This window comes from Triticum urartu, chromosome 5A (genome assembly GCF_056163025.1).
Source record: "Triticum urartu cultivar PI428250 chromosome 5A, HENAU_Tu73, whole genome shotgun sequence".
Classification (NCBI taxonomy): Eukaryota; Viridiplantae; Streptophyta; class Magnoliopsida; order Poales; family Poaceae; genus Triticum; species Triticum urartu.
This window is the reverse complement of record NC_141877.1, coordinates 489,522,327-489,594,415: the sequence shown is the minus strand read 5'-3', so window position 1 is coordinate 489,594,415 and position 72,089 is coordinate 489,522,327. Positions and strand designations below refer to the sequence as shown.

Below are 72,089 nucleotides of genomic sequence, written 5' to 3'. Positions count from 1 at the left end.
GAATGGAATTTAATTGGATGGTCCCTTTCATCGTGCTTAATTAGCTGTAATTGTGCCCCCCTTACTGAAGAAGATGAGAATCCATATGTGTTATGCAAAATTAACTTTGTCATCTTGTAAGTGGTCTAGGCAGTGTCGAGAGGGTGAAAAATATGAGAACAAAAAAGAATTACTTGATTAATTTACAACATCCATCCTTTACTCCGTCCGTGTCATTGTTGTTTACCCCTGGGAGTATTTTTAACTTGAAAATCTCTAGTGAACTGCCATTTGCAGTACATTTGCTTTCCTTGTTAATTTTTTGGGTTACTCCATCTTGCTCTATTAAGTAAAATTTAATATGTGGAGTAGCAGCAGTAAGCTAGACCCTCCGTCAATAGACTACACCACAGAGGTCACCCTCATATGGATAATGAATCATTATCCCGTTTCTTGTATACCTGAGATGTTCCTAACGAATAATTTACTAGACAAACAATCTTGTTTGCCGTAAGAATTCTAGCATGCCAAAATCTGCTGTCTATGTATGCTTTGGTTAATATGGACCTGAATGGCAAGGGCTAGCCAACCTACTTAGCTAGATTAACATAACAGGAACAGGACACAACCGGCTAGCTCGTGTTTGCATTGGCTGCCACATCGGCTAGCTAGATGCGACTGCTTAAGGGCTAGTCAACAAATTTTACAGCATTCTATGTTGTAGCCAAACACTTGCTCTGTATTTTATATTAAAACCATGGTATTGTGTACCTACCAACTACGAGTAAATTATTGCAGTTTTTAATACTTTGGTTTTTTTGATACTTTGCTGTTCTATTTACTTTTATTTTGTCCCTAAACATTTTGTTCTACAATGTGCAGATGCTGGCATTTCATTCAGGACAAAGAAGTTGGATGAAGCATAGTTTTACCTCATTGAGCTAGTTCTGGGAGTAACGAACTCCTTGTAGCAGAACTTGTATGTGTGCTAGTTCTGGGAGCTGATCCTATTTGTGTGTTATATGATGTAGCGGAACTTGTAGGTCTCATGTGATAGACTTGGGCTGATACACTTGGGCTGTATGTGTTATCTAATTGTAAACTTGGTGTTGATCACATTTTTATGTATGTTATATGATGTAGCAGATTGCTTCCTGTTGTTATTTGAAATATTGTGTCCTGTATGTTATATGTTGTCCTATGAATTAGCGGGCTGAAAATATTGATGGGTTGGAAGAGGCTTTGGCCCAAACAATGCTGGACAAAGATGGAACAAAAAAAGTCTCAAAAATAGAAAATGGACCGCAAAAAGGCTGAGGCCCAGAAAATGGAAAAGGCTTAGAAAACAAAAAACGCCATGTTGGGCGAGGCCCATGTAGCTAGCGAAAATTAACTGAAAAAAAACATAAAATGGGTTGAATTAATGGGCTCGGCCCATCTAAAGCATCGAAATGGACCGGGCCGATTCTAATTTTTGACCTTTTCAATTGGTCGCAATTTTGCCATGTCAGATTGCCACGTCGGATCCGACATGGCTTGGGGAGAGAGCTAGCGACCAAAACAGAAGGTCATAGGATCAACGACCTTTTGTTAAAGGTCGCTATAGTCATTTTACGACGCCCAGCTTTTGACCTTATGTTTTTGGTCACAAAAAGGTCATAAATGGAAATTTGTGACCATTCAGTGACCAATAGTGGTGGTCATAAGTTGACATATTTCTTGTAGTGCCACCTCGGTTATATCGTAGCGGTGCTTAGGCGAAGCCCTGCGTCTATAGCATCATCATCACCGTCACCACGCCGTCGTGTTGACGAAACTCTCCTGTGAAACTTTGCTGGATTGGAGCTCGCAGGTCGTCATCGAGTTGAACGTGTGCAGAACTCGGAGGTGCCGTGCGCTCGGTACTTGGATCGGTCGGATTGTGAAGACGTTCGACTACATCAACCGCGTTGTGCTAACGCTTCCGCATTCAGTCTACGAGGGTACGTGGACATACTCTTCCCTCTCGTTGCTATGCATCACCATGATTCTGTGTGTGCGTAGGAATTTTTTTGAAATTACTACGTTTCCCAACATCTTGGATCCCACTATTAGCACCGGCGGCGAATTGGGGAGACATAGTCGCCGGTGAAAACCGAGCCGACTCCGGTCATGGCGGGCGATGGCGGCGTCTACGTCGTTACCTTGATGAAGGCATCGTCAAGCAACTATCATCAACCTGCTCGTGCCGCTCCGGAAGAAATCCTAAGATCACCGGATCGGACCATGGCGGCGCTGCGGTGTCGTGTTCCCTATTGGGGGCATCGTTTGTGGAGTGGCGCTGGATGGAAGAGGCGTTAGGTGGTGCGACATGCCTTCTCTCGCGTCGACGACGGCGAGTCTAGGTGGCATGGAGCAGCAGGGTCTCGTCGGTGGGCATGTGATGATGGACGAGCGCAGGATGGTGGCGTTGTCTGGCATCGTGGTGGCGTCCACGGCAGCTAGACTGGGCAAAGTAGATGCAACAGTACATCACTGAACCATATTGGTGGCAGGTGGCTGCGGCGGCCTCATACCCGGCAGGCATCCTGGTTGAGGAGTGTGCCGAACTGGTGGGTGCCCCATACCCGGCAGGCGTCCTAGTTGGGACCTTAGGTCTTAGATATTAGGTTTGGTAGCGAGGTTTGTTTGGTATTAGGCCAAGACTATCAGCATCCCTACATCAACTGGATAGGAGTAGCGACAGAGGTTGCTTAGATGGTGGCTTTAGTCTTACTGCTGTATGTGTCGTGGTTCTAACTCTGACAGTGATGTAGGGGGGTGAGTATGGAGAGGCGAGATCCTAGCTATAGGGAAGTTGTTACACGCGAGGTTTACGAGTTCAGGCCCTTCTCGGAGGAAGTAATAGCCCTACGTCTCGGGGCCCGGAGGCGGTCGACTGGATTATGCGTGTATAGGTTACAGGGGTGCGAACCCTTCCTACTGAGGAGGGGGGTGGCTTATATAGAGTTCGCCGGCCCCCTCCTGCCCTCAGTAATGCAGGGTTTAAAGTACATTTAAGATTGGGCGTTACAGGTAACGCCTCTAATAAAGTGCTATAATGACCATGAAGACTACTTAACGGCTGACCGTTTGCCTACAGAGCGACTGCTGATCTCCTGGCGGTCGAGTGATAGCTTCTTGGTTGAGTGATAGCTTCTTGGTCGAGTGTCTTGAGCCCGTCGAGTGGGACGCCTTCAAGTCGATTGAAAGGTGATTTCTCCCAGGGGGGTCCTAGAGTAGGACTCTTGGGTCAGGCCTGTGTCCCTACCCTAGGTACATGTCTTCATCATTAGCCCCCGAATGGATTGAGGTTAGAGTGGGGAAAGAGTTGGAGATCTTTCTGACTGGTTCTTCGGGCTATGTGAGCGCCTCGTTTCGGGACAATCGTCACGGATGACGTTGCCAACCTTTTTCAGTCGCCTTGATCCATTCCAGGCCTTCCGTCGAGTGAATTTCTTTGTTTGTGCCATACCGAGTGCCGGCGCGATCGGGGTCTTCTATTTTTTAGCAAGTTGTTCTGCGGCCCGCGGATGTCGCGGGATTTGGATTTTGGGAAGCGCGCGGGACGGGAGCGGCCGCAGTAATCGGAAGCGATAAAGCGGAAGTTCCTCGATCTCCGCGTCGCCTTTTTCGCCACGTACTGCGCGCGTCTATTGCGGGATTTGACTGGATGGCCTGGGCCTACCGGCCAGCCACTCGGGAGCGGCCCCTTATAAGTTGCCGGCTCGGGGTTTCTAAGCCGTGCGCTCTCTTCTGCTTCCTTCTTTCTTTCTTCCTCTCTTCCTTCGTCAGCCCTCCTGCGACCCTCGGCCGTACCCTAGCGCCGCGAGCCCGTGCGAGATCTCCCCGGCGACAATGGTGAAGGGCAAGACCACCGCTTTGGAGCGCGCGAAGAAGGCGGCGGCGGGGAAGGGGAAGAAGTCTTCGCGAGGTGGATCTTCATCCCGGACCACCCTGCCCAAGGGTTGGATTCAGGGTGATTGGATGCCATCGGTGCTCCGACAGGAAGACCTCGACGACATGGTCGAGGGAGGAGCCATTCCCCACGAGGCCGCGCGTCTCCCGGGGAGGGAGATCGAGCCGCAACCCCGCGACGGTGAGTGCGTGCTCCTCGCCACTCACATCGACCGAGGGTTTTCTCTGCCTCCCCATCCGTTCTTCCGGAGTTTCTTGAATTTCTTCGGAGCGCAGCTCCATCACTTTACCCCCAATTCCATAGTCTACCTTGCCGCGTTCATTTCCATGTGCGAGGCTTTCCTGGGTTGCCGTCCGCATTGGGGGCTTTTCAAGCATATCTTCACTTGCCGCTCCCAGTCGGTGAAGAAGGCCAAGTCGAGTGACGAGAAGACGCAAGTTATCCAGTTGTGCGGGGGTCTGGCGATCCAGACGAGGGGGAAGAGCTGTTTCCCCTCTATCACCTTCCTGGAGTTGGTCCGCGGCTGGCAGCCGACCTGGTTCTACTGCCAGGACCAGGCGACCCCCGGGCAGTCGACCGGTCTTCCTCCTTTTTCACTCGACCGAGCCGAGAAGCCTATCTCTCTGAAGGTCACGCCGGAGGAAAGCACCCAGGTCAAGGTATTGGCGGGCCGAGTGGTTGAACTTGTCCGTGAGGGGGTGACTGGGATGGACCTGTTAGAGGTCTTTCTCCAGAGGCGCATCCAACCGCTCCAGGCGCGAGACCATCCGATGTGGCTGTATTCTGGCCTTGACGACACCACTCGGATCCACCCGGAGGAGGTCACCGATGAGATGCTGGAGGGGTGGTTGTCAAGCATCACGGGGAATAAAGACAACCCCCGAGGAGCCAGAAGGGTGATTCCACTCGACCACTCATATGAAGTGGATCAGGCATGTTTTTGTGTCGGATATCTGATCTTCTGTATTAGTCTTCTTTGTGTAAGTCGACTGACTTTCGTCCTGTCTGTTGTCTTCCAGGCTACCACTGAGATGTACTCGACGCCCAACGGAGCCCAAGGGCCGACCGAGGAAGGCGAAGGGAGCGGAGGCGAGAGCGGGGACGACCAGGTCGAGTGGGAGTCCGACGGTGAGGGAGAGGAGGGCGACGACATCTTCTCCAGTGAAGAGGAGGAGGAAGCTGAACCCTCCCGCCCGGAGGGACGATCCAAGCTCGTCCACGATCCAGCGCAGGAACGTGGCAAGGCGACCGCTCCTGTCGGGCAGTCGTCGAAACGCCCTCGGACTTTTTCTCCTCCGCCGACCGGGAAGGCTCCCAAGCACCCACGAACGGCGCCATCTAAGCCGCCCAAGGCCTTGCCCAAGATGAAGATAGCTGTTCCCACCATTTCGGGGTAACAAAAACACTTGCTTTCCTTTGTCGACTGTGGACGGATCCTTGGTCGATTCTCTGGGCCAACTGACTAATCTTTTCTGATTTGTAGTGGAGCAACTTCTGAGGTCTCTGCCAGGAACGACGACCAAGAGATCGAGGACGCTGTCACCTCCAACCCTGGTACGATCACTGCTGTCCTGCTTACGAGTCGACTGAAGTGTTGGTCGATTGAATGTTGTCCTTGCAGCTCCTCCTCATGTTATCGACCTCCCGGACGACGACGACGACGCACCATTGAGGGTGAAGAGGAAGAAGAAGGTGTTGGCTGGCAAGACTCCGCAATCCACTCCCGCGCCTGAGGCTGCAGTTCGGGATGATGGCGAACCCACTCGGGCTTCCGTGACCTTCGCTGTTCCTTTGACGAGTGTGCAGCCTTCAGCGTCGACTGCAGATCCGTCTTCGCTTTTTGCTGCGTACCCCATCCCTGAGGACCAAGCGGCTGCTGCGAAGGAGGCTGTACGCCAGGCTGGAGTAATGATGGAACAGGTAAAAGTGGCTCGGGAGGCTTGCCAGGCGTCTTACGACGCAAGCTCGGCTCTTCAGAGCAATGTCCAGGTCAGTCGACTTCAACACTTGGTCTGTTTTGGTATGTCCTTTGAAGATTCTCTTTCCCGAAGGTCTTTAAGTTTGTACACCCACTGGGTGTGTGTTTGTTTTTTTTGACGAGTGGGGGCACGCTAAGTGCACCCACTGGGTGTAGTCCCCGAGACTACGGTCGGCTGCTGGCAGTCGGCTGTAGTCTTTAAATTGAGTCATAGTTGAATCTCTTCGTTCTGTCTGATCGGGCCATGTCGAATGGAACGGTATCCCGTCGACTTCGGGCAGTCGACGGCTTTCTCTCTCTTCTTTTTTTACTGGGTGTAGGCTTATTATCTCTTAGCTGCTCGGAAGCAACTTGTCTTTGACTCGACTTCAGGGGTCGGTCGGGTGGCCTTTGACTCGACTTCGGGGGTCGGTCGGGTGGGATAGAAACCGGTGGGGGCACGCTAAGTGCACCCACTGGGTGTAGTCCCCGAGACTATGGTGGACTGCTGGCAGTCGGCCGTAGTCTTAGTGTTTACTGCCTTTGTTGCTTTTTCCTTTTTACTGAAATTGTAACTCCTCCTCTCTGGCTTCAGAAATCTTGTGATCTTGGAACCCACTTGGCTGACTTGGAGAAGCAGCAAATTCAAATGAAACTTGATCTGGAGCTGGCCAGGACAGAACTGCAGACGGTCAGAGATGGCGCCGCAGGTAAGACGCCTTTGTCAACTGGTTAGTATTTCTTCGCTTTCTCCGACTCAATCATCGTTTTTGCAGAAACACTGAAAGAAGCTCTGGCGAAGAAGGATCAGGACTTGGCTGCTGCCCGCAAGGAGGCTGAAGACAAGACCGCTCTGGCCGCACAGAAGCTATCTTCGGTCGACCACTTAGAACAAGAAAATACCAAGCTCAAGACTGCTCTGAATGAAGCCAACAGGGAGTGTTCACGTTGGAAGAAGGAGAACCTCACCCTGAGCGAGAAGCTGGAAGGCCTTGCTCGCGGGAAAAACGACCTGGAGAGCTACTTGGGGGACCTCGCGAAGATGTTGTACCTTAAGCTTGGAGGTGCGCATTCAGTTCCGACTGGTTTTTGAGTCGACTCATTCTGTGAAAATTGTCTTATCCTTGAATCTTGTATGCAGAGCTTTGCCAGAATTTTGAAGAGGAGACCAGTCGAGTGGAGCCGAGCTTGGACCCTGTTAACTCTCTTGTGAAGGACGAGGCCGCAATGAACGTGCTCCGTCTGGAGTCTCGTGTTGACGGCGTCGTGGATTACTTGGCTCGACTGAAGGTTGCCATGACGCGGATCGACCCGACACTTTGGCCAGAATCTATGCTCCAGAATGATCTCGAGTCTCTCATGACTCGACTCAATGGAATCTCTGACCGAGTGCAGGAGTGGAAGAAGTCTTTAGCTCGGTGTGGCGCTGACGTGGCTCTGTCCCTGGTCCGCGTCCACTGTAAGGAGGTGCGGGAGGAGAAGCTGGCCACCATCCAAGTCGCCAACACGAGGAAGCACAACTTCCAGGACTTCATGGAGACATTCATTGCTGCTGCTACCCGCATCGCAGATGGGATCGACTTGGATGAGTTCGTCGCCCCTGCCAGTCCTCCTCCTCCTGAGGAATGAAAAAACTTGCCTCGGGATGCCGAGTGTATTTTGTAATCCGTTGAACTCTGCCTTAAATTCATCTCGGAATGCCGAGTGGAAGTGTAACAGTTTTAACTCTGCCGAGCTGTGGGCTCGAGTACTTTGATCTAAGGTCTCTCGGATCTTTTAGGCTTTATTTGAACTTGATTTGTCGTTGAACCTCTTTGTGGATGACCCGTCGAGTGGGAGGTTTGCTCTCCACTCGGTAGGATTTTTAAACTTAGGCGAGTGCTGACCGCAGCTAAGTCTCTTCATAGGAGAGCTTAGGCGAGTGCTGGACTGTAGCTAAGCCCCCGAGTGGGAGGTTTGCTCTCCACTCGGTAGGATTTTTTAAACTTAGGCGAGTGCTGACCGCAACTAAGTCTCTTCGTAGGAGAGCTTAGGCGAGTGCTGGACTGCAGCTAAGCCCCCGAGTGGGAGGATTGCTCTCCACTCGGTAGGATTTTTTTAAACTTGGCGAGTGCTGACCGCAGCTAAGTCTCTGCATAGGAGAACTTAGGCGAGTGCTGGACTGCAGCTAAGCCCCCGAGTGGGAGGTTGGCTCTCCACTCGGTAGAATTTTTCAAACTTAGGCGAGTGCTGACTACACCTAAGTCTCTGCGTAGGAGAACTTAGGCGAGTGTTGGACTGCAGCTAAGCCTCCGAGTGGGAGGATCGCTCTCCACTCGGTAGGATTTTTTAAACTTAGGCGAGTGCTGACTGCAGCTAAGTCTCTGCATAGGAGAACTTAGGCGAGTGCTGGACTGCAGCTAAGCCTCCGAGTGGGAGGATCGCTCTCCACTCGGTAGGATTTTTTAAACTTAGGCGAGTGCTGACTGCAGCTAAGTCTCTGCGTAGGAGAACTTAGGCGAGTGCTGGACTGCAGCTAAGCCCCCAAGTGGGAGGTTTGCTCTCCACTCGGTAGGATTTTTCAAACTTAGGCGAGTGCTGACTGCAGCTAAGTCTCTGCGTAGGAGAACTTAGGCGAGTGCTGGACTGCAGCTAAGCCTCCGAGTGGGAGGATCGCTCTCCACTCGGTAGGATTTTTTAAACTTAGGCGAGTGCTGACTGCAGCTAAGTCTCTGCGTAGGAGAACTTAGGCGAGTGCTGGACTGCAGCTAAGCCCCCGAGTGGGAGGTTTGCTCTCCACTCGGTAGGATTTTTCAAACTTAGGCGAGTGCTGACTGCAGCTAAGTCTCTGCGTAGGAGAACTTAGGCGAGTGCTGGACTGCGGCTAAGCCCCCGAGTGGGAGGTTTGCTCTCCACTCGGTAGGATTTTTCAAACTTAGGCGAGTGCTGACTGCAGCTAAGTCTCTGCGTAGGAGAACTTAGGCGAGTGCTGGACTGCAGCTAAGCCTCCGAGTGGGAGGATCGCTCTCCACTCGGTAGGATTTTTTAAACTTAGGCGAGTGCTGACTGCAGCTAAGTCTCTGCGTAGGAGAACTTAGGCGAGTGCTGGACTGCAGCTAAGCCTCCGAGTGGGAGGATCGCTCTCCACTCGGTAGGATTTTTTAAACTTAGGCGAGTGCTGACTGCAGCTAAGTCTCTGCGTAGGAGAACTTAGGCGAGTGCTGGACTGCAGCTAAGCCTCCGAGTAGGAGGATCGCTCTCCACTCGGTAGGATTTTTTCAACTTAGGCGAAACGGGTTCGCGGCTAAGTCACCCACTGGGGGTTCTCGTATGTAAACAGGAGTGACAATAATCATTGGAACACTCTTGACTTTGATAAAAATGGACTGCGGAAGTTTCTCTTATTACATCTTTATGGGAAGGAACTTAAGTGTAAAAGGGGCGGAGTAGTTCCGCATTCCAAGCTCGCGGCTCGTCGATCTGGCGATCAACATTGTAGAGGTGATACGCTCCGTTGTGGAGGACTCTGGTGATGATGAAGGGGCCTTCCCAAGTAGGAGCAAGCTTGTGAGGTTTCTGTTGATCCACTCGGAGGACCAAATCTCCTTCTTGGAAGGCTCGACTCTTCACATGTCGGGCATGGAATCGACGCAAGTCTTGCTGATAAATGGTCGATCTGATCATGGCCATCTCTCTTTCTTCTTCCAGGAGGTCTACTGCATCTTGCCGAGCCTGTTCTGCTTCGTCTTCGGTGTAAAGCTCGACTCGGGGAGCGTTGTGAAGGAGATCACTTGGCAGAACGGCTCCGGCTCCATAAACAAGAAGGAATGGGGTTCTTCCAGTCGACCGGTTAGGGGTGGTCCTTAATCCCCACAAAACTGACGGAAGCTCGTTGACCCAGGCACCTGCTACGTGCTTGAGATCACGCATTAGCCGAGGCTTTAGTCCTTTGAGGATCAGACCATTTGCCCTTTCAGCTTGTCCATTCGACTGGGGGTGGGCGACTGACGCATAGTCGACACGAGTGCCTTGAGAGGCGCAAAAGGCTCTGAACTGGTCCGAATCGAAGTTTGACCCATTGTCAGTGATGATGCTGTGAGGGACTCCATATCTGAATGTTAGTCCTCTGACGAAACTAATAGTAGTGCTAGCATCGAGGTTCTTGATGGGTTTAGCTTCAATCCACTTGGTAAACTTGTCGACTGCCACAAGCACATGGGTGAATCCGCTCCTGCCTGTTCTCAGAGGGACGACCATATCCAGTCCCCAGACAGCGAAGGGCCAGACGAGTGGAATGGTCTTCAGGGCTGATGCGGGTTTGTGGGACATGTTGGAGTAGAAATGACACCCCTCACACTTGTCAACTATCTCCTTTGCCATCTCATTCGCTCTTGGCCAGTAAAATCCCGCTCGGTATGCTTTGGCCACAATGGTCCGGGAGGACGCATGGTGACCGCAGGTCCCCGAATGGATCTCATCAAGAATCATCTGACCTTCTTCCGGAGTTATGCACTTCTGACCGATTCCAGTCGCGCTTTCTCTGTACAACTGCCCCTTTATGACCGTGAAGGCCTTAGATCGGCGGACGATCTGTCGAGCCTCTTCCTCGTCCTCTGGGAGCTTTTTCCTTAGGATATATGCGATGTATGGTATCGTCCAGTCGGGAGTAATGGCCAAGACTTCCATGATCAGGTCGACCACAGCAGGAACTTCGACTTCAGTCGGATCTGTGGCACTTTTAGGTTGTGGGGCTTCTTCTGTGAAAGGATCCTCCTGGACTGACGGCGAGCGGATGTGCTCCAAAAACACATTGCTGGGAATGGCTTCTCTCTTGGAGCCTATCTTTGCCAGATCATCGGCTGCTTGATTTTTGAGTCGGGGGATGTGATGCAGCTCTAACCCCTCGAATTTCTTTTCTAGCTTTCTCACTGCATTGCAATAACCAGTCATAGCTGGACTTCTGACGTCCCACTCCTTCATCACCTGATTAACCACCAAATCTGAGTCTCCATAGACCATGAGGCGACGGACGCCGAGTGAAATGGCCATGCGCAACCCATACAAAAGTGCTTCATACTCTGCTTCATTGTTGGAGGAATCGAAGTGAATCTGGAGAACATATCTGAGCTTATCTCCTCGGGGGGAGACTAGAACTACCCCAGCACCGGAACCATTCAGCATCTTAGATCCATCGAAGAACATGGTCCAGTGCTCCGAGTGAACTTGAGTCGGAAGCTGCTGTTCAATCCACTCGGCGACGAAATCTGCGATCGCTTGGGACTTAATAGCCTTCTTTGCTTCAAACCTGATATCTAAGGGAAGGAGTTCAATCGCCCACTTGGCCACTCGACCAGTTGCATCTCTGTTATGCAGTATCTCTGACAGTGGGGCGTCGCTGACGACTGTAATGGAGTGGTCAGAGAAGTAATGTGCAACCTTCTTCGTGGTCATGTAAATCCCATATACAAGCTTCTGGTAGTGAGGGTATCTTTGTTTTGAAGGAGTCAAAACTTCAGACTGATAATAGACTGGGCGCTGAACTCTGAAGGCCTTTCCTTCTTCTTCCCGCTCGACCGTGAGTACTGTACTGACAACTTGTCCTGTGGCCGCAATGTACAGCAGCAGAGGCTCTTTGCTGATTGGGGCAGCAAGCACCGGCTGGGTGGAGAGCGGAGCTTTGAGTTCTGCAAACGCTGCGTCAGCTTCTGGAGTCCACTCGAACTTGTCAGACTTCTTCATCAGTCGGTAGAGAGGCAATGCCTTTTCAGCGAGGCGAGAAATGAATCGACTCAAAGCGGCCAAGCAACCTGTAAGCTTTTGGACATCGTGCACGCGCACATGACGCTTCATCCGGAGTATGGTGCCAATTTTCTCAGGATTGGCGTCGATCCCTCGTTCGGAAACGAGAAAACCGAGTAACTTTCCGCCTGGAACTCCGAATGTGCATTTTGATGGATTGAGCTTGATATCATACCTCCTGAGGTTGGCAAAAGTTTCGGCAAGGTCAGCTCGCAGGTCGGAACCTTTGCGTGACTTGACCACAATATCATCCATGTATGCCTCCACATTCCGACTGATTTGAGTGAGTAAACACTTCTGAATCATTCTCATGAATGTGGCTTCGGCGTTTTTGAGGCCGAACGGCATAGTGACATAACAGAAGCATCCGAATGGGGTGATGAAAGCTGTTTTGATTTCGTCGGGTCCATACAGACGGATCTGATGGTATCCGGAATAAGCATCTAGAAAAGACAATCTCTCGCACCCCGCAGTCGAGTCGACTATTTGGTCGATGCGAGGGAGAGGAAAATGATCTTTCGGGCAGGCCCGATTGATATGTTTGAAGTCAATGCACATGCGAAGTGACTTGTCCTTCTTGGGGACCATGACGACATTGGCGAGCCACTCGGAGTGGTAAATTTCTCGGATGAACTCTGCTGCTAAGAGCTGAGCCACCTCCTCGCCAATGGCTTGCTTCTTCTGCACGGCGGACCGCCGAAGATGTTCCTTCACAGGCTTGAATTTTGGGTCGACCCGTAGACGGTGCTCAGCCAGCCCCCTGGGAACTCCAGGCATGTCTGAGGGTTTCCATGCGAAGATGTCCCAGTTCTCACGGAGGAGCTGGATGAGCGCTTCCTCCTATTTGGAGTCAAGCGTCGTTGAGATGTGAGTCGGGGCAGCATCGGGGTCGGTCGGGTGAACGTTGACTGTTTTTGTTTCACCGTACGACTGAAAAGCTGATTCTGAAGCAGGTTTCTTGGCTCGTAGCAACTCGCTTGGGTCGGCAGTCTTTTGGTACTCTTGCAGCTCGACCACTGCCATCTGAGCATCTGTAATCTTTGAGCCCCTCTGAAAGCACTCTTCCGCCTTCTTCCGATTGCCTGTGACAGTGATCACACCTTTGGGGCCAGGCATCTTCAGTTTGAGGTACACGTAACATGGCCGGGCCATGAAGCGTGCGTAAGATGGCCTGCCCAAAATGGCGTGGTAAGCACTTTGGAAGTCCACGACCTCGAATATCAATTTTTCTTTGCGGTAATTCTTTGAATCACCGAAAACCACATCAAGAGCGATCTGGCCGAGTGACTGGGCTTTCTTCCCAGGAATGACTCCATGGAAACTCATGTTACTGGTGCTGAGTCTGGACATCGGAATGCCCATTCCTTTCAATGTTTCAGCATACAGTATGTTCAGGCCACTGCCTCCATCCATCAGGACTTTAGTCAGTCGAGTGCCTTCAACAATTAGGTCGACCACCAAAGCTTGCCTCCCAGGGGTGGCAATGTGCGTCGGGTGATCAGACTGGTCGAATGTGATGGCAGTCTGGGACCACTTTAGGTAACTGGGTGTTGCCGGAGCAACCATGTTCACCTCTCGGTTAATGACTTTCAGTCGACTTTTGCTCTCGACATCGGCAAAAATCATCAGGGTGGAGTTGACTTGGGGGTATCCATCGTCGCTGTCTTCCTTGTCCTCGACCCTGTCCGACTCTTTTTCCTTATCCTTGGACTGCTTTCCTTGGAACTGCTGGATCAGGAGTCGGCACTGTCGAGTGGTATGCTTTGGGTAAATAAAATTACCCTCTTCATCCTTCTTGGTGTGGATGTGACATGGCAGATCCAAAACATCATTTCCGTCTTGATCCTTGACTTTTTTGGGCTTCCAGGTGCCCTTGGGTCTTCCCTTGAAGTTCCCCTGGGCTACGGCCAGGGCCTCCCCAGGAGCGGCTGGCTCGGCCTTCCGCTTTTGCTTCCGACTGGAATTGCCTCCAGTTTCCTGGGCGACTGCTTTCTGATTGCCACTCCGGAGTCGATCTTCGTCTTCTCCGTTAGCATACTTGGTGGCAATCTCCATCATCCGATTCAGCGACATCTCTCCAGTTCGACCGAACTTCAGATTCAACTCTCTGTATTTAACGCCTTCCTTGAAGGCACAAACTGCTTGATGGTCCGGCACGTTCTCAACCGAGTGATGCAGCGTGATCCACCTCTGGATGTATTCCCTCAGAGTTTCATTTGGCTTCTGTACGCAAGACCGCAGCTCGGTTAGGCCTGCGGGTCGCTTGCATGTTCCTTCAAAGGTTCTGATAAACACTCGGGAGAGGTCCTCCCAAGTGTAAATGCTGCTGGGTGACAACTGATTTAGCCATGCTCTGGCCGAACCCTCTAACATGAGAGGCAAATGCTTCATGGCCACCTCGTCATTGCCACCGCCAATCTGTACAGCCACTCGGTAATCCTCGAGCCAGGTGTCAGGCTTAGATTCACCGGTGAACTTGCCGATTCCAGTCGCCAACCTGAAATTGGGAGGTATCACTGCGGCTCTGATGGCTCGACTGAAACACTCTGGCCCTCAAGCACGTACTCTGCTGCTGGCAGGCGCATCTCGGTTGTGGCCTTCTCGATGAGCTCTGTTCCTGTCAACCAAACCTTGGACGAGCATGGATCTCGCATCAAAGCCTGAGTCTCTGGGGTCGACTGGAATCCTCTGCCTAACACTATGAGGGTGTCTGTCATCTTGCCGTCGAGGCGCATATGACCCACTCCTCGGGGGAGGGGTTGGCACTCGACGTCGATCATCACGGTCGAACCGGTGATCATACCGCTCATTCCTCCTGTACTGATCATGCTGGCCACCACGTCCCTCACGCCTCGGGGGCGATCTCGGGCTGTGAGCTGACTCGACTGTATCTGTTGCGATAGACCGACTGTGGATCCTATTCCGCGACTGAGAGACAGCGGAATTCTGGTCTCCCGCCGCCCGGAGCAATGCTCTGATCTGTAACAAGCCCCTGCCAGCCTCTGACTGGGAAGGCGGAATCGATTCTGCTATACGGGCCGCGGCGGCCAGATTCTGAACTGGGGTTCGATATACCTGCGTCGGCGGGAAGAGCTGGCGTCGACTAGACTCGGGAGCCCGCTGACGCGCTTGCTCGTCGAGTGCTCGCTGGAGATTCTCCAGTCGAGTGCGCTCGGCCAAGTTGGCCAAACGCGCGTCCTCCAAGGCCCGGGCCTCGGGGGTCTCTCCGACGATAGGAGTGCGGAGCGCGTCCATGTTCCGGCGGCGAGGCTCCTCTCGCTGCAATGACGTGAGAGGTTCGGGGAGATATTCGTCGTGGGTATGCGACGGATCGCCCCCACCCGCGCCTCCGTCAGTGCGAGGGAAACCAGGGGGACTGTGTGTCCCATCGACCGCCAGAACCTCAGCCGCTGGATCGCTGCTGTCGCACTCGGATGCGGTCTCCACGGAGCCAGTCGACAGATCGAACAGGCCGTAGAGGGATTCGACGGGCTCGATGGCCGCGACTTGCGGGGCTGCCAATTGGCGGGCCACGGCGTGCCTCACCCACCGCTGAAGTCTTGACCGACCGGAGCGCTTGCGCTGGTGGGAGACAGGGCGGGGAGACGATACGGGGGCCGACCCATATTGGGTCGACGGTTGCCGCAGGAGGACGCCGCGAACGCATGCGCGGAAATGTGTCGCACTGCGGGCGGGGAGCGCGTCGATGTCGAGCGGCGCCTCCTGAAGCCAGGCAGAGTCGTCGACGATGAAGGTGAACGCGCCGAGACGGATCTCGCGGCCCTCCACCAAAACTCCGCAAGAAAACATGATCAAAGGGATCGAGAAAAATCACAACTTCTCCAACTAAGCGCTAAGATTCTTGCCCCACGGTGGGCGCCAACTGTCGTGGTTCTAACTCTGACAGTGATGTAGGGGGGTGAGTATGGAGAGGCGAGATCCTAGCTATAGGGAAGTTGTTACACGCGAGGTTTACGAGTTCAGGCCCTTCTCGGAGGAAGTAATAGCCCTACGTCTCGGGGCCCGGAGGCGGTCGACTGGATTATGCGTGTATAGGTTACAGGGGTGCGAACCCTTCCTACTGAGGAGGGGGGTGGCTTATATAGAGTTCGCCGGCCCCCTCCTGCCCTCAGTAATGCAGGGTTTAAAGTACATTTAAGATTGGGCGTTACTGGTAACGCCTCTAATAAAGTGCTATAATGACCATGAAGAGTACTTAACGGCTGACCGTTTGCCTACAGAGCGACTGCTGATCTCCTGGCGGTCGAGTGATAGCTTCTTGGTCGAGTGATAGCTTCTTGGTCGAGTGTCTTGAGCCTGTCGAGTGGGACGCCTTCAAGTCGATTGAAAGGTGATTTCTCCCAGGGGGGTCCTAGAGTAGGACTCTTAGGTCAGGCCCGTGTCCCTACCCTAGGTACATGTCTTCATCAGTATGCCTTTGTAAGGTCTTGTGTGAATAATTAATAAAGTGGTTGCATGCATTGTCTAGATGCAGTGGCCGGGGGTCCTTCTTCTTTTCAAAAAAAATATGAACCGAGCTTAATTTGCTAATGCCATAATCAAACTTTATTAGGTTGTCCAAAGCGTGTTAAATGAAGATAGCATTTGGAGAAAGCAATTTGAGCATATGCTTGTGCAGTAAGCACTATAAGAATGTCGAGAGTGGAACTGAACTAAAGAAGCAAAGGAAAGGTATAGCAATCTAATATGTTCGCCGAGTAACACGGAGAAAAAAATTCCAATTACGCCATAAAGGACATCCCCAAAAGTATGTATGCGCGACTATCAATCATCCCGCTCCCTGGCTTTTCCATTGCTTTGGCGCCCCTTTGCCTTTGCTTCTCGATGCTCCCTATATGCTTTGCTTTCCAGCATGACGGTTGATCACTGATAGGCATGTAGCAATATAGGCATTCAGGAGGTTGTCACTCAAACCATGTTGGAGTCAGAGACTTTGAGTGGCCTCAGAGAGCACGTGCTCTCCGTGCGCTTCACTGTGGCGACAACAACCACTTCAACAATGGGAGCACTCTCAGCTTTCTAAGATTTGTAGCCCGTGGAAAGGAAACAACCACTGGTTGTGCAACGTCCTTTCTCAAAAGAGGAACAAGAATAGGGGCCCTCTCTGATTTGAAGGAAAAATATAGGAGCTAGCTAATCTCACTTCTACAAGAATCAAAAGTGATGATGCACGTTCTTTTGACTCAAAGTATTAAAAAATTTCCTTGGAAAGTGATTAGGTGGCGCCGTCCAGCGAGTGACCAGATTTTGAAATGTAATGGTAACGCGGTCACCGCCCGTTCTCTTTGTGGGGAGATTGAGGACACTGATGCCAGAGCATAATTTATTTAGGCGCATCCTCGCCAAATTCCTTTGCAGTTCTGTTCCATCGCGGTTAAAATTGCTTGGGATTGTTTGGGTGTCAGGTGGGTACTTTACCTATGAGATATTTGGGTGTCCCGATCACATACTCCACTTTGAAAAATATAGAGTTGGACATTTTGGATGTTAAGATGATAAAAAAACTTGATGTTTGGATTGCATATTCAGCATCATCTGGGGCTAGATTTACTCTGTTGAACTCTAGTCTAGATGGAATCCCATCATATCTTATGTCAATGTTTTTGTTCAACAAAACTTTTATTGATAACATGGATAAACACCGTAGAAGATTTTTTTGGAGGAGAAACAATAAGAAGCGTGCTTATCATATGGTGAAATGGGCTAGGGTTTGCCGATCCAAAAGTATTGGGGGATTGGGGATCAAAGATCTCCATAAGCAAAATATTAGTCTCTTAACAAAATGGTGGTGGAAGCTCGAGACTAGTGATAGGCTGTGGCAACGTATTATTCGTGCCAAGTACTTTAAAAACAAGACTGTAGCTAATATTCGTAGCCGCTTTTCAGATTCTCCTTGCTGGAAAGCAATAATGAAAGTCAAAGAGACATATATGGCTGGAAGGGCTGTCCAGATCAATAGTGGTAATCTGGCTAGGGTGTGGCACGACCCATGGCTGGATGAAAACCCTTTGCGAGATAAGCTGCCTGTCTTATATATGTCAAGATCAGGATGGGACTATTGCTGAGTTTGTGGCAAAAGACTACAAACTGGGGTTCAAACGTAGACTGTTTGGAGAGGTTAATGATCAGTGGGATTGGGTGGTTTCTGAGGCTAAGAAATTTACCCTGAACACCTCCCCTGATGTAGTTTCATGGAGCCTTAATAAGAAGAAGAGATTCTCCATTAAATCAGTTTATGAGTGGCTAGAGAGGGATTTAGCTGGTCCGAATTACAAATGGATTTGGAAAGCTAATATTCCTTTAAAAATTAAAATCTTCTTGTGACAATTGTTTCAAAATGCTGTGCTTACACGGGATAACTTGCGGAAAAGGAACTGGCCTGGGAATCCTGCCTGTTCCTTCTGCAACAACATGGAAGATGCTAATCATCTGTTCTTTACGTGTCCGCTTGCCCGAACTATTTGGGGGGTCTTGGGTGCAACGGTTGGGGCTTTCTGTTGTCCCCGATCATTATGGCAATGTTGGGCGTGGCTATATAAATTTTTCCCAGGCGAAAAGAAATTCTATATGATGATTATTGCTGCTATTTGCTGGGGGATCTGGTGCCTCCGAAATAAAGTTACTTTTGATAAATACAATGCTCGTACTCCGCTGGAGGCTGTTTTCAGTGCTTGTTCTTTTATGTTGTACTAGGCAGGATTGCTGAAAGAAGATGACAGGGCGAGGTTCCAGGCTGGGGTGAAAAGACTGGCGTTTGCGGCAGCAGCTCTGGCAGACAGGTCATACACACAAGGAAGGATGCTTCTGAGGGATGGAGATGGAGTTCAGATCGGTTAGCTTGGTCCTCTTACCAGCTTCGCGAGTTTCCACTGGGGTTTGATGCCCGTTCTGGTGCCTGTCAGAAGTTGACTCATAGCTGCTTTATGCCCCCTGGGTGGTTGCGTAGTTTCATCCTTATATTTTGCTATCTAGGATAGTAGCTTGTTAGTGTCGCCAGGTTTTCGCCCCATGGCAGATGATCCGTTTCAGGGTCTTCTTGTTGTGGGTTTCCTGGAGGTGCTCCAGCTCGCTTTCCTCCTTTTAGTCCTATTTTGGTTCTGATGGTCATTTTATTTTGGACGTGGTTCCTAGAGACCTACTGAACTAAACTTTTGTATTTCCGTTGATTGCAGAGTTAATGGAAAGGGGTGTGAGCCCGGTTGAAGAAAAAAATCGCTTGGGATGCTAATAATTTTACAGAACTTTCTTTTTGCCATAACAACAAATCTCTCGGGTGCTTCATCCATGTTTTCTCGTTTGCGTTTGCCGCACAAGTTTGGTCGTTGTGGACCACCCACAACAAGTTTACCATCAAGCTTAAATTCCCTAACTATCCTTCTGATGTTATTTTCTGAATGAATGCTCTCATGTTATATTGGAAGGCGCTGGCGAAAGGTGTCAATGCCAATGATGGCTTGATGATCAAGATCCCGTGACGGCATTATCTATAAAGTCAGGCATGTGTCATTTTCTCTGAAAGAAATAATCACTATAGATACTTTTTTGTTTATTGCATTTAGATTAGCACCGAAAATTGCAGTGAAAATTGTCCTAAAGTTCACTGCATTGTGGGTTCGATGGTCAGGTCAAGAGGACCCATTTCTCAATGACATGAACAGGGGCGAACCCTAGGAAGCGCCGCCGCTAGCCCCCTTCTCACCTCCCCCCTCCTCGCTGCCGCCGGCGCACGCCGCCAGGAAAAGCCAGGTCGGCATAGGCGGCAGCGTGGCTGTCTTCCTCCCCGGCAATCCCCTGCGCGCGGGATGCGGAGGCCCCTCGGGGTGTGACGTTTGCGCAGGGTGAGGGGGCGGCGTCACGGTCGACTGGGCCGGCTGTGCGGGCGACCGTGATGGCGGCGGTGGCTGCGAGGCCTCGCCTGGTCATGGAGCGGCGGGGGCGGCGAACGTCTGGTGTGGGCGTTCATGGCGGTGGGCGAATCTGGCAGTGGTGGCTGTCACGGCGAGAAGGGCGTCGATGGTGAGGTCCGCCATGGTCAGGGCCGGGTCCTGGCTTGGCGCAGTGGGTGTTGTCGGTCGCGAGCAACAGGATCTGCGGGCGGCCGCTTCTGCCTCAACTTCGGGCTGGTGGGGGTGGTGGCTCGCCGGGCATGCTGGTCATGTTCGTGTCGGATCTTCCTAGTCCGGCGCTTGGACGTCGGCGGGCGACGCGAGGTGGAATCTCCGGTGAGCTCCCTTTTCAGCGGTTGTTGCGGGCCAATTTGGTATCCCTCGTCGGCGGGCGTGCAATTGCTGGTGGCCTCACGGGGATGTGTGTCGGATGCCATGGTGGGGCGATATGAGGGTGTGCTTGATGGGCGGCTCGGTAGGAGGGACGGGTGACCTCGATGCGGTCGCGTCACCTGTCACCGACACAAGGGTGTGCCGGTCCGGATGTGTCCGCTCCTTCTTCTCCCCCTTTCCTCATGTTCGGTGTGGAGCTCGATAGGAGGGATGGGTGGCCTTGATGCGGCCGCGTCACCTATCGCCGGCACATGGGTGTGCCAGTCCGGATGCGTCCGTTCTTCCTTCTCCCCTTTCCTCACCGCTGGTGGGTTGACGCAGGTATGCCAATGTCCGGGGCGAAGCATCTGTTGTGGATCCGTCGGTTGGGAGCTGCCGGTTAGGCCAAATCCGGGGCCTTTGTTTGGTCGTGGAGTTGTCTGGTTGCAGGGTGGCTGCTCTGGCGGCGGGAGGCGCAACATTTGGGGGCGGAGCGTGCGTCTCTGGTGCAGGAGGGTAATCCACGCGGGGTGGCGTGGTTGCGGGTGGTTGACGGAGTTAGGGTGCGACAAAGGGGTGTGAGCGCCAGGGTACACCACTTGCCAAGTCCTTTGATTGGCCGACGGTGGTGGTGGCAGTTGATGTCGTACCCTTCCTGAATGCTCCCACGTGGCGTTCCCACTCCCGTCGTTTTGCTCCGGGTGAAAACCTGATCTTCGGGATCGGGCGGATGCGGCTATCCATGGCCGTACCCTTCTGGGAGGCACCGGTTTGGAGTCCTGTCTTCGTCGTTCTCCGGCTCACCTCTCTATTTGGCTTTGGTGGAGGTCTTCGTCGGCTCCAAGTGGTCTCCCTCACTCATCTATAGTTTGCTTGGTTGTCGGTGCCTAGCACCTTTGTATCTTTCCTTGTATGTGTGCGTTGTGTGCGGTGGTGGTGTGCGTTTGTATCGGTCTCTCGGTTGTAATCGGTGATGGTTACTTTATAATATAAAGCAGGGGGAGCCTTTTTCGGTAACACTATGACCGCAACCATATTTACAAAAAAAACCTTGTATTGCATCATAATAAACTGGCACTCTAGCTTTATTCGGATTCTACCACAGGCACGGGTCCAGATCTACATTATTTCTTTTCTTACCTTTGCTTACCAAATCATGATTGCTAAATGAGACACAAACATTTGGGGGTGGGGGTGGGGGGGGGGGGTCTTATCACGCAGAAGTCGTCTTCTCCAGCTCGCTCCATTCTTTTGTGCTACGATTATGTATTGACAAGAGCCCCCAAGTTTACCAAGGGACGGGTGAACCGAGCCTTCTCACATACCCGGAAAAATGCACCAGGTCAGGCCCTCCAAGAATGGAGAGAAACGGAGGTGGCCTGGTCAAAAAAGGGAACTCTGGAAGATAGATATTGCGAAGCTTTGGTTGTGTGTGGCAGAGGGTTAGGGGTAGCGGGCTTGGTAAGCGAAGTACGAATGTAGGGGTGGAGGGTGATAGGACTTTGCTAGAGACATATATCCTATCAGTGACAATTTTATTTAGTAGGTGGGGAAGTTAAGATCTGTTGAATCCATATCGAAGCATTTACAAAAAAAGATTTTTAATCAAAGCAATTAATTTAAGTGTTTTTCTTTCCTTCAAGTCAGACACACCAAATACACAATTTAGCACGTAGCTAGACATGTGTCAAAACTTCCAACTTGTGTTCATCTGCTCAGGGAATCTTTTGATGAACATTTCGGCAGCCTGGTCGATATCGCTGTCCATGTTGAATCCCAACTCATCAGCCTCATGGTTGCTCCTCATCACATCCATCACTGAGGAGTGAGGACTCGTCTCTGCATCATAATTGGCATCGCTGTCGTACCTGTCACTGTAATAGGAACTAACTCTGTCGCTGAAGATGGGTGCAGTGTCCAGTTAGGGCAACCACCAGCACCATCTTCTTCATCAAACAATGCTAAATGGTGAGACAAATCTGTTGACACACGAACACGTCACGTGTACCCTCGACGCCGGGGATGATGCACCGCAGCTCACGTCGAAGGAGACCCGACCGACAGCGCGATACGCAAGACAGTCGGCGGGCGCTTTTGCAGACCCGAAACCCCGCGCACCCGGGAGTGACCCCGTCAGGGATTGCGGCGGCTATGGGCTGCCCTAGGTCGATTCGCTCGCCCCTAGAGCCTCGGGATTCGCAGCTCTCAAACACGAAGAACAGCGAAGAACGAGAGAGAAAAACGGTGGAGAGATAAAACGTAGATGAAAAAGTAGTATATTGATTTGTTTGATTGTGTGTTGTTCAATCGGCCGTCACCCCCAACATATATAAGAGGTGGCTAGACTTCCCGTACAAGTAAAAGATTCATTTAGGCTTTCCTTACAAGAAAAATTACATCAATTCACGTCCTAGAGTCCTAATTTTATTCCAACTCAGATTCAGTCTGAATCTGGCCCAAACTCTGTCTTCCTTCTTGCGCGGGTCGCCGGGCTTGCATATGATCTCCGATCGAGACGGCCCAAATACCAAACTTGTGCGCCTCGTCGATACGAACAACTCTCATGTTGATCATTTTTTCAAATAAGGCCATCTTGAATACTTTTCGAGGTCATCTTTATCTTCCACTCGGACTTGGTTTTGCGGTAGACTGAATTATCCGAGTCTCGTAGTGAATTTGTAGGCTATATATTATCTCTGATGATGATAACTCCAAAATCAAAATTTACCGTCTTGATACGCACAACTTCTGTATTGAACACTTCTTCATCCAAGGTCATTTTGATAAACTTTCGAGCACATGTTCAATTTCACTCGGACTTGAGCTCATCCACTCGGATATTAGATACTTTCACTCGGATCGTCCGATTGGACTTTTTCACTCGGAAGACAATTTTTCACTCGGATGACTATATTTCCACTCGGATGACTATATTTCCACTCGAAAGGCACTATCTTATTCACTCGGATGACTATATTTCCACTCGGAAGGCACTATCTTATTCAATCGGCAAGTTTTCGTCCCGATGGTAATCTTTTTACTCGGAATATTTTCACCTGGACGACAATTTCACTCGGATGATCATATTTTCACTCGGATGACTATATTTCCACTTGGATAATAATAAGTTCATCCGGTCAGCAAACTTTCACTCGACCGTAAACTTTCACTCGACCGTAAACTTTCACTTGACCGTAAACTTTCACTCGGATGGTAAATTTTTCACTCGGATTTCCGACTGAAAACATAGCCCGATCTTGATTTGTCTCTCCAGGCCTCATATGATCTCGGATTGAGATGAATCATATATGAAAATCGATCGGCTCGACGAGACGAAACTTTTCCATGTTGAAGGTTTTTCGATTCAAGGCCGTATTGATGGCCGAATTACTCGCGCAACCTATCAGACAAGTGTCTGGCACCTCGCGCCATATTTCCGTTGAGGTTCAGTCGGCAGTATATTGCCTCTAACTTTTGCATATGAACTCGGATTGAGATGATTTATATATAAAAATCGATTGCGTCAACGAGACGAAGACAATTCCTTAAGAGTGCTCCTTCATCAGAGGTCATCTTGAAGACGTGATTGGCCAAAAACCACTCGGAACATTGAACTATGCCACTCGAAGTATAGTTTCGGTCCGTAAGATAAAGTCGAATGAATATAACCGAAACATCAAAGTGGTTCCACTCGGTGACGTGAATATTTTTATGCTGAAAACTCATTCACTCGAGACCATCTTCATTGCAATCTGTATCTTGCCAAAATCAGGTGTCAACACATGCCCCCCCTATTTTTCGGCAAAGCTTGCACGCCGAAAAATAATATGCATAGTGTTTGTTCTAAGGACGATATCAACACTCCATCGGCCATTTATTTTTCTCAGGGCGATAATTATGTATCGGCCATGTTTGTGCTAAGGGCGATAATCGTATATCGGCCATTGCCCACTTAGGCTTCCTGCCACACACTCGAGTGGTACTTCTTCAGATATTTGCCATTGAGAGCTCAGGGTAACAATGCCCCTTGTATTGATTCCACCAAATATGAATTTCCGGGAACAACTCTTGTAATTCTAAAAGGACCTTCCCAACTTGTAGACCACTTCCCGATTTTTCTATCTCTTGAACCAATCGGCAGAATCACTTTCCAAACGAGATCACCAACTTGAAAATTTTTCAACTTGACTTTCTTATTGTAAGCCCTTGCCACCGTCAACTTATCTCTCTCTATGGCATTCAAAGCAGCCAAACGTTTATCAGCAACCTCATCAATGTTGTCCATCATCAAGTTATAGAAGTCTATTGCCGATAAATCATTTTGTTTGGCTATTCTCAAAGCATTCAAATTTACTTCCACCGGTAAAACAGCCTTCTGACCATATACTAGCTCATATGGAGTCACTTTCGTAGCACCATGCCTTGAGATTCTATGTGCCCATAATGCCTCAGACAACAAGTCATGCCATCTCCTTGGATTATCCTCAATATTCTTCTTGATGAGCTTGATTAAAATTTTATTGCTAGACTCAGCTTGTCCATTAGCTTGGGCATAATATGGAGTGGAATTGAGCAACTTTATGTTATAAGATTCGGCAAACTCTCTGACTTGGTGTGACATGAAAGATGAACCTTGATCTGTAGTTAACGTTTGAGGAATACCGAATCTATGAATAATGTGCTCGGTTATGAATTGAATTACCTCCGTATGCGTCATGTTCTTGAGGGGTACTGCTTCAGACCATTTAGTGAAATAATCAGTTGCCACCAATACGAACCGATGCCCTTTTGAGGAAGACGGATGGATTTGTCCAATGAAATCTAAACCCCAACCTATGAAAGGCCACGATTTGATAATAGGATGTAACATAGCAGCAGGAGCCAATTGAATATCACCAAACTTTTGACAAGCTTCACATCCCTTATAATATCTGAAGCAATCATTAATCACAGTCGGCCAATAAAACCCAGCACGTCGCAATAACCATTTCATCTTGGGAGCCGACTGGTGAGTGCCACAAATACCTTCATGTACTTCTCCCATAGCAACTCTTGCCTGGTACTCGTCCAAACACTTTAGAAGAACATCATCGACGGTTCAGCGATAAAGACCATCATCTCTCATTGTATACTTGAAAGCCATACGCCGAACAGCCCTGTCCACCCTTTCACTCAGATTGCACAAGTAATCAACAATGGGCTTCCTCCAGTCGGGATTGTCACCTGCACTAGACTTTTTGTTAATGGCCGAATCAGTGGGTTCAGGTTCGGCCTCTCCCATATTGGCAAGACAAGACATCGGTCTTTGAGAGATATGAAACATGCCATGATCAACATGATATCCGGATGCTTGTTGTGCCAATTCATTTGCTTTCCAATTGTCATGTCTAGATATATGAGCAATGCTAAAGCAATCCAAAGTAGAAATTATATCTAGACATCTATCAAGATAAACATTAAGTGATTCGTCCAAACACTGAAAGACTTTGGATATTTGCTGCACCACTAGTAACGAATCACCATAAGCCTCAATATGTGTAGCACCTATAGCAAGTAACATCTCTAGGCCGAATAACAATGCTTCATATTCGGCTTGATTGTTTGTGCAAAAATATTCTAAGCGGCATGAGGCTTCAAAAACAGCACCATGAGGAGATATATAAACAATACCAACACCTTGGCCATTGCTACAAACTGAACCATCAAAGTATAATCTCCATGGTACTAATGAAACAACGTTCATATCAACATCATGCTTGTTATTAACCCGATGTTCAACAATGAAATTAGCAACAATTTGGCCTTTCATTGATTTTAGAGATTCATAAGCCAAATCATATTCAATCAAAGCATAAGCCCACTTGCCAATTCTACCACTAAGAATTGGCCTATGCAACATGTATTTAATGACATCGGTTTGACAAGCTACTACACAAACACTCGGCACTAAATAATGTCTCAGTTTTGTGCAAGCATAATATAAGCATAGACATAATTTCTCAATAAATGTATACCTTGTCTTTGCGTCCAATAAGCGGCGGCTCAAATAAGTGATGGCATGCTCTTTTCCTTCGGTCTCTTGAGTTAGAACAGCACCAATAACTCCTTCCTCTGCTGCAATGTAAAGTCTGAAGGGTTCCCTATGCTTGGGTGCTTTCATCACCGGAGGAGTGCACAAATAATTCTTGATCATATCAAATGCTTCTTGCTGTTTTGCCCCCCAAGTGAAATCAGCATCATTTTTTAACCGAAGGATAGGAGTAAATGCATCAACTTTCCCTGATAGATTAGCTATGAACCTTCTCAAATAATTGACCTTGCCAAGGAACTTTTGCATCTCTCTTGCATGTTGGAGCCTCCACTTTCTGTATAGCCTCTATCTTTTTGGGATCAATCTCTGTACCATATTCATGAATAATGAAACCCAAAAACTTGCCAGCTGACACGCCGAAAGCACACTTCAAAGGATTCATTTTCAATCCATACTTTTTCATTCTTTCAAAAGCTAAACGCAAATCGGCCAAGTGAGATTCAAAAGCATCCGATTTGACAACAATATCATCAATATAAACTTCAAGTATGACACCAAGTAAATCATGAAAAATCAAATTCATAGCCCTTTGATATGTGGCGCCAGCATTTTTTAATCCGAATGTCATCACTGTCCACTCGAATAAACCAAGGAAACCAGGGCATCGAAAAGCTGTCTTGTACATGTCCTCTTCGGCCATAAAAATTTGATTGTATCCGGCATTACCATCTAGAAAGCTAATAACCTTATGTACAGAAGCATCATTAATAAGCATATCGGCTATTAGCATAGGATACTCATCTTTGGGTGTAGCCCTATTCAAATCTCTGAAATCAATGCACACCCTCAACTTGCCAGATCCTTTCTTCTATACTGGGACAATGTTAGAAATCCACTCGGCATACCTGCAAGGTCGAATGAGATTAGCTTCAAGCAGTCGACCGATCTCTTCCTTGATCCGGTCATATGTTTTCGGATTAAATTTTCTGGCCGACTGTTTATAAGGTCTAAAACCGGCCTTTATAGGCAACCGATGCTCCACTAGCTCTCGGCTTAACCCTGGCATCTCATGATATTCCCATGCAAAGCAACAAACATATTCTTTCAATAGCTCGATTAACTTAGCCTTACAATCGGCTTTCAAATTTTTGTTTATAAATGTCGGTCGAGTGACTGAACCATCTCCAATATCTACCTCTTCTAATGGATCGGCTGATGTAAAACCTTGTCCAAGTTTATCCATGTCATCCAACTCCTCTATAGACTCATACATATCGTTCTCATTGGACCGATACTTTACAAGACGTTTTTGTAACCACTCGGAATTAGGATCCATTTAAACATATCATACCTTGGAGCCGATTGCATTCACTCGGCTTTAAAGAGACGGGCACAAAACCATTCTTGGTTGCGCTGAGAAAATCAAATTCTGATAAGTCACGTCCCGTCAAGCAAGTAGCGTTGGGATGTTGCCAATCCACCGATGCATCGGCCAAAGCAACACAGGTCGAGTTAACCGCATGAATAACTTCCACTTCATCATCAACCCACTGAATCAAAAACTGGTGCATAGTGGATGGCACGCACTGGTTTGCATGAACCCAATCGCGGTCTAGTATGACGTTGTAGTTACCTTGCACCTCAGCAACAAAGAATGCAGTAGCCAAAGTTTTGCTTCCGACTGTAAGCTCCACATACATTACACCTTTGGCTTCAGTTTTCTCTTTGCCTTCAAACCCGTTGAGCACCATATTGGTCTTGATCAATTCTTCATCAGGCAAACCCAATCTCTTGAAGACCGAATAGGGCATAAGATTTACCACAGCACCACCATCAACAAGCATCCGAGTGAGCGGCGACCCATTGATATGACCTCTGAGATATAATGGTTTAAGATGCGTTACTGGTTCTTTTGGCTTCTCGAATATTGCGTTTTAGGGCCAAAATCCAGCTGAGCCACCTCCCCTTCTTCATCTACAGCACGAAACTCAGCAGGTAAGTAGAACACCATATTGATATCCATACCTTCATGAACCGGCGTAGACTCATAGTCCAACATATCAGCCTCCTCCTCGAGTGCATCCACCGATTCTGAAATTTGTCCGAGTGAAGGATAAGTAAGAAGTGTCATAGACGATGTCATATCTGTTGCATCGTCCTCCTTTGGTGATGTAGGTATTGCTGTGATAGATGTAGAAGCTGCTGTATCTTGTATTTGTTTAGGCCTCCACACTTGTTTTGGTGGAACCATGGGTCGAGTGTCATTGAACAACTTATCCCTTTGTTTCTCGGCCTCCTGTTCTGCCATCTCTCGACTCCTTAACCTCTGTAGTTTCCTCTTTTGTGTCTTTGTTAGACCTGGAGGACACCACTTCGGCTGAGTGTATTTAGGATCTCTCGTTTTTACTCGGCTGGTGCTTGCTTCATGGTCATTAGCCGAGTGCTTTGGCGCGATAGCAAGTATCAGCTCAGTCGGATTGCTATGCACAATCGACTGCTGTATGGCGAATGTTTCGGTGCCCAAGATAAGTGAGTCGACATCCATTTTCTCCTTGCCTTTTCCCGACTCAACTGCTGCAACACTTGGTGATTTAACACGCCATTCTTTTCGACTTTCCAGATGCATGAAATTTCTACTCGAGCGCACCTTTTTACTCTGATGGAATCCACTCGGATGAATATCACTCGGATGGAATTCAGTCGGATGGAATCTACTCGGCCACATTTTTTCACTCGGATAGCTTCCACCTGGGTGCATTCTTACACTCGGATAATTTCCATCCGGTCGCATGTTTTGACCAGCCGACCGATAGTTACCGATGTTCAGTCGGCCTCTATATGAATAGTCAAGTCGATCCCAAACAGATTGCGTATGCTTTTCTGGAAACGACACCCTTGGTCCACTCGGTTTTATATACTGACTGAACATATCAGCTGATGATGACCTTGGTCGCTTCAGGTATGATGGTCGGTTAGAGCTGGGACCAGCCAACTGATTAGCATATTTGGATAGCAACATATCAAAAGTTGGCTTGATCCTCTTGCATTTCACTTTAGCTTCATTCCTCTTCCACTTGCCAACTTCTGGACTCTTGGGTTTGACAAATTTAACTCGCGTATTTTCTTGCACTTGCGGTTTCCCCCCGAGTGTAGGATTCTTGATGGTGATTTTGATTACTTCCTTGCCATCGGGTTGCTTACCAAGCACAACCTGTCTCCCCAAGACCTTGTTGTCCTCCTTGTCTTTCCTGGGCTCACCAACAATGACATTAGCTTTATTAGCAGATTCGGCTACCTCCGGCCGAATGAGTAGCTTCTTGCCCTCCAAATCCATGGTATTCATTGGAAAAGGCTGTTTATCAACTTGCATCTCAGAAAAGTTCAATCGTCCATCATTAATGGCCGATTGTATCTGTCGTCGAAAAACATTGCAATCATTAGTAGCATGAGAAAAAGAATTATGATACTTGCAATAAGCACGCCGTTTTAGCTCTTCAAACGGCGGTGAAGTATGAGATATTCTAATAATCTTAGCCTGCAGCAAAGTATCAAATATTCTATCACACTTAGCAATGTTAAAAGTAAACTTCATCTCTTCATCACGATTCTTATGAATCGGTTTCAGATCATTGCAAGTAAAGGGTTTGGCCTTAGATGGCCAAACAAATTCAGTAGCAAAAACATCACCCTCATCGTCTGAGTGATCACTATCATATTCCACCATATTCATCTTTGGACGATCGGCTTTGTATCTATGCACTTCTTTGAGATCTTTGCTTCGGCTTTCCTGAGCCAAAGCCCTTTGTAAGACTTGGTTGATATTTAAGAACTCATAACCTTCTAGCTTTTCTCTAATGGGAGTTCTCAAACCACTCAACACTAGGTCTGCCAAGTCTCTCTCGGTTATCACCAAACTAAAACACCGGTTTTTTGTTTCTCTGAATCTCTTGACGTAATCGGAGACCGATTCATCATGCTTCTGTTTAACCGATGTTAGATGTGATAACTTGAGTTCATTGTAGCCGCTATAAAAGTGATCATGAAATTTCTGCTCTAGCTGCGACCAAACCCGAATGGAACCATGGGGTAAAGAAGAAAACCATGAAAATGCGGTACCAGTTAATGATAAAGGAAATAAACGCACTTTCAATTCATTCAATGAGCCTGCCTCACCCAATTATGCTAAATATTGACTAACATGCTCCCATGTGGTTTTTGTGCCCTCTCCATTGAACTTAACAAAATCTGGAATCTTATATCCCGAAGTGCACTGGATGGCATCAAAGTACTCGGGGTATGGCTTTTGGTAAATCCGATTCCGAGGTAACTCAACTCCAAAATTTTCTCGAAGCATCTTAGCCATCTCCTCTCTAAGATTAGCTAGACCATCATCCATAGTGGACGATGCAGCTTGTGGCAGTGGCATAGAAGGAGTAGGGTTGCTAGTTGTGGGTAGGAATTGTGGCATGTATGTCGACCCATAATTTGGTAGTGGTCGAGTGGTTGTAGCTGTAGGTAGAGTTTGGTTCGGCGTTGCCACCGAACCTGTCATGCTCATAATAGGATTAATGGGTGTAACCACAATCTGATTTGTTTGGGTAGGATAATAAGTCATCGGCACGGGAGGCGCCGATGCAATAGGTAAAGCCAGATTAGGGTTTTGCACACTAGCAGCTACACCATTATTACCACTAGACGATTGAGATATATTCTTCTGAGCATTAGTATTTTCTATAAAAGTTTGATAGACTAGATTGTTACCATCAGCAATACGACTTTCAATCTCAGCCCACTGCTCAGGAGAAAAGGCAGTACTTACAGAGGGTTTAACCTGCTCGGCTTGAAGAGGAGGGAACTTGATTTCTTCAATCGGAGTGATGTTGCCTTGGCGATCCTTCTTGAACTAAGCAAGGAAATCCTGCAAGTCCTTCTCCTCGCGCGCCTTCTTGTACTCCTCATAAACTTGGCGATGATCAGCCGATATCTCATCAAGACTGGGCTTAATGATGTTATCGGCGTCTACCTCAGATGGCTTGGGAATATCAGACATGGTGGATGATGACGATTGATCTTCGTTCCCCAGCGGAGTCGCCAAAAAGTGTGTTGACACACGAACACGTCACGTGTACCCTCGACGCCGGGGGTGATGCACCGCAGCTCACGCCGAAGGAGACCCGACCGACAGCGCGATACACAAAACAGTCGATGGGCGCTTTTGCAGACCCGAAACCCCGCGCACCCGGGAGGGACCCCGTTAGGGATTGCGGCGGCTATGGGCTGCCCTAGGTCGATTCGCTCGCCCCTAGAGCCTCGGGATTCGCAGCTCTCAAACACGAAGAACAGCGAAGAATGAGAGAGAAAAACGGTGGAGAGATAAAACGTAGATGAAAAAGTAGTATATTGATTTGTTCGATTGTGTGTTGTTCAATCGGCCGTCACCCCCAACATATATAAGAGGTGGCTGGACTTCCCGTACAAGTAAAGGATTCATCTAGGCTTTCCTTACAAGAAAAATTACATCAATTCACGTCCTAGAGTCCTAATTCTATTCCAACTCGGATTCAGTCTGAATCTGGCCCAAACTCTGTCTTCCTTCTTGCGCGGGCCGCCGGGCTTGCATATGATCTCCGATCGAGATGGCCCAAATACCAAACTTGTGCGCCTCGACGATACGAACAACTCTCATGTTGATCATTTTTTCAAAGAAGGCCATTTTGAATACTTTTTGAGGTCATCTTTATCTTCCACTCGGACTCGGTTTTGCGGTAGACTGAATTATCCGAGTCTCGTAGTGAATTTGTAGGCTATATATTATCTCTGATGATGATGACTCCAAAATAAAAATTTACCGTCTTGATGATACACACAGCTTCTGTATTGAACACTTCTTCATCCAAGGTCATTTTGATAAACTTTCGAGCACATGTTCAATTTCACTCGGACTTGAGCTCATCCACTCGGATATTAGATACTTTCACTCGGATCGTCCGATTGGACTTTTTCACTCGGAAGACAATCTTTCACTCGGATGACTATATTTCCACTCGGATGACTATATCTCCACTCGGAAGGCACTATCTTATTCACTCGGATGACTATATTTCCACTCGGAAGGCACTATCTTATTCAATCGGCAAGTTTTCGTCCCGATGGTAATCTTTTTACTCGGAATATTTTCACCTGGACGACAATTTCACTCGGATGATCATATTTTCACTCGGATGACTATATTTCCACTTGGATAATAATAAGTTCATCCGGTCAGCAAACTTTCACTCGACCGTAAACTTTCACTCGACCGTAAACTTTCACTTGACCGTAAACTTTCACTCGGATGGTAAACTTTTCACTCGGATTTCCGACTGAAAACATAGCCCGATCTTGATTTGTCTCTCCAGGCCTCATATGATCTTGGATTGAGACGAATCATATATGAAAATCGATCGGCTCGACGAGACGAAACTTTTCCATGTTGAAGGTTTTTCGATTCAAAGCCGTATTGATGGCCGAATTACTCGCGCAACCTATCAGACAAGTGTTTGGCACCTCGCGCCATATTTCCGTTGAGGTTCAGTCTGCAGTATATTGCCTCTAACTTTTGCATATGAACTCGGATTGAGATGATTTATATATAAAAATCGATTGCCTCGACGAGACGAAGACAATTCCTTAAGAGTGCTCCTTCATCCGAGGTCATCTTGAAGACGTGATTGGCCAAAAACCACTCGGAACATTGAACTATGCCACTCGAAGTATAGTTTCGGTCCGTAAGATAAAGTCGAATGAATATAACCGAAACATCAAAGTGGTTCCACTCGGTGACGTGAATATTTTTATGCTGAAAACTCATTCACTCGAGACCATCTTCATTGCAATCTGTATCTTGCCAAAATCAGGTGTCAACAAGATCCTCATGCATCCCAATGGTACCCCTGGCTCTTGACCTTGCGGACCAATGTCTGTGGTACTCCACCTTGGCACTCTTCTCCTAGCCGTCCACAATAAGGGCATGGTTCCTTGAGAGATGGCACCAACTATGGCCTTCCTGCAATGGAGCAAGGCAGGGACGAGGATCCAGTCGTTGGATATCTGTTACTCGCCAAACAATCACTGCATTTTAAAAAAAGATGCAGAAATATAAGCCAAGTGTTCTCCATAGGGTACTTGGCACGTGTCCCACGATTTACCGAGAAATTTTTGTTTGCTGAGTGTCTTCTGCTTCCTTTGTCGGGCTCTTTCTCTATACCTGGTGTTTTCCTGGGAATTTTTTCTTCGGATAGGGGGGACCCTCCGGCCTCTGCATAGAATGATGCATATAACCAACTTTATTATAAAGCAAATAGGTTTAACAAAGGTCTTAAAGTCATAGAGAAAGAAAAGAAAAAGCTCACATAGAGCATATAAAGAAGTAAGCATAGCGCCACAACCGGCCGGCATAAACAAGATAAGGAAACATTCTGTTTGCCAAGTTTAACTTACACAGTACTCAGCAAACATGTTGTATGTATGCCATGTTCTTGTGGATTTACACTCGGCAACCTGCCAAATTCTTGGCATAGATGGTTTTTCCTATAGTGGTGGGATCTTAGATGTTGACAAAATTGTTCAAAAATAAATGACTAACCGCATAGCCTCATGCAGGTACTCAACTTAACTGGTGCGTGTCCATCTTCGTGTTGATCTTCATCTTCTCGTCGGTTGCTTGTGCACGGGGAGACACATCTTTTCACCCGCCACATCTTCACTTTCTCGTTGTCGTTGATGACACAACTTACCAAACAACACCTCTTGTCCAGCGGCAACACAACTCGTCATATACGTCCAACTCATCTCCACCGTATATGAACTCACCGGAACACCACGACTACGAACGGAAACGCAAGGCACGAATTCCTTTTTCCGCCAGCTCTCGCTTGCAATTCTCCTCCGCCAGTGACGCATCTCAACTGCAGCAGAAGATCCACACACCTGAGCTCTTGGACGCACCTTACAAGAACTCATGTGCACACCTTGACGACAGCTCGCAACTTTGCCGCCTCTTCCTCGCTCCCCCCAAACGACGATCTTGACAAGATCTTCTAACACCGCACCTCGGCACAACCGCTCCCGTCAATGATCTCCTTCCACCGCCTTCTCATCGCCTCTCCGCCGAACGACAACCGCTCGACCACCCACGTCGCTGCACCACCTAGCGACTAAATCGCCTGCTGCTCTTCGTCGCTACACCAGCGACTGTATTGCCCGCTCCTCATCGTCGCTACAATAGCGACTATATTGCCCGCCCCGAGGCGCTAGCAGGGTCGCCACCCCGGGGCAAGCGCAGTTTCACTCGAACCTTGCTCTAGATACCAGTTGTTGAAAATTGCCCATAGGGTCGATCACATCAAATTACACAAACAACGCGCACACAAAAATTGATAGTCAAGGGCTCGCATCGTGCCCTTTTTCCTCTTTATTTTTTTTCTCTTTTTTTCTCTGTTATCGGTGTTACAAAACTCACGCAACCCTTATCGGTCCTAACCATGGCGCGTAGCCGACTCCACCATAACCTAACACGACACGTACACGGACATGACATCCTAGCTCTACTCGGATAGCTATGACTAGGACTCTCATCTATATACTAACTCACGTACGATTAGTACTCTTGGTGTTGCCGTACATAACTTTCCTAATTTAATTACCGGCAACGCTGATCACACTACTAATCCTAACCGGACACAACTAGCACACTTCTAGCCAAATTCAAACTTGTTTGGATTAACCTAACAAATAAGGATAACTGCTTGTCAAGCCTCAACTCCTATTCATATTGATGTCCACAAAATTTTCTAATTTTTGGGCACCTAAAAAGAAGACAACGCCCTAATCTAAGATACATGCATGCATGTGCGAATAAGACCCTAAAATCCCTCATTCAGCCGCTGTCGGAACCTCCTAATGAACATATCAGCAGCTTGATCAATGTCCTCCTCCATGTTGAACTCCATCCCCTCAACTTCTCCATTGCTCATGATCAGATCCATGACTGACAGCTCATCATCATCATCTTGATCGCATGAATCAAGTAGCACATCATCATCTTCAGTGTAATGGTAGTTGGCGTGGTTGTTGTTGAATATGGGATGCAGTGTTCGGTTAGCTGGGCAGCCACCATGACCATTCTCTTGACCGAACATCGCCAAGTGACGAGAGAAATTGGCCTCCAAGTCACTCTCCTGGATGATTACCGGTCTCTTCTCCACCGTTTGTAGCGCGAGAGCCTTGTGGCGGTCCGCTCTCTCCCAGTCGGCCACAATGAGCGCGTCGATCTTGCGAGAGACCACAACGCCCATGGACATCCTGCGGCGCTGGAGCGAGGCGAGGATGAGGAGCCTGGTGGTCTTGCTCTTGCACATCGCTACGGCCTTCTTCAGGAGCTCAGGAGCCTTCCCTATCTTCATCTTTGTTGTTGAGAGATGGCCGATCAGCTACGTATGAAGGGCAGCAAGTAAGGAGCTGTGACGCCTCAGGCTTGAAAAAGAAGCTGAGAGAAGCTGGCTTGAAAGGAGGCATGGGCTTTGTCCTGAAGCTCTCATGGTGTATTTATAGTGAGAAGCTGAGCATGCAATTAACATTGCAACTAGCCTTGGTGATGTCACGCTCAAACTTTTGGTACCTCGCGTGATAAAGCATGTGAAAGCATCTAGCAATAGCATATACCAGAGAGAAAAAATAGGCATGTGGAGTGAGCACTACAAGAATGTCGATAGTGGAACTAAGCAAGGAACTTATGGGGAAGTATGTATTCCAATTAAGTCACAAAAGGCACCTGTCCCAGGGCTAGGATTGACCCTTTTGGGTTGGTGTCCCAAACTGCCAATATCTCTCCTTTAATCAAGTGGTAAAGCTAGCTGATAGATGGCTTAGAATAATTTTTCCCAAAGCAAGCAGACCGGACAGCTTTCCTTGCCGGGTCTCCGGCCGTGTGATTCATGCTCAGAATTCCAAAGGTTGCAGCTACGCGTCTCTGATTTTTCTTCGTTTTCCCCGCTGCTTTGTGTTGCTGTACGTGGGATCTGCGTAGCTTTGCCTCTCCTCCGGCCGCTTTGTTGCTCGCCCGTCAACTTGCATAAAGTAGAAGGGAGCAATCTCCGTGATAGATCGATGGGAGTTTCCGTTTTTCTTTTCATGCATTCACAAGTCCCAAACACACTAGCCAAAAAAAAAAGTCTCAAACACCATTATGGAGTTTTAGACATGGCGTACTGTGACAACTACCACATCAAGTCTCATGCATACATGGTGTTGGTGGAGTATATGCTTTCCGGATTTTAACCACGGGAATATATTCTTGTTCTGCCGGGCACCGACCGCCTTGTGTGTTGGAACAGTGATGCTTGGAATGCGCAAGGGGTGCTAATTGTCCCAACCTTTTGAATCCGGCGATTTTGTCCTTGCCCCACAATTCGGTTACCGCCCGGCCATAACTGTGTTTCTTGCCACCCCTCAATAAACACACGTAATGGAGAAAAAATAACAAATGTTTTGGAAATTTTGAATTTGAACATTCACGTATAGATAAATTGAGCATCAAATGTATTTAAACTTGCATATTCGAGTCCCAGCCTCGCATTTTTGTTTTCTTTTTAGTATGGTAATACGAAAAAAGAATAAGCAGGTGCTGGTTTTCGGAAGGGCCACCTTGCAACACAGGTTCAACAGAGAGGCGACATCAGTGCTAAGTGCACAACTATATGTTTGTATATTGAAAATTCAACACCTCTCTAACAAAGTTACAAAAAGGCATCCAAATTTTGTTTGAAATCTTTTGATCGGGATATACCTGGAATTTTGTGGTTACTACTGTAATCGAGAATCTTGCTCCCCCTCGAGAAAAAAAGTCACTACCGGAATCGCACCCTATGCCGACGGCCAGGGCCGTCGGCATAGCCCTGAATGGCCGTCGGGACAGGCCTATGCCGACGGCCCCCGTCGGCATAGGGCCGTCGGCAAAATATCCGTCGGCGTAGCCAGAAAGGCCGTCGGCATAAGACCTATCCCAACGGTGTCCGTACATCTATGCCGACGGCCAAGGCCGTCGGCAACGTTATCGCCTAACGGCGGCCGCCGTCAAGTCTGCCCAACGACTTGTCTCCACGTGGCACCCCTATGCCGACGGCCTAGCCGTCGGCTTAGTCGAAAACTGTGCCGACGGCTAGACCGTCGGCATAGATGTGCCACGTGCCGACCGGCCGCTGCTCGTGGGCCAGGGCTATGCCGACGGCTGGGCCGTCAGCATAGTTTGAAATTAAGCCGACGGCCAGGTCGTCGGCATAGTCCTTCAAACAGAGATCCCAGTTGCTGACACGTGGGCACCTATGCCGACGGCCAGGCCGTCGGCTTAATTTCAAACTATGCCGACGGCTAGGCCGTCGGCATAGGTTCCCACGTGTCAGCAACTGGGAGCTCACGCTGGCCCTATGCCGACGGCCTAGCAGTCGGCATAGTTTGCTTTTAATTTTTTTTCTTTTTTCTGTTTGTTTTCAAATCAGTTCAATTCAGATAACATCACATATATAACAGCACATATCAGCAGCACATATCAACGAACGTAAGCATAAGCATGATCACAACAATAGATCATCATCACACAAGCATAAGCATATCAACGAATGTAAGCATAAGCATCATCACACAAGTCAGCTAAATGATCATCAGCACACACAAGTCATCTCAAGCATCATCATCACATCTCAAGCATCATCGAGCACCGCAGAGGTCGTCACCGCCAAGACGGCCAAAGTCCAGGTCATCAGTGCTAGCGGCAGCGCTACCGCCTCCGCCTCCGTGGATCGGAATGGTCGGGCTCCGTGTCTCCGGAGTGCTGCGAAGACCACCGCCAACGGTAGATCCACCTATTCCCTGCATGTTGAAAAGACATATGCACGGGATCTATGACTGTGTTGAAAGGCATGACATGCTTTGGGTGAATAGATTGGGGATGAACTAACCGGCGAGGGGCCAGCGTTCTGTGCCACAAACTCCTCAAAGCTCATCAGCACTGGTTGTGCTGGAGGGCATTGTGCTGTAGGGAACTGAGGACACCTGCCGGCCGCCATATCCTGAAAAGCCTGCTGCATCTGGCTATCCCTCTGCACTTGGTGTTCATAAAGCCTCTGATGCCACGCCATGGTCTCCTGGCGTGTGTACTCCATGTAGGCCTACGGTATGACATGATGGAACTCATAAAACTACTAAATGCAGAAAATGAAGTGAGAAATGAAGATAAGAGGGAAAATACTTACAGATTGTTGCTCCTGAAAGAGGGACTGTGTACTAGTCACTGGCTGGCTCGTGCGCTGGCTCAGGCTCGGGTCGATCCGATGAAGCTGTGTGTAGGAGATACTAGGAGTGATCACAGCATCGAGAACCGCGTCCCGACCGTGCTCCTTGGGCCCCATCCTCACCACCGCCATGTCGTCCAGAGGCGCCGCAATGGGTCAGGTGTGTCAGGATGTAACTCCAGATACGCTTCGGAGTAGGCCTTCTTCCTCCCTGCGGTCTTCTTGCCGTAGTACTTGGGCTCGCCAGGCTTGGGGTCCTTCCGCGTATGGGCGATCTCCCACGCCTGCATATGTGAGAGCGGCCGCTTCAGTTTCTCCTCCTGCACCACCAAACAGAGGTTAGTCATACATAAGAAAGTGATGGTAAATAGAATAAGAAGAATGTTTAATGGGGTTAGTCATATATTAACTGCCTTGTGGAGATAGTGGTTTCGGTTTCCCTGAGCATGTACTCCCTCCGTCCCTCGGTTAGCCTTATTTTGGGTTCTCATAGCCGCCCAGGCTCCAGCCTCATCACACCAAAGATCCACCAATGCCGCCCAGGACTCGTCTTTTCCATAACACCAATTTGGACACACCTACATAATAAAAGCATAATGGCATGTAGGTGTGTCCAAATTGGTGTTATGGAAGCATAAAGCATAAAGCATAATGTACCACAAGGTAATGAAAGCATAATGAAAAATCTTTTATACTTACCGCCAAGAACTCGGGCCTCTCCAAGGTAATGCCCATCCTCCGCGCTTCTTCCTTGGTCATCTTCACACCAAGATAGTCGTGGTAGTATGTGGAGATGGCCACATAGCGCACCTCGTACCGCATCTGGCGGGCCTTCTTCTTGCATTGGCCGCCCTCGATCGCGTGCTCGATCTGGAGCTTAGTTCGTCAGGTGAGTGAAGGGGGAGGGGGTCGTCGACGGTGAGGGTGGGGGTGGGGGCGGGGTAGTTTAGTTCGTCAGGTGAGTGAAGGGGGGGGGTCATCGACAGAGGGACACCTGGGAGCAACATCCGGGCCAAACCCACTGCTACATATCCACACCGTGTAGACCCGACACGTCCGTTTCCCCCCTCCCGGTGCCGGCGGCGGCGCCGTCCGTTAGGGGGGCCACACCCCGAAGATGTGTGCTGCCTCTTCGGACATGCCACAACACCACCCTGCTTGTATGAGGGCCCGGTACGACACTCCGGTGGCATTGCTACCCCCTAGGGACCTCGTCCCGCCTAACCCTGGAGCGGTTGACCACGAGATCTAGCCCTTTGACTTCCTACGGACGGGCTTTGACTAGTGGACCTCTCCACCCGGTTGTGTCGGGTCGGCCCAGAGGGACACCGGGGAGCAACATCTGGGCCAAACCCACAGCTAAATCCACTCCGTGTAGACCGGATGCGGTAGTTTCCCCACTCCAGGTGCCGGCGGCGGCGCCGTCCGTGAGGGGGGCCACGCACCGGAGACGCGCGCGGCCTCTTCGGACATGCCACAACACCACCCCACATGTATGAGGCGCGGTACGACGCTCCGGTGGCATTGCTACCCCCAGGGCCCCCGTCCCGCCTAACCCTGTAGCGTTTGACCACGGGATCTGGCCCTTTGACTTTGCACGGACGGGCTTTGACCAGCGGACCTCCCCACCCGGTTGTGTTCGGTCAGCCCATAGGTACTCTTTGGAGCAACATCCAGGCCAGACCCACAACAAGATCCCCTCCGTGTAGACCCGCCGCGTCCGTTTCCCCCCTCCAGGTGCCGGTGGCGGCGCCGTTCGTGAGGGGGGCACACCCCGGAGACGTGTGCCGCCTCTTTGGACATGCCACCAAACCACCCCGCATGTATGAGGGCCCGGTGCGATGCTCCGGTGGCATTGCTACCCCCCCAGGGCCCCCGACCCGCCTAACCCTGTAGCGTTTGACCACGGGATCTAGCCCTTTGACTTTGCACGGACGGGCTTTGACCAGCGGACCTCCCCACCCGGTTGTGTTCGGTCAGCCCATAGGTACACTTTGGAGCAACATCCGGGCCAGACCCACAACAAGACCCCCTCCGTGTAGACCCGACACGTCCGTTTCCCCCCTCCAGGTGCCGGCGGCGGCGCCGTCCGTGAGGGGGGGCACACCCCGGAGACGTGTGCCTCCTCTTCGGACATGCCACCACACCACCCCGCATGTATGAGGGCCCGGTGCAACGCTCCGGTGGCATTGCTACCCCCCAGGTCCCCCGTCCCGCCTAACCCTGTAGCGTTTGACCACGGGATCTAGCCCTTTGACTTTGCACGGACGGGCTTTGACCAGCGGACCTCCCCACCCGGTTGTGTTAGGTCAGCCCATAGGAACACTTTGGAGCAACATCCGGGCCAGACCCACAACAAGATCCCCTCCGTGTAGACCCGACGCGTCCGTTTCCCCCCTCCAGGTGCCGGCGGCGGCGCCGTCCGTGAAGGGGGGCACATCCCGGAGACGTGTGCCACCTCTTCGGACATGCCACCACACCACCCCGCATGTATGAGGGCCCGGTGCGACGCTCCGGTGGCATTGCTACCCCCAGGGCCCCCGTCCCGCCTAACCCTGTAGCGTTTGACCACGGGATCTAGCCCTTTGACTTTGCACGGACGGGCTTTGACCAGCGGACCTCCCCACCCGGTTGTGTTCGGTCAGCCCATAGGTACACTTTGGAGCAACATCCGGGCCAGACCCACAACAAGATCCCCTCCGTGTAGACCCGACGCGTCCGTTTCCCCCCTCCAGGTGCCGGCGGTGGCGCCGTCCGTGAGGGGGGGCACACCCCGGAGATGTGTGCCGCCTCTTCGGACATGCCACCACACCATCCCGCATGTATGAGGGCCCGGTGCGACGCTCCGGTGGCATTGCTACCCCCCAGGTCCCCCGTCCCGCCTAACCCTGTAGTGTTTGACCACGGGATATAGCCCTTTGACTTTGCACGGACGGGCTTTGACCAGTGGACCTCCCCACCCGGTTGTGTTAGGTCAGCCCATAGGAACACTTTGGAGCAACATCCAGGCCAGACCCACAACAAGATCCCCTCCGTGTAGATCCAACGCGTCCGTGAGGGGGGGGCACACCCCGGAGACGTGTGCCGCCTCTTCGGACATGCCACCACACCACCCCGCATGTATGAGGGGCCGGTGCGACGCTCCAGTGGCATTGCTACCTCCCAGGGCCCCGTCCCGCCTAACCCTGGAGCGGTTGATCACGAGATCTAGCCCTTTGAGTTTCCACAGACGTGCTTTGACCAGTGGGCCTCTCCACCCGGTTGTGTCAGGTCAGCACAGAGGGACACCCGGGAGCAACATTCGGGGCCAAACCGACAGCTACATCCCCTCCGTGTAGACCCGATGCGTCCGTTTCCCCCCTCCAGGTGCCGGCGGCGGCGCCGTCCGTTAGGGGGACCACGCCCCAGAGATGTGTGCCGCCTCTTCGGACATGCCACAACACCACCCGGTTGTGGTAGGTCATCCGATATATATAAACACTTGGAGCAAAGTCCCCTTCGTATAGACCCGATGCAGCTGTTCCCCATTCCAGTTGCCGGCTGGCGGCTGCACCGTTCGTGAGGGGGGTCACACCGCTCTATACAGAACCGAAAAATAATGTAGGTATGCTTATTAACACATACGGTATGTAAGTTAGTTAAATAATAATAATAAAGAAAACAGTGAAGAAAAAGAAAAAAAACTATATGTATGCTTATTAACACATACTATATGCTTATTAACATACTATATGCTTATTAACACATATTATGTGTATGCTTATTAACACGTACTGTATGCTTAATAATACTAATAATACTATATGGAAAAAAAGAAAAAAAAGAAAAAAAAACTATGCCGACAGCAGCCGTCGGCATAGCTGCGGCCAGGGCAGATGGACAGCGCCGCGGATCGATGACGTGTCAGATATGCCGACGGCTGCCGTCGGCATAGGTCCTGGTCGGTGCGCTCCGGATCGGTGACGTGTCACCCGTATCTATGCCGACGGCCGCCCGTCACGGCCGTCGGCATAGATTTGACGTCGTTAGCCGGCCGTGATGCCCGTTGTCGGCGGGCCCGCATCTATGCCGACGGCCTATATATGCCGACGGCAGCTGTAGGCGTAGTCTTGGATAAGCCGACGGCTGTTGTGTGCCGACGGCTGCTGTCGGCGTAGACGTGGATAGCCCGACGGCCATTGTACGCCGACGGCCAGGAGCTAGCTGTCGGCATAGCTCGGACTAGGCCGACGGTTGCCATCGGCATATATTTGGCTGTCGGCTTAGAGCCCTGTTCCGGTAGTGAGTGGGATCAGGTAGCCAAAATCTTGGTCGGGAGAGAACACATGTATTGCAAGGGTGAATCTATGCATCAGGTGCACCCATGCCTCTCTAGCCGGGAGAGAGAAGAGATGGCCACAATCTCGTGATTTCCACAATGTTTACGAAAAGAATCTTGTATTTCATCAAAATAAAGCCACACTTTCAGCTTTGTTCGGATTTCGCCACGGCCATGGGTACGGAGTTTGTGTTTTTTTCCTTCTTTTTCAGGCTTACAAAATTAGTTTTACTAGACTGCTAACTGAGACACAAACTCTTTTTGTGGGTGTTCATTCTATATCTTTTATCAATATGAAGCCTTCTACTAATTTGCTCTACTCTTCCAATGCGGGCAACTACTTAATTTAGTGTTATGATTCTTGGTTCGCAAGAGATACCAAGGGGCTGAGAGCCAGAGCTTACCAAATACCTGCAATGTGGTGGGCCATACCCTCCAAGACTGGTTAGCAACCTAGGTGTCCTTGTCGATAACGAGAACTTTGGAAGGGCGGGGTAGTGGGCAAGAAGATGGCGTTTGGTGGAAGCCGGCTAAGCAAAGTATAGGGGGTGGGGGAGGGGAGAGAGAGGACCGTTAGAGTTAGTTCAAACAATTCAGAAAAAGATTTGGAATCCAAAAAATTCATATAATGTTTTTTCTTTCGTTTGAGACACACTTACAGTTATAAGTACAAATTTTACGAGGTAGGTATCTATCAAAAACTTCTAACTTGTGGACACCCGCAAAATCTCATATCCTTGGGTATGGACACAAATGTCCCCGGCCTATCTACATTATCGATCTCACTCTCATCAATGCTACTGTCACTTTGTTAGCAGTAGCTATGTGCGCTACCATGCATGGTATATATGGAACACACCATCACGAGAAGTTCTCGTCCATCTGCTCACGGAACCTTCTGATGAACATTTCAGCAGCCAGGTCAATATCGTCGTCCATATTGAATTCCAAATCAGCCTCCTGGTTGCTCCTTATTGCAGTCATCACTGACGGATGATCTCCATCATCATCATCACTGCCATACTCATCAGTGTAACAGAAATCGTCATCGTCGCTGAAGATGGGGCGCAGTGTCCAGTCAGGGCAGCCACCAACACCGTCCTCTTGAACAAACAATGTTAGATGGTGGGACGGATCAACCATCTCACCGACTTGGTACTTTGGCTTCTTGAGGACACTGGTCTTGCTCTTGCACATAGCTGCTGCCTTCTTGAGGAGCGCCCGGGCGTTGGTGATCTTCATCTTTGTTGCTGAGAGGTGGTCTATGCCAAGGGCAACAACTAATTAAGGAATCGTACTCTCTCAGGCTTTGCATGAGTAGATCACTGAGCTCCAGGGGTCAGCCAAGCCCGGTTTGAGAATTGAGAGGGTGATTGACCATGGGGCTCCTATGTCCCAAAGGGTGCATTTATAGTCATGAAACGAGCATGCAACTAAGAGTGCAGCTTAATTTGCTAATGCCATGATCAAACTTTATTAGGTTGTCCAAAGCGTGTTAAACGAAGATAGCATTTGGAGAGAACAATTTGAGCATATGCATGTGGAGTAGGCACTACAAGAAAGTATTCCAACTAGGCCATAAAGGACTAGAGTGGGATCCCACTGTCTCCCCTAAGCTATGTCTACGCGTTAGCAGCAGCTTAATTTTCTTGGCGGCCTCCGTTGCAGTGTGACGATCAATCATCCTGCTCCATGCATGGCTTTTCCGTTGCTTTCTCGCCGCTTTTCCTTTGCTTCTCTATTCTCCCTGCAACTCTATAGCCATTGTGATGCCTCCGATTCAATCGTACACTAATCATACACGCAAATATGTACGATTAAGATTAAAGACTCACGGGAAAAAATCACAACACAACTCTAGACACAAATAAAATAATAGAAACTTTATATTACAAGCCAGGGGCTTCGAGGGCTCGAATACATAGCTCGATACACAAGAGTCAGTGGAAGCAACAATATCTGGGTACAGACATAAGTTAAACAAGACTGCCTTAAGAAGGCAAGCACAAAACAACAATGATCGAAGAGGCAAGGCCTCCTGCCTGGGACCTCCTAACTACTCCTGGTCGTCGGCGGTCTCCACGTAGTAGGCACCCTCTGGGTAGTAGTAGTAGTCGACTGGGGTGGCATCTGGCTCCTGGGATCCACCATCTGGTTGCAACAACCGGAAAGAAGAAAGAAGGGGGAAAAGGGGAAGCAAAGCAACCGTGAGTACTCATCCAAAGTGCTCGCAAGCATCAGATCTATACTAAGTATGCATTGGTATCAAATGAAGGGTTGTATCTGTGGACTGAACTGCAGAATGCTAGAATAGAGGGGAAGGCCTAGCCTATCGAAGACTAGCATCTTTAAGCAGCTCCAAGCATCTTGCAGCATGTGGAAGAGTAAAGAATAGCAATTTATATTTAAGAAACATGTTGTAGTATTAATGCCCAGAGATCCTTCCTCGACTCCCTGCGAGAAAGCAATCCTGGAGCCACATATCCCAAGTAACCATTTCTATTTGTAATAGATCAGGATATAAGTCTGAATGCCCGTTACCGTGGACACGACTATTACTAGATAATCTTTCCCGCAGGGGTGCACCACGTTTTTCAACACGCTTGATTACTCTGGCCGGACACACTTTTCTGGGTCAATACCCGGCCTCGGAAGATCAACACGTCGTAGCCGTACCTAGGCTCAGCAGAGAGGTCCCTGCCGGTCTACATCCTAAGCACTCCGGGATCTGGGCCCATCGCCCGTTGCACTCTGGGTCGTTGCGAGCAAGGCGGACCAAACACCACCTCTGGGGTGCCGGCCCAGCTGTGGCGCAATGCTGAACTGGACTCTGACAAAGCTTCGGCTGATACTACGTCGTCGAGGCCCATAACTATTCTCGTATGATGGTTAGTTTGTAAAGGCCAAAGGCCAACTCAGAACAAATACCCAAACCATAGTGTATTATTAGCTTGCGGAGACGAGCAGAGACTCACGATCGTTGTGACCCCGTCGCCCCGTCGTGGACTTACGGCAAGGGCCCAGAATGCCCGGCCATGCCACGTAATTATCCTGCGGGTGCTCTCTGGGCCCGCCCGACTTTCACAAAGGTCTCAAGTAAAGTCAAGGTAACCGTGTGTCCAAAACATCAAGGAGGAAAACCCGAGGAATCACCCTCTGGGGATTCCACTCGATGTAATCATCAAGGTGAACGTAAGAGGAACCACCCTCGAGGTCCACACTTGAGGAGTTGCACGACAGAGCCGTATTGAGAATGGTGAAGGAGGAATCACCCTCGTTGACCACGACCAAATAGCTACACTACAGAATTATCATCAGGAGTGCGTTACGAGGTATCACCCTCGGCACTTGATAGTAGCTCTACAGAATCGAGCAATAAAAGGGATGTGATGTGATGTGAGGTGTCAGGCTCTGGTCGTTGATCACGTTGATCGAGTCATCGATGATGAAGCAGGGGCAACAAGGACAAGGTGGGGGGTCACTGATGGATCACTAACCAACCTATAGTAAGCACTCTAGGATAAGCAGGTAGGTAACAATATCAGATTACAAAAGCAGGCTATGCATCAGAATAGGAGCAATCAATAACAGTAGCAAAATCTAATGCAAGCATGAGAGAATGGAATGGGCGATATCGGGATGATCAAAGGGGGGGGGGGCTTGCCTGGAAGCTCTGCTGAAAGGGAAGAAGTGTCGTCATCGACGTGGTCGATCACAGCAGCATCAGCAACGGTCTCGGGGTCTACCGGAGAAGAAGAGGGGGAAGAAACATTAAGTATAAGCAAATAGATGCATGACATGACAATAAGCAGCACTAGGCGTGTTCTAACGCGGTGTCACACGATACCGGGGAAGGGTGGATGCATCCGGGAAAGTTTTCCCGAAGTTTGGCATTTTCGGACAAATGAATCGGTGGGGGGACAGTTGAATGTTCGCTATGCTAGGGACGTGTGACAGACGAACGGATGGCGTATTTGGATTCGTCTCGTCTTTCTGAGCAACTTTCATGTATAAAACTTTTTCATCCGAGTTACGGATTATGTTCTATTAAATTTCAAATATTTAAACATTTTCTGGATTTATTCTTAAATCGAAAAAATTCTTAAAATGTTAGGGCTACCCAGCTCTGTGTACACAAAACTGTACACAGAGGATGACAACTGGGCCAGGGGGTCCCAGTTGACCAGTCAACGTTCGACTGGTCAACAGGGGGTGGCCCCCTATCATACACATAATAGCTAATAGCATTTTAACCTAGTTTTGTTAGCAGGTTAATTAAACATAAATAGTTCATTAAACATGATTAATTAATTAAATATATATTTTTTACATATTTTTAATTTTTTTAAGAAAAGGGGTCGGTGGGGCCTACTAGGAACTGGCCCATAGGCCTTAGCGGGGCGTGGCCGAAACGGGGCGGAGCCCCAGGGGTGCGGGCATAGCCCACCAGGGCGACGGGGGAAGTCGGGCGCCGGCGACGGTGGGAGCCGGGCGCCGCCGCCGGTGGCCAAGGCCCGCACGGTTGACGACCGGAATAGGGCGGCGTGGTTAGGGGAGGAAAGCGCGACGTGGGGCAGCAAAGTAGAGCAGAAGCAGCAGGCGGCGGCCGGGGCACTGGTGAGCGCAGCTCCGGCGGCCGGTGGCAGGCGCGGGAGGGCTGCAAGGACACGACAAGCGGCTGCGGGGCAGGGGGCGGCCCGATGCGGAGTTTGCGGGCTCGTCGACGAGGCTAGGGCCGGTCGGTGTCTATGGTGGAGCGAGGTGGGGCGATGGTGACGGCGCTCGGCGACGAGGGATCCGGAGAGGGGGCGAGGGTGTGGGAGTGTAACACCCTCGATGCGACTATGGCTCCCACGTGTCCGTGTCATGGCACGACTTAGAGATATAATCGCATTGAAGGCATATGTCGCAAGTTAGGCAATCTTCACAACATCCCATGTAATATGATAATAAAAAGGGAGATAACATAGTTGGCTTACACTCGCCACGTCAATCAAGTACATAAATAACATTACATCATCCAAAACACTCATGGCCCGACTACGGCGCCAAAATAAAAGAGAACCCAACATGCGACACGGTCCCAATCACCCCCAACTGGGCACCACTACTGATCATCGGGAAAGGAAATGTAGTATCATTGAGAGTCTTCGTCGAACTCCCACTTGAGCTCATACGCGTCTCCTGGAGCGGAATCATCAGGCCCTGCATCTGGTGTAATAGTAATCTGTGAGCCACAGGGACTCAGCAATCTCGCACCCTCGCGATCAAGACTATTTGAGCTTAAAGGAATGGCAAGGTAAAATATGAGTGGAGCTGCAGCAAGCGACTAGCAAGTATGGTGGCTAACTTATTCGCAAAAGAGAGCGAGAAGAGGAGGCAAAGCGCGAGCGAGAAACTAGAGAGCAACCTGCGCAAACATTACTCCAATGCCGTGTCCACTCCCCGGACTCCGCCGAGAAGAGGCCATCACGGTAACACACTCAGTTGATTCATTTTAGTTAAGGTTCAAGTTATCTACAACCGGACATTAACAAATTCCCATCTGCCCATAACCGCGGGCACGGCTTTCGAAAGTTCAATCCCTGCAGGGGAGTCCCAACTTAGCCCATGACAAGCTCTCACGGTCAACGAAGGAATAGACCTCCTCCCAAGACGTTCCGATCAGACTCGGTATCTCGGTAATTCAAGACACTTCGACAGGTTAAAACAAGACCAGCAACACCGCCCGAATGTGCCGACAAATCCCGATAGGAGCTGCACATATCTCTTTCTCAGGGCACACTCAGATGAGCCAGACGTCGGGTAGGCCAGCCCAGAGTTGCCCCTGGTAGCCCCGGACATCGCTCAGTGGGACCAACACTCAGAGGAGCACTGGCCCGGGGGGGTAAAATAAGATGACCCTTGAGTCTGCAGAACCCAAGGGAAAGAAAAGGCTAGGTTGCGAATGGTAAAACCAATGTTGGGAATTGCTGGAAAAGCTTTAATCAAGACGAACTATCAAGGGGTTCCCATTATAACCCAACCGCGTAAGGAACGCAAAATCCAGGAACATAACACCGATATGACGGAAACTAGGGCGGCAAGAGTGGAACAAAACACTAGGCGAGAGGCCGAGCCTTCCACCCTTTACCAAGTATATAGATGCATTAAGATAACATAGCAATATAATGATATCCCAACAAGTAAATAAATGTTTCAGTAAGGAACAGCCTCCAATCTTCACCTGCAACTAGCAACGCTATAAGAGGGGCTGAGCAAAGCGGTAACATAGCCAATCAACGGTTTGCTAGGACAATGGTGGGTTAGAGGTTTGACATGGCAATTTAGGAGGCTTTCAAGCAAGTGGTAGGCATCGTAGCAATGGCATAGCAAAAGAGCGAGCAAACTACCATAGCAAAGATAGTAGTGATTTCGAGGGTATGATCATCTTGCCTGCACATTTGTTAAAGTTGACTGGATCCTCAAGAGCAAACTCAACGGGCTCCTCGTTAGCAAACTCGTCTCCCGGCTCTACCCAAACAATACAAACAAGCAACAAGGATACAATCAAACACGTGCAAACTCAAACAACACGATGCAAAGATGATATGCTATGCGGGATGCGATGCAGGATGCAAAATGCAAGATATGACAGGAAATGCATGAACCTGGCCTCAACTTGGAATTCCAAGGGTGCCACTGGAAATATGAGATGAAATCGCTTGAAAACGATATAAAGAACGCCGGAATCGGAGTTACGGTTTGGAAATGGCAAGCGATTCAAATATGACACCGGTCTGCGATTTACAGCAAGTAAGCATCTAAATGCAACGAAATGAACACGCTACAGCACCCAAACATGACAACAAAATACATGGAAGGGATGCACACAAGATGCTTAACAAAAGTCTAGCACTGAGCTACGGCCAAATCATCCATTAACAAGTTCAAACAAGCATGGCAAAAATGCAAATGACAAACAGATCTCAGACTTAGTGAATTAACACTTGTCTGGAATTTCAGATCATATAGCCCTCTTCGGAGCAACAAAACAACATGCTACGGGACCTGAACATGACAAAGAAATACATGGCATGGAGATACTCAACAAGCTTAACAAAAGTCCCTTAGTGACCTTGAGTCAAAAGGGATCACAAAATATACTAACAAGCACACCAACATAGCAAAAACATAATCAGTTTCAGACTGAGTGAAAAACTGACACATGCTGAAATATATCTCAAGTAGGCATGTTTACGAGCTCGATGCACTCACTACGGTGCAAGTCATGGCAAGACAAGCATACACCCCTAAAGAAGGCACAAAATACAAGCTAGACATGGCAAGAACAATGGCATAGCATGCACGGATCAACTACAATAACATCGGCAAAATCGCAAACAAGTTGACGATCTGCCCAGATTCGCAACGAAGCAAAAGTAGAGCTCGATTGACTCGAGCTAGGGTGCTCCATAATTGAAAACAAAGACATGGATGGATATAGAACTACAAGATTAACAAAACTCCCTTACTGATCATCCTCAAAAGAGGCACGGATCACTAGGAAACAACAAGAACATATGGCATCATGAACTAAACAATCCCAGGACTTAGTGAAATCACTGTCCCTGAAAACGGAATTAGCAAGTGCACCACTTTGCAAGATTGCACAAGTCACCACACACATCCTAAAAATACATGGGTTGCACCTCTGGATAGATGACAAAACCCTTAACAAAACACATGAAGAACTCACGGGCATAACATGCACACATTAATCATGGCAAAAATGACAAAAGTGCTAAATGGAGTAACAGATCTGACAATTATCTCAAGTAGCCCTCTTCTAACAGCATTTCGGGCATCAAGATGAGCTCAAATGAAAATGATGCAATGGAATGAAGTTATGTACTCTCTGAGATGAACCTTTTGATATGCTATATGCATGAATCGGAGCTACGGATGCAAAGTTACGGGGCCCCGAACAGAGGCACTTGGACTGAAAAATTCCGAGGACTTAGAAGAATTTTGACCTAGGGTTTCCAGATCTGGATCTCGTGCACGCAATCCGAGGCGATTCCGGCGAGCACTGTTCGCCGGCGGCGGGGACGACGTCGGAGGAGGTCGCCGGAGGAGAGGGAGACGTGGAGGAGGCCGGCCGGGGCGAGGTCGTCGGCGGGGCGGCTCCCACGGTGCGGGGCGCCGGTGGCCGCGGGCGGCGCGGGCGGCGAGCGGCCAGGCGGCGGGTGGCGAGCGGCGGCGGGCGGCGAGCTCCGGCGGGCGCGCGGGCCGGGGAGGGCTCCCCGCGGGCCCTGCGGGCTTCGGCGGCGGCGCGGCGAAGTGGGGCGTGGCCTGGTGACGTGGCGCGCAGCGATTGGGCGAGGGGTCGGCGGCGGACGTGTCCGGCCCGGACGGACGTGTCTGGCCGGCGCGGAGGTGATTTTTAGGGTTTCGGGGGAGGAGAAGATCCGGATTTCGGGGGTTCTTTAAATAGACATAGAGGGAGCTAGGAGAGTCCAAATGAGGTGCGGTTTTCGGCCAGCGATCGTGATCGAACGCTCTAGGACATGGAGCAGAGTTTGGTGGGTTTTGGGCCAAATTGGAGGGGTGTTGGGCTGCAACACACACGAGGCCTTTTCGGTCCCTCGGTTAACCGTTGGAGTACCAAACGAAGTCCAAATGGTACGAAACTTGACAGGCGGTCTACCGGTAGTAAACCAAGGCCGCTTGGCAAGTCTCGGTCCAATCCGGAAATGTTTAGTCCCCACACACGAAAGAAAGATAGAAATGACCACCGGAGGAGAACGGAGCGCCGGAATGCAAAACGGACAACGGGGAAAATGCTCGAATGCATGAGATGAACACGTATGCAAATGCAATGCACATGATGACATGATATGAGATGCATGAAAACGACAACAACACACGGAGACAAAGACCCGAATCCGAGGAAATAAATATAACTTAACGCCGGAAACGGCAAGAGTTGGAGTACAAATAGGGAAAGTTACATCCGGGGTGTTACAACACTCCACCACTACGAAAGGATCTCGTCCCGAGATCTAGGACTGAAAGAACGCCGGGTACTCAGAACGGAGGTGATCCTCGCGTTCCCAGGTAGCTTCACGGTCGGAATGGTGTGACCACTTGACTTTGAGAAATTTGATTGACTTGTTGCGAGTCTTGCGTTCAGTCTCTTCAAGAATAGCAACTGGGTGCTCACGATAAGAGAGATCTTCTTGGAGCTCAATGTCCTCGAAGTTGACGGTGCGGTCGGGAGTCTTGAAGCACTTTCGAAGCTGAGAGACATGGAACACGTCATGAACATTTGCAAAGTTTGAAGGAAGCTCGAGTTGATAGGCGAGGTCGCCTCTTTTGCTGACAATCTTGAAAGGTCCCACGTATCTAGGGGCAAGCTTCCCTTTGATACCGAAGCGACGAGTACCTTTCATAGGAGAGACGCGGAGGTAAACATGATCTCCGATATCGAAAGCCAAATCACGGTGCTTACTATCATAGTAGCTCTTCTGGCGGGATTGGGCTGCTTTGAGGTTATCACGAATGACTTTGCACATTTCTTCTGCTTCTGTGATTAAGTCATTACCCAAAAGCTGACGTTCATCGGTTTCAGACCAGTTGAGAGGGGTACGGCACTTCCTGCCATACAGAATTTGGAAAGGGGCCTTGCCCGAACCTGCTTGAAAACTGTTGTTGTAGGAGAATTCAGCATAAGGAAGACAATCCTCCCACTTCATACCGAAGCAGATCACACAAGCCCTGAGCATATCTTCAAGAATTTGGTTGACACGCTCAACTTGACCGCTAGTTTGAGGATGGAAAGCTGTGCTGAAGCGGATGTTCGTGCCCATGGCCTTCTGAAAAGAATCCCAAAACTTCGAGGTAAAGATGCTGCCACGGTCTGAAGAGATCACTTGAGGAATACCGTGCAGAGAGACAATACACGAGGTATAGAGTTCCGCCAATTGAGCTGCAGTGATCGACTCTTTGATAGGCAGAAAGTGAGCCACTTTGGTGAGTTTGTCGATGACAACGAATATAGCATCATTGCCATGCTTGGACTTTGGAAACCTAGTCACGAAGTCCATTTCAATGTGGTCAAACTTCCATTCTGGAATGGCAAGAGGTTGGAGGAGACCTGCTGGCCTTTGGTGTTCTGCCTTCACTCTTCTGCAGACATCACATTCATTCATGAATTGAGCGATCTCGCGCTTCATTCGAGTCCACCAATAAGCTTGCTTAAGGTCCTGATACATCTTCGTGCTCCCAGGGTGGATGGAGAGGAGAGAATTGTGAGCCTCGTTCATGATCACTTTACGGAGGTCACCTTTGGGTACAACAATACGATCCTCGAAGAAGAGAGTGTCCTTGTCATCAAGGCGGTAGCACTTGTACTTGGACTGACTCTTGGCAATCCCAATCTTCACCTTTTTCACCATAGCATCAAGAAGCTGGGCTTGGCGAATCTGGTCTTCCAAGGTAGGAGAAACTTGAAGGTTGGCGAGGAAACCTTGAGGAACAACTTGCAGATTAAGTTTGCGGAAAGCTTCACAAAGCTCGGGTTGATAAGGCTTGAGAATCAGACTGTTGCATTAAGCCTTTCTGCTCAATGCGTCAGCAACCACATTAGCCTTGCCTGGAGTGTACTCAATAATCGGATTATACTCTTGAATCATCTCGACCCATCGAGTTTGCCTGAGGTTGAGATTAGGCTGAGTGAAGATGTACTTGAGACTCTTGTGATCAGTGAAAATGTCCACTTTTCTTCCCAATAGAAGATGTCTCCAAGTCAAAAGAGCATGCACAACTGCCGCCAACTCGAGATCATGAGTTGGGTAGTTCTTCTCATTAGGCTTCAACTGGCGAGAGGTATAAGCAACAACTTTCTTCTCTTGCATCAATACTGCGCCAAGACCTTGGAGAGAGGCATCACAAAAGACCTCGTATGGCTTGGATTCATCAGGCGGAGTCAGAACTGGAGCAGTGATCAACTTCTCTTTCAAAGTGTTGAAAGCAATATCACACTCCGGGGACCAAACGTACTTGACGTGCTTCTGAAGAAGATTTGAGAGAGGCTTCGCGATCTTAGAAAAGTTTTCAAAGAATCTTCGGCAATAGCTTGCGAGACCGAGAAAACTGAGGAGTTGCTTCACATTCTGAGGAGGTTCCCAATTCATAATTGCAGATACCTTCTCAGGGTTCACGGCAATGCCCTTGGCAGAGATGATATGACCAAGATATAGAATCTCATCGAGCCAAAATTCACACTTGGAGAACTTGGCGTAGAACTGATATTCTCTGAGCTTATCGAGAACCAAACGCAAGTGCTTGGCATGATCTTCCTTGTTCTTCGAGAAAACCAGAATGTCGTCGAGATAGACCAAAACGAAGTCATTGGTGTAGGCGTTGAAGATGAAATTCATCATGCGAGAGAACGTCGAAGGAGCGTTGGCGAGTCCAAAAGACATGACAGTGTATTCATATGAACCAAAGCTTGTTCTGAATGCTGTCTTGGGAATATCTTCTTCACGAATGCGAATCTGGTGATAACCCATACGGAGATCAAGCTTGGAGAATACTTGGGCACCTTTGAGTTGTTCGAACAGCTCATTGATGTTGGGAAGTGGGTATTTGTTCTTAATGGTCTTCTTGTTCACTGGACGGTAATCAACACAAAGTCGGTCCGTTCCATCCTTCTTCTTCACAAAAAGAACACCACAACCCCACGGAGAAGAACTAGGCCGGATGAGACCCATTTTCTCTTGCATATCGAGTTGCTTCTTCAGCTCCTTCAACTCTTCAGGTCCGAGCTTGTAAGGACGTTTGCACACAGGTTCCGTGCCAGGCTCAAGATCAATAACGAATTCAACTGGCCGGTGTGGAGGCATTCCTGGAAGCTCTTCTGAAAAGACGTCTTGATATTCGCAAACGACTGGAATTTGAGAGATAGCATCCAATTCACCCTTCTCATTGAGAGAAAACAGACGGATAGTATCATCACGAGCGGCAAAGACAATTACATCCTCAGACGAATGAGTCAATTGAATCTGCCTGGCTGCACAATCAAGATGTGCCTTGTGCTTAGAAAGCCAATCCATTCCGAGAATAAGATCAATATCCGAGTTATAAAGAACCACCGGAGAAGAGAGAAACTTGTAATCGCCCAATTTGATAGAAACATCTGGGGCAATAGCGCTTGCATTCATGAATTTACCCGGAGAAACAACAGATAACTGTCCAGGCAAATCTTGCAAAGGCAACTCATGCTTAGAAACAAATGGCCTCGAGATGAAACAATGTGATGCACCCGTGTAAAAAAGAACTTTTGCAGGAATATCATTAATAGGAAGGTTACCCATGATGACATCTGATGAGTCCTCTGCCTGAGCTGCATTCATCAAATTGACCTTGGCGGACTTGGGGTTATGCTTGACCACAGCTGTACTTGCCGATCTCACAGGAGGAGGAGGAGGAAGACGCCTCTGGTTGAAACACTTGTTGGCATAGTGACCCTTCTATTGGCACTTGTTGCACGTGACCTCTGAAAGCGGACGGTGATACGGAGCACTCGATCTTGGAGGTTGAGACGAAGTCTTGTTCTGAAAGCCAGGGTTGGGTGGGTGGGAAGAACCACTGCCACCTTTGCTCTTCTGCTGATACGGCTGACGGAACGGAGGAGGAGGAAGCCAAAACTTCTGCTGCTTGTCCACTTGAGTAGAGGAAGAAGGAGTAACATCTCTAACTCGCTTCTTGGAAGCATCACACCTCAACTGAGCAGCCTCTTGCTTCAGTGCCATGTTGTAGAACTCATCATACCTCAAGGGCTCAAAGAGGACAAGAGCGAGCTGAATTTCTTCTCTAAGACCACCCCTGAACTAATATATCATGCTCTTCTCATCAGGGACGTCCTGCTTGGCAAAGCGGGCGAGCTTCTGGAACAACTTGTTGTAGTCATAGACAGACAAAGAGCCTTGCTTCAGATTGCGGAATTCCTCACGCTTGCTTTGAACCACGCTCTGGGGATATGATGAGCCCGGAAATCTCGACGGAAATCATCCCAAGTGATAACACGTCCACCTCTGGAGTCCTTGTACTGCTGGAACCATTCTGCAGCTTGATCTTTGAGTTGGAAGGAAGCAAACTTGACAAAGTCCTCAGGCCTGACGTTACTGCACTCGAAATGCTTACACAGATCCACAAGCCAATCATCAGCATCGGTTGCCTCAACACAATTGCTGAAAGTCTTTGGCCCGTTAGCAAGGAACTGGTTGAGTGTAGCAAAGTGACTCTGATTGCTGCCTTGATTTCCTTGACTGCCTTGATTGCGCTCTTGAAGAATTTGCATGATCAGCTGTGTGTTTGCATTGGTTGCGGCCATCACAGCTTGCCATGCCTCTGGAGGAGGTGGAGGTGGTGGCGGATCAGGATTCGGAGTCGTGCACGTTGGAGGAGCCATCCTGAAGAGGTTGACCACCATTAGCACATTGACAGATAAATATTGAAGCTGAATCCAACGGAATGAAAATTGCAACATATAGTCTTCACATCCGAACAAAATGAACGAATGCATTCCTCTTGAAATGGTCACATATCCATAAATTGAGAAGCCACGTAGAATTAAGGTAGAGAAATAAATCAACAAGGTACGGATCAAGAACGAATAATCGGTAAGAAATCCCAATCTCAAACCAATATCCGTGGAAGAAAAACTAGAGCTACTAGAATTCCCACCTATGAAACTCCCGAACCTTTCCAGTTATGCAATCAGGTGTTGGAGATATAGGGGAAGCATAATATCTCACCCAAACTAGCAATTCCTACATCCAGCTGTATCCATCCTTCAACACATAACCAAGAAACCTTCGGAAACCATCTACCTCAACCTTCGAAAAGCATCCATTATACAAGTTATGGCGATACTCCCGAACTTCCGCCCCAGTACTGCGTGGCGTCGAGGTTATCTCACCAACGAACTGCATAAAAGAGATTTTCGATGTCGGCGTACTAAACTCAGGTATTCCAGAACTGTAACGATAAAATTATGATGACAACACCTCAGAGCTCAACTCCCCGGGACGCTTCCACTAAACCCCTGACAGGAGGCACCAAGACAATATTCTTATCATAAAACCATCGGAACGATTCCAAGATACCCGCGTGATCCTAAATTTTTTTTAGTAATATTTGAGAAGAGAAGAGTCAAAACTCTACGTCAGATTGCCTTACCAGAGAGATGAGGAGACTGGAAAGTAAAAAGAATTCCTAAACTCTCCAATATATAATTCCTAAATGACTCAAAACAATTTTCTAGACACAACTCGGCCGCTAATAACGATCAAGCAATGGGGCTCCTAAGGTCGGGGAAGGCTCTGATTACCAACTTGTAACACCCTCGATGCGACTATGGCTCCCACGTGTCGAGGCACGACTTAGAGATATAATCGCATTGAAGGCATATGTCGCAAGTTAGGCAATCTTCACAACATCCCATGTAATATGATAATAAAAAGGGAGATAACATAGTTGGCTTACACTCGCCACATCAATCAAGTACATAAATAACATTACATCATCCAAAACACTCGTGGCCCGACTATGGCGCCAAAATAAAAGAGAACCCAACATGCGACATGGTCCCAATCATCCCCAACTGGGCACCACTACTGATCATCGGGAAAGGAAACGTAGTATCGTTGAGAGTCTTCGTCGAACTCCCACTTGAGCTCATACGCGTCTCCTGGAGCGGAATCATCAGGCCCTGCATCTGGTGTAATAGTAATCTGTGAGCCACAGGGACTCAGCAATCTCGCACCCTCGCGATCAAGACTATTTGAGCTTAAAGGAATGGCAAGGTAAAATATGAGTGGAGCTGCAGCAAGCGACTAGCAAGAATGGTGGCTAACTTATTCGCAAAAGAGAGCTAGAAGAGGAGGCAAAGCGCGAGCGAGAAACTAGAGAGCAACCTGCGCAAACAATACTCCAATGCCGTGTCCACTTCCCGGACTCCGCCGAGAAGAGGCCATCACGGTAACACACTCAGTTGATTCATTTTAGTTAAGGTTCAAGTTATCTACAACCGGACATTAACAAATTCTCATCTGCCCATAACCGCGGGCACGGGTTTCGAAAGTTCAATCCCTGCAGGGGAGTCCCAACTTAGCCCATGACAAGCTCTCACGGTCAACGAAGGAATAGACCTCCTCCCAAGACGTTCCGATCAGACTCGGTATCTCGGTAATTCAAGACACTTCGACAGGTTAAAACAAGACCAGAAACACCGCCCGAATGTGCCGACAAATCCCGATAGGAGCTGCACATATCTCTTTCTCAGGGCACACTCAGATGAGCCAGACGTCGGGTAGGCCAGCCCAGAGTTGCCCCTGGTAGCCCCGGACATCGCTCGGTGGGACCAACACTCAGAGGAGCACTGGCCCCGGGGGGGGGGGGGGGGTAAAATAAGATGACCCTTGAGTCTGCAGAACCCAAGGGAAATAAAAGGCTAGGTGGCGAATGGTAAAACCAATGTTGGGCATTGCTGGAAAAGCTTTAATCAAGGCGAACTATCAAGGGGTTCCCATTATAACCCAACCGCGTAAGGAACGCAAAATCCGGGAACATAACACCGATATGACGGAAACTAGGGCGGCAAGAGTGGAACAAAACACTAGGCGAGAGGCCGAGCCCTCCACCCTTACCAAGTATATAGATGCATTAAGATAACATAGCAATATAATGATATCCCAACAAGTAAATAAATGTTTCAGTAAGGAACGGCCTCCAATCTTCACCTGTAACTAGCAACGCTATAAAAGGGGCTGAGCAAAGCGGTAACATAGCCAATCAACGGTTTGCTAGGGCAATGGTGGGTTAGAGGTTTGACATGGCAATTTAGGAGGCTTTCAAGCAAGTGGTAGGCATCGTAGCAATGGCATAGCAAAAGAGCGAGCAAACTACCATAGCAAAGATAGTAGTGATTTCGAGGGTATGATCATCTTGCCTGCACAGTTGTTAAAGTTGACTGGATCCTCAAAAGCAAACTCAACGGGCTCCTCGTTAGCAAACTCGTCTCCCGGCTCTACCCAAATAATACAAACAAGCAACAAGGATACAATCAAACATGTGCAAACTCAAACAACACGATGCAAAGATGATATGCTATGCGGGATGCGATGCGAGATGCAAAATGCAAGATATGACAGGAAATGCATTAACCTGGCCTCAACTTGGAATTCCAAAGGTGCCACTGGAAAGATGAGATGAAATCGCTTGAAAACGATATAAAGAACGCCGGAATCGGAGTTACGGTTTGGAAATGGCAAGCGATTCAAATATGACACCGGTCTGCGATTTACAGCAAGTAAGCATCTAAATGCAACGAAATGAACACGCTACAGCACCCAAACATGACAACAAAATACATGGAAGGGATGCAAACAAGATGCTTAACAAAAGTCTAGCACTGAGCTACGGCCAAATCATCCATTAACAAGTTCAAACAAGCATGGCAAAAATGCAAATGACAAACAGATCTCAGACTTAGTGAATTAACACTTGTATGGAATTTCAGATCATATAGCCCTCTTCGGAGCAACAAAACAACATGCTACGGGACCTGAACATGACAAAGAAAGACATGGCATGGAGATACTCAACAAGCTTAACAAAAGTCCCTTAGTGACCTTGAGTCAAAAGGGATCACAAAATATACTAACAAGCACACCAACATAGCAAAAACATAATCAGTTTCAGACTGAGTGAAAAACTGACACATGCTGAAATATATCTCAAGTAGGCATGTTTACGAGCTCGATGCACTCACTACGGTGCAAGTCATGGCAAGACAAGCATACACCCCTAAAGAAGGCACAAAATACAAGCTAGACATGGCAAGAACAATGGCATAGCATGCACGGATCAACTGCAATAACATCGGCAAAATCGCAAACAAGTTGACGATCTGCCCAGATTCGCAACGAAGCAAAAGTAGAGCTCGATTGACTCGAGCTAGGGTGCTCCATAATTGAAAACAAAGACATGGATGGATATAGAACTACAAGATTAACAAAACTCCCTTACTGATCATCCTCAAAAGAGGCACGGATCACTAGGAAACAATAAGAACATATGGCATCATGAACTAAACAATCCCAGGACTTAGTGAAATCACTAAGTCCCTGAAAACAGAATTAGCAAGTGCACCACTTTGCAAGCTTGCACAAGTCACCACACACATCCTAAAAATACATGGGTTGCACCTCTAGATAGATGACAAAACCCTTAACAAAACACATGCAGAACTCACGGGGATAGCATGCACACATTAATCATGGAAAAAATGACAAAAGTGCTAAATGGAGTAACAGATCTGGCAATTATCTCAAGTAGCCCTCTTCTAAAAGCAATTCGGGCATCAAGATGAGTTCAAATGAAAATGATGTAATGGAATGAAATTATGTACTCTCTGAGATGAACCTTTTGATATGCTATATGCATGAATCGGAGCTACGGATGCAAAGTTACGGGGCCCCGAACAGAGGCACTTGGACTGAAAAATTCCAAGGACTTAGAAGAATTTTTACCGAGGGTTTCCAGATCTGGATCTCATGCACGCAATCTGAGGCGATTCCGGCGAGCACTGTTCGCCGGCGGCGGGGACGACGCCGGAGGAGAGGGAGATGTGGAGGAGGCCGGCCGGGGCGAGGTCGTCGGGCGGGCGGCTCCCACGGCGCTGGGCGCCGGCGGCCGCGGGCGGCGCGGGCGGCGGGCGGCGAGCGGCGGCGGGCGGCGAGCTCCGGCTGGGCGGGCGCGGGCGCGAGGAGGCGCTGGGCGGCGCTGGCGGCTGCGGGCGCGCGGGCCGGGGAGGGCTCCCCGCGGGCCCTGCGGGCTTCGGCGGCGGCGCGGCGAAGTGGGGCGTGGCCCGGTGACGTGGCGCGCAGCGATTGGGCGAGGGGTCGGCGGCGGACGTGTCCGGCCGGCGCGGAGGCGATTTTTAGGGTTTCGGGGGAGGAGAAGATCCGGATTTCGGGGGTTCTTTAAATAGACATAGAGGGAGCTAGGAGAGTCCAAATGAGGTGCGGTTTTCGGCCACGCGATCGTGATCGAACGCTCTAGGACATGGAGCAGAGTTTGGTGGGTTTTGGGCCAAATTGGAGGGGTGTTGGGCTGCAACACACACGAGGCCTTTTCGGTCCCTCGGTTAACCGTTGGAGTACCAAACAAAGTCCAAATGGTACGAAACTTGACAGGCAGTCTGCCGGTAGTAAACCAAGGCCGCTTGACAAGTCTCGGTCCAATCCAGAAATGTTTAATCCCCACACACGAAAGAAAGCTAGAAATGACCACCAGAGGAGAACGGAGCGCCGGAATGCAAAACGGACAACGGGGAAAATGCTCGAATGCATGAGATGAACACGTATGCAAATGCAATGCACATGATGACATGATGAGATGCATGACAACGACAACAACACACGGAGACAAAGACCCGAACCCGAGGAAATAAATATAACTTAACGCCGGAAACGGCAAGAGTTGGAGTACAAATAGGGAAAGTTACATCCGGGGTGTTACAGGAAGAGAGAGCGAGGGGCCAGTGGGGAGGGGTACCTGAGGGGACGCTGCGTCGGCGTCCTTATCCCCTCGTCGACGTGGCGGGCGAGGTGGTCGGGCGGGAGCCCTGCCCCTGTAGCGACGCGGGGAACAGAAGAAGACCACCGGAGAGGGAGTGGGCTGGTCCAGTTGGGCCTGCTGGTCCGGGTGCCCAAGGCCCGGGGGGGCACGGGCTTCTCCCCCTTTTCTTTTTATAATTTAAAAAGCAAATAACTTTCTATTTAGGACACGGTTTTAATTACTCTAGGGCATTTAAACACTTATTTAAAATGTTGGTTCACCACCAATATTAACAAATTAAAATTTGCCACAAGATGAATTTTTTATTTTAGACATTTGAAAACTTTTGAGTTTGACTTGATTTTGAATTTGAATTTGAATTTGAATGGGATTTAAAACAATGTGAGTTTATCAACAGTAACAATGATGTGGCCTCATTAGTAAAGGATTACTATAGCTTAATTATCCGGACGTCACAGCCATACAGATGGTTGTCACTCAAACCATGCTGGAGTTAGAGACTTTAGTGGTCTCAGAGAGCACGTGCTCCCCGTGTGCTTCACTGTCGCGACAACAACCACATCAACAAGGAGAACACAAAGTGCTTTCTAAGATTTGTAGCCTGTGGACATGAAACGGCAACCGGTTGTGCATCACTCCTTTCCAAGGTTTTGGTTACCGGTCGAAATTTTAATCTAGATGATCGTGGGCCGTGGATGATCGTGGGCCGCTCCGAGAGTCCGAATCCTAATCGGGATGGGTCAGAGATTTACTCCGAATTATGATTGTGGAATCTGGAATCTAGTTTTGCTGGAGTCCGAGTACAACTGAGGAGTTACTCTTCCTCTGAGAGCGCAATTCCGAATCGGCAGACGAATCATCGCCATATATGATATAAGCTCAGGAGCATATGCTTGCACGAACATACTACCACAGCAGGCGATCCGTTGACGGGCGAGAGGTATTTTTCACCATCGATCGAGGAGGATCACAGGCGGAGAATATCCAGATACCAACCACTCCATTTAAAACACCATGGAAGGACCGAGCGTCGTCCAGCTTGAGTGTTACCCTCCTGCTACGCCCAAGGTGGAGAAAGAGGTGGGCGAAGATGAAGATGAAGATGTGCTGAGTTCCGACGATGACTACGAGAGAAACTACGACGAGTTAAGTACTGGGGCCTCGATGACCACGTCCACGCTGAAGAGCAATGAAAAAGGAGACGACAAGCACATCGTGGTGGTCTACCGTCACACCCTCTTATCGGCGCCGTCGGACGGAGGCGAGCTGCTAGTGCGGGGAGACATGGAGGGGCACACGATCCGGTTCGTCGTCCCGCGTGCCGGCGACACTGCGACGGCTCTGCGGTTGGTCGGCGCGTCGCTGTCCGCGACGGTACACTCCGCCCACGTCAGTGAAAGTCTACGGGACCTATGGTTTGGCTTGATCTCGTTGCCCGAGATAATGCACGGCCTTGGGCGGCGACGCCGGCGAGCCGGAGTGGTGGTGCACTTTAACGTATTTAGCTTCCCGAAGGCTTACTACACCCCGGAGCGCAGGGAGAGCGCGCACGCGGTTGTAGAGGGCTTGTTCGAGGAGCCGTGGCCCGAGTGCCAGTGCCATGGTGGAATGGAGTACCGCCTGCCGGAAACGGTGCCGATGCGGCGCATCGCGGAGAGCGAAGCAGCTGGGCAGCATTGCCCCGTCTGTTTGCACCTGCTCGAGGGAGACGATCTTGCTGCGTGGCCGGGGTGCTCTAGGGCCCACGTCTTCCATGGAGCGTGCTTGAAGCTCGCGCTCAAGAAGATTGACAGGTGCCCCATCTGCCGGTGCTTCTGGCAAATCGAGCCCGAACCATTACCACTAGACACCACTGAAGATAAGGAGGAGAGCAACGGCGAGGGTGACGGGGACGCGGCCATGGCGATTGCCGCCGACGGCGCTAAGCCTAAAAACATTCGGTAGGATGTAGCTAGAGTAGTCTTGGGTGTCGTTTTGTTTGTTTGTATGATAGGGTTAATCAGATTCATGGTGCATGCATTACGGGTGATACGATCCTAGTAGTTACCAATTTCCTGGATTCGATCGGGTCGAGGGACTGGAACGAGGGTCGAACGTCGAAGATCTCTTTGTGCGTGGCTGTTTGATGTGTTTTGTGCTAATCAGAAAAAGACTCATCTAGGAGTAGGTGGCAACCGTGTGCCCTCTAGGGATTCCTGGCAACCTGCCCTATTAGGAAAGTTTTGGTCCCCCATGCAAAATTGGAAAGTGATAGCCGCGATCACGCCTTGTGCGCTCCACACGTGGTTCCATTTGTTGTAACTTCTTCCTGCAATAGCATGCGGCAAACAAGGTTAGAAATGTATCACATGGATTTAATTTCATGCCAAAATAAATTCAAAATGCTGCAACTTTTAAACTGAGGGTAAAAATTAATTTTCATTTTCACCATTAGGTTTCTCGTAGCAAGATCTTCAAAACAAGGTCTCATATGAGTATGTTTCGATAAACTTTTTTTTCAAGCAACTTTGTAGCCATATGGGGCAACTTCGGTGCTACAGAAAGCAACTTTGCAGTAAATTGCCTATCGCGGTTACATATTTATCCCATGTCTTTTAAGTTGGCCACCAGTTCTATAGGAAGCAACTCAGGTGCTATATGGGGTAACTTCAATGCTACATGAAAAAACTTATAAGTAGATTGCCTATCATGGTTACATATCTACCCCAAAGTACATCTAAATTGGTTGCCACAACTAGAAGAGTCAACTTTAGCGCTATATGGGGCAACTTTTCTATCGCATAATATCACCTATGCTTCCCTCTAAAATTTGGAGACCATGACCCAAGTTGCCTAACACCATTTCTCAAGTTGCATAATATCATCTCTAAAGTTGCCTAACATTGCAGACAACTAATGGTTTCCATTTAGAGAACTTTGCATCTATCCCCCTAGACAACAAAACTGGTGTGAAGTTTGCCGCCCCCAAACAATAGGTGTTTTTGTCCTAGACAACTAGTGACTTCTTTAGCGAAAGATTCTTATTTAGGCAACTTTGCCTTTGACCGTGACATCGGACTAGACGCGATGGGGTGGAAGACGAGGAGCAAGGAGTTGCTGAAGGTGACAACGTAGACGAGTCTTGTACGAGCCAACTAATGGGTGTTGATTATGTTACAACGAAAATGGTTTGCTTGTTTGGTGGACCAAATAAAAATCTATTTCGGTGTATCAAATTGGTGGAAAAATTCTATGAAGCTTTGGTGATTTTAGGCAAGTAATGTTTATATGTAGACAACATATCCTATTGTAAATAGCAACTGATTCCAATTATAAATCAATTTGCCTCTAAAATGTATCTCTGGGCAACTCATGCCAGCCTGTAGTGTCAAAAAATGTCTTACATTATGGGACGGAGGGAGTAACTAGTATGGTTTGGACAAGTTTTGGGCGAAATAAACCCAGTACTCTCGGGAGAGGATCTTTGGGCAACTCCCGTCAGTATCTCTAGCAATTAACCATCATGTGTTAGGCAAGTTTTGGACGCTTTTCGCTCAAAATGTCGACGATTCTAGCCCCTGCACCCCACGCTGCAAACCACCCCCGCATTCAAAAATCATCGATTCGCCCAAAAAACCCTAAGACCGCACACACCCCTCTTCAACCTCCCTATCCCTGCCTCTATCAAGTATAATCATAGATTTGGGTAAAAACATATGCTTAGGGGTGTTGATTTCGACATACTAACCAACGGTTTTCGGCCCAAATCCTCGACCATTGGCGACAACACTTTCCTGGCTCTAGACACCCCCCCCCCCCGCTAGGTTATCACGACGCACAAATAGCACTGCCCCCTTGGATGTCCTCCTGCTTCGCTTGGGCCAGGCAACTCATATGCTAACTTATGGCAACTGTCCCCACCCAAAAAAAACTTCAAACAAATCAAACTGGGGAAATCTAGTTTCGGCAACTCAATTAGCATGGTCCAGGCAACTCGTATGCTAACTTCTGGCAACTGTCCACAACAAAAAAACTCGAACAAAATCAGACCGAGGAAGTCTGATTTTGACAACTCAATTAGCAGGGGGCAGGCAACTCCTACTCAATCTCATGTCAACTCCTATATAAAAAAGCTCCCCCACCTCCCCACACCTCCTCTCTGGTTTACATTGTGCATGCAACTCAATATCAATCTTGAAGCAACTTCACATCAATCTCGAAGCAACTCACAGATCTGGCAAAAACCTAACGGAATCACTCATTAGCATGGAGACTCGTCCCTCGCTCCCGAAATTACACACCACGGATCTAACATGCAACTCCGACCCCTCAGGATCCTACGCGCATGATCCCCTCCCCCCTCCCGGCTCCCATGAAAAATCCATGACCCCCCTCCCCAGGATGCAATGAGCTAGAGGAACCTCATCGGCGAAGAAATGGAAACACAAAGAACAACGGGATGAGTGAGTTCTGTACCTCCGGATTTGTGCAGCGAGTCCCCTCCTCGCTCGCTGGAAACACAGCGTCGCCGCGACCTTCACCCTCCCCATTGAAATGAAGATAGAGCGCGCCCCACTAGGCTCCCATGCATGCTGAAGGAAATATGCCCTAGAGGCAATAATAAAGTTATTATTTATTTCCTTATATCATGATAAATGTTTATTATTCATGCTAGAATTATATTAACCGGAAACATAATACATGTGTGAATACATAGACAAACAGAGTGTCACTAGTATGCCTCTACTTGACTAGCTCGTTAATCAAAGATGGTTATGTTTCCTAACCATGGACAAAGAGTTGTCATTTGATTAACAGGATCACATCATTAGTTGAATGATCTGATTGACATGACCCATTCCATTAGCTTAGCACCCGATCGTTTAGTATGTTGCTATTGCTTTCTTCATGACTTATACATGTTCCTATGACTATGAGATTATGTAACTCCCGTGTGCCGGAGGAACACTTTGTGTGCTACCAAATGTCACAACATAACTGGGTGATTATAAAGGTGCTCTACAGGTGTCTCCAAAGGTACATGTTGGGTTGACGTATTTCGAGATTAGGATTTGTCACTCCGATCGTCGGAGAGGTATCTCTGGGCCCTCTCGGTAATGCACATCACTTAAGCCTTGCAAGCATTACAACTAATGAGTTATTTGCGGGATGATGTATTACGGAACGAGTAAAGAGACTTGCCGGTAACGGGATTGAACTAGGTATTGGATACCGACGATCGAATCTCGGGCAAGTAACATACCGATGACAAAGGGAACAACGTATGTTGTTATGCGGTCTGACCGATAAAAGATCTTCGTAGAATATGTAGGAACCAATATGGGCATCCAGGTCCCGCTGTTGGTTATTGACCGGAGACGTGTCTCGGTCATGTCTACATTGTTCTCGAACCCGTAGGGTCCGCACGCTTAAGGTTTCGATGACAGTTATATTATGAGTTTATACGTTTTTATGTACCGAAGGTTGATTGGAGTCCCGGATGAGATCACGGACATGACGAGGAGTCTCGAAATGGTCGAGACATAAAGATTGATATATTGGAAGCCTATGTTTGGATATCGGAAGTGTTCCGGGCGAAATCGGGATTTTACCGGAGTACCGGGAGGTTACCGGAACCCCCCCCCCCGGGAGCTATATGGGCCTTAGTGGGCCTTAGTGGAAGAAGAGGAGAGGCGGCCAGGGCTGGGCCGCGCGCCCCTCCCCCCTAGTCCGAATAGGACAAGGAGAAAGGGGGCCGGCGCCCCCCTCCTTCTCTCTCTCTCTCTCTCTGTTCCCACCTCGCGAATCCTATTCCAACTAGGATTGGGGGGGAAGTCCTACTCCCGGAGGGAGTAGGACTCCTCCTGGCGCGCCCTATGATGGCCGGCCGGCCTCCCCCTCTTGAACCTTTATATACGGAGGCAGGGGCACCCCTAGAGACACAAGTTGATCCACGTGATCATATTCTTAACCGTGTGCGGTGCCCCCTTCCACCATAATCCTCGATAATATTGTAGCGGTGCTTAGGCGAAGCCCTGCGACGGTAGTACATCAAGATCGTCACCACGCCGTCGTGCTGACGGAACTCTTCCCCGACACTTTGCTGGATCGGAGTCCGGGGATCGTCATCGAGCTGAACGTGTGCTAGAACTCGGAGGTGCCGTAGTTTCGGTGCTTGATCGGTCGGGCCGTGAATACGTACGACTACATCAACCGCGTTGTGCCAACGCTTCCGCTGTCGATCTACAAGGGTACGTAGATCACACTCTCCCCTCTCGTTGCTATGCATCACCATGATCTTGCGTGTGCGTAGGAATTTTTTTGAAATTACTACGTTCCCCAACACATGCTCCATCGCAACATCTCGCCCCTCCGTTATAGAACCACCGCCAGCACCCACGGCCTGTGAGCTTCGGCAATAAGCCATCAATACTCGCAATAGCCAACGTCAGGCACCTTCGTGTAAAGAAGAAATGGAGCGATAGGAAAAAACCATGCGTGCGCGGACGGAGTGCATCGCTTACCTTACAATTTTGACCAACGGACAGCCTTCTCGCTTGCCAGAACTCGCAGTGTCCCTAGCGACCTGCACCCCGATCCTTCACCCCCCTTGTGGTTCTCTGTCGCCGCGCGCGTGCTCCTCTAGCACCACCGAATTTCGGCAGCCCGCGCCCCTTCAATTTCTGCCATGGATTGGATTTGGCGCGGTGATGGACCTAGTAGATTTGGGCAGCAACGACCTGCGATGGATTTCGGTGGAGATGGCTTGCGCTGGATTGGGGGAATTCAGCGGTGCCTCAGGATTCCAAAATTTTTTAATGGGAGAGACATGGGTAATGATGGGGCCTCCCGGCTGTAAAGCGGTCGGAATTTTTTTAACGTTTAATGTCCTGAAGTCACGATCGTGCATGCAGGGTTCGATCCGACGGCTGTCCCGGTGAGTGGTCGATCGCGTTAACAAGCACGCATGCACTTTTTAGCATTTGGGATCAGAAAATTTTAAGTTCAGATATGAATGGTTTTTCTTAAGTGCACGTTGTGCACATCTATATTTCATAACTACACGTATGTGCATGTATGCACATGCACTAGTTTGTTGGCGCTGCCTCTTTGCTGCGCCGCTTTTTCTTCTCCCTCGCAGCTCTCGCACTCAAGGTTTCTCTCTTCTTTGGCAAACACACACCACACGGACGCTACATTGCTTCTCTACACCTCTCGGCCTTCCTTCTCATTCATTTGTTGAACTTAAATAAGAAGTACACAAGACTCGAACACGACTACTAGGGCAACAACCTGCTCGACTGCCATGCCATTCACGCATACTCCACTAACCACTAAGAGCATCTCCAGTCGTTCGGCCCCTCGAGGGCTTGAAATAGCGCCGCCTGGGGGCCAACCGGCGGTAAATTCGGCGTGGGGTGCTCGGGTTTCCAGCCGACCCCCCAAGTTCACCCCCCAGGTGCCGATTTCGGCCCAATTTCTACGCAAATTGGCCCAAATTTGGCGTGCTTCGGCACAAATTCAGCAAAAACTAATTTTTATCACACAGTTCATCACAGAATCGATACAAACCATATAGTTCAACGAATCAAACTCATAATTCAAACACAAATAAAAACTCATATTTCATCACACATCAAGCTGGGTGTTGCCCTTGAGCCTCCATAGGTGCTCCACCAGATCGTGCTGCAGTTCCGAATGCACCCATGGGTCTCGGATCTCCTGATGCATATTGAGAAAGGCATCCCAGGTTGTCGATAGCTGGTGATCAACTTGGGCAAGAGGACCCTGCCTGTAATATGGTTCATTGTCAAACACTGGCTCTTCATGCTCGCTCTCAATGATCATGTTGTGCAAGATAACACAACAAGTCATGATTTCCCACATTTGATCTTTCAACCAGGTCAGAGCGGGGTACCCGACAACAGAAAATCGAGATTGGAGCACACCAAATGCCCGCTCGACATCCTTCCTACAGGCCTCATGACACTTGGAAAACTAGGAGTTCATGCCTCCTGGCACAAGGTTTGAGATAGTCTTTGATAACCCACAAGTATAGGGGATCGCAGCAGTTTTCGAGGGTAGAGCATTCAACCCAAATTTATTGATTCGACACAAGGGGAGCCAAAGAATATTCTTGAGTATTAGCAGCTGACCTATCAATTCAACCACGCCTCAAAGACTTAATATCTGCAGCAAAGTATTTAGTAGCAAACTAGTATGGAAGTAGCGATAACGTTGGCAAAAGTAACACTAGCAGTTTCGTAGCAATCGTAACAGTGGCAACGGAAAAGTAACTTAACAAAGATAAATATGTGAAAAGCTCGTAGGCAATGGATCAATGATGGATAATTATGTCAGATGACATTCATCATGCAACGGTTATAACATAGGGTGACATAGAACTAGCTCCAGTTCATCAATATAATGTAGGCATGTATTCCGAATATAGTCATACGTGCTTATGGAAAAGAACTTGCATGACATCTTTGTCCTACCCTCCCAGGGCAGCGGGGTCCTATTGGAAACTAAGGGATATTAAGGCCTCCTTTTAATAGAGTACCAGACCAAAGCATTAGCACTTAGTGAATACATGAACTCCTCAAACTACGGTCATCGCCGGGAATGGTCCCGACTATTGTCACTACGGGTTGCCAGATCATAACACATAGTAGGTGACTATAACTTGCAATATCGGATTAAGAACATAAATATATTCATGAAAACATAATAGGTTCAGATCTGAAATCAAGGCAATCGGGCCCTAGTGACAAGCATTAGGCATAGCAAAGTCATAGCAATATCAGTCTTAGAACATAGTGGATACTAGGGATCAAACCCTAACAAAACTGACTCGATTACATGGTAAATCTCATCCAACCCATCACGGTCCAGCAAGCCTAAAATGGAATTACTCATGCACGGCGGTGAGCATCATGAAATTGGTGATCGAGGATGGTTGATGATGACGATGGCGACGGATTCCCCTCTCCGAAGCCCAGAACGGACTCCAGAGCTGCCCTCCCGAGGAAGAACAGGGCTTGGCAGCGGCTCTGAATCATAAAACGTGATGAATCCTTCGCTCTGATTTTTTTCTCACCAAAAGAGAATATATGGAGTTGGAGTTGAGGCCACAAGGTCGGGTGGCGCACCCCCACTGTTGTGGCCAGGGTGTGGGCCCCCTTCACTTGATTATTTTGCCAATATTTTTTATTAATTCCAAAACTTATATTTGTGAAGTTTCAGATCATTCCAGAACTTTCTATTCTGCACAAAAATAACACCATGGCAATTATGCTGAAAACAACGTCAGTCCGGATTAGTTCCATTCAAATCATGCAAGGTAGAGTCCAAAACAAGGCAAAAGAGTTTGTAAAAGTAGATACAACGGACACGTATCAACTCCCCCAGGCTTAACCCATTGCTTGTTCTCAAGCAATTCAGTTGACAAACTGAAAGTGATAAAGAAAAACTTTTACAAACTCTGTTTGATCTTGTTGTTGCAAATACGTAAAGCCAGCATTCAAGTTTTCAGCAAAGATTATGAACTAACCATATTCACAATAACATCTAGGTCTCACATTTACTCATATCAATGACATAATCAACTAGCGAGCAATAATAATAAATCTCGGATGACAACACTTTCTCAAAACAATCATGATAGGATATAACAAGATGGTATCTCGCTAGCCCTTACTGAGACCGAAAAACATAAATGCAGAGCACCCCTGAAGATCAAGGACTAACTAGACATTGTAATTCATGGTAAAAGAGATCCAATCACAGTCATACTCAATATAAATTAATAGAAATGCATACAAATGACAGTGGTGCTCTCTAACTGGTACTTTTTATAAGAGGATGATGACTCAGCAATAAAAGTAAATAGATAGGCATTTTGAAGAGGGAAGTAGGGATTTGTAGAGGTGCCAAAGCTTGAATTTTGAAACAGAGATAAATAATATTTTGAGAGGTATGCTTTCATTGTCAACATAATAACCAAGAGATCTCGTTATCTTCCATGCTACATACATTATAGGAGGTTCCCAAACAGAATGGTAAAGTTTATACTCCCCCACCACCAACAAGCACACTCCATGGCTGGTCCGAAACAACGGGTACCGTCCAACTAACAACAGTCCTGGGGGAGTTTTGTTTGCAATTATTTTGATTTGATTTGAGCATGGGACTGGGCATCCCGATTACCGGCCATTTTCTCGTGAATGATGAGAGGAGTCCACTCATCGTGAGAATAACCCACCTAGCATGGAAGATATTGACAACCCTAGTTGGTACATGAGCGATTCGAGTATACAAAACAGATTATTATTTGAAGGTTTAGGGTTTGGCACCTGCAAATTTACTTGGAACGGCAGGTAAATATCTCATATAGGAAGGTATGATGGACTCATATGGAACAACTTTGGGGTTTATGAAAGTGGATGCACAAGTAGTATTCCCGCTTAGTACAAGTGAAGACTAGAAAGAGACTGGGAAGCGACCAACTAGAGAGCGACAACAGTCATAAACATGTATTGAGATTAGCCAACATTGAATGCAAGCATGAGTAGGATATAAATCGCCATGAACATAAATATCGTGGAGGCTATGTTGATTTTATTTCAACTACATGTGTGAACATGTGCCAAGTCAAGCCACTCGAATCATTTAAAGGAGGATACCATCCTATCATACTACATCACAACCATTTTAATTTTCATGTTGGCACGCAAGGTAAGCCATCAAAAACTCTTAGCTATTTAAGCATGGCATGAGTAACCATAATCTCTAATTGTCATTGCAAACATGTTTCATTCACAATAGGCTGAATCAGGAATGATGAACTAATCATATTTACAAAAACAAGATAGG

At 48.7% G+C, this 72,089-nt stretch overlaps 2 protein-coding genes across 2 annotated transcripts; both read right to left on the bottom strand.

Annotated features, from left to right (window-relative positions):
• Positions 1 to 34,437: 34,437 nt before the first annotated feature.
• On the bottom strand, positions 34,438 to 35,502 carry LOC125556377 (uncharacterized). Its single transcript, XM_048719126.2, has one exon. The coding sequence runs from the start codon at positions 35,402 to 35,404 to the stop codon at positions 34,865 to 34,867; it is 540 nt and encodes a 179-aa protein (XP_048575083.2). The 5' UTR covers positions 35,405 to 35,502; the 3' UTR covers positions 34,438 to 34,864.
• A 7,714-nt stretch (positions 35,503 to 43,216) lies between these two features.
• Positions 43,217 to 43,992, bottom strand: LOC125556376 (uncharacterized). The gene has a single exon (XM_048719124.2). The coding sequence runs from the start codon at positions 43,845 to 43,847 to the stop codon at positions 43,467 to 43,469; it is 381 nt and encodes a 126-aa protein (XP_048575081.2). The 5' UTR covers positions 43,848 to 43,992; the 3' UTR covers positions 43,217 to 43,466.
• Between the last annotated feature and the right edge of the window lie 28,097 nt (positions 43,993 to 72,089).

What these genes read in the sequence shown, in the direction of transcription:
- LOC125556377 (XM_048719126.2), bottom strand. Translation starts at nt 35,404, where the DNA reads ATGAAGATAGGGAAGGCTCCTGAGCTCCTGAAGAAGGCCGTAGCGATG.
- LOC125556376 (XM_048719124.2), bottom strand. Translation starts at nt 43,847, where the DNA reads ATGAAGATCACCAACGCCCGGGCGCTCCTCAAGAAGGCAGCAGCTATG.